The 68341-nt window shown below is 34.4% G+C and overlaps 3 protein-coding genes and 4 pseudogenes across 3 annotated transcripts; 5 read left to right on the top strand and 2 right to left on the bottom strand.

Annotated features, from left to right (window-relative positions):
• Positions 1 to 12443: 12443 nt before the first annotated feature.
• LOC125203140 (uncharacterized) lies at positions 12444 to 16726 on the top strand (annotated as a pseudogene).
• A 4233-nt stretch (positions 16727 to 20959) lies between these two features.
• LOC148923642 (uncharacterized) lies at positions 20960 to 22161 on the top strand (annotated as a pseudogene).
• Positions 22162 to 28107: 5946 nt separating this feature from the next.
• Positions 28108 to 29724, bottom strand: LOC125193503 (pelargonidin 3-O-(6-caffeoylglucoside) 5-O-(6-O-malonylglucoside) 4'''-malonyltransferase-like). Its single transcript, XM_048091312.2, has 2 exons — positions 29677 to 29724; positions 28108 to 29585 (listed from the first exon to the last, which is right to left on the bottom strand). Exon 2 carries the CDS (start codon positions 29560 to 29562, stop codon positions 28279 to 28281), a length of 1284 nt encoding a protein of 427 aa, XP_047947269.1. The 5' UTR covers positions 29563 to 29585; positions 29677 to 29724; the 3' UTR covers positions 28108 to 28278.
• Positions 29725 to 40528: 10804 nt separating this feature from the next.
• LOC125193423 (uncharacterized) lies at positions 40529 to 52343 on the top strand. The gene is made up of 12 exons (XM_048091211.2): positions 40529 to 41237; positions 41887 to 42099; positions 42393 to 42605; positions 43161 to 43304; positions 43719 to 43931; positions 44004 to 44225; positions 44762 to 44905; positions 44972 to 45193; positions 45989 to 46201; positions 47641 to 47784; positions 49804 to 51789; positions 51882 to 52343. Exons 1-12 carry the CDS (start codon positions 40538 to 40540, stop codon positions 52235 to 52237), a joined length of 4770 nt encoding a protein of 1589 aa, XP_047947168.2. The 5' UTR covers positions 40529 to 40537; the 3' UTR covers positions 52238 to 52343.
• A 2186-nt stretch (positions 52344 to 54529) lies between these two features.
• On the top strand, positions 54530 to 59686 carry LOC125206655 (uncharacterized). The gene is made up of 5 exons (XM_089061961.1): positions 54530 to 55379; positions 55957 to 56076; positions 56763 to 56930; positions 58008 to 59365; positions 59517 to 59686. The coding sequence occupies exons 1-5, from the start codon at positions 54530 to 54532 to the stop codon at positions 59559 to 59561; spliced, it is 2541 nt and encodes an 846-aa protein (XP_088918087.1). The 3' UTR covers positions 59562 to 59686.
• LOC148923641 (putative receptor-like protein kinase At3g47110 pseudogene) lies at positions 59687 to 60467 on the top strand (annotated as a pseudogene).
• A 482-nt stretch (positions 60468 to 60949) lies between these two features.
• LOC125206654 (cytochrome P450 81Q32 pseudogene) lies at positions 60950 to 63132 on the bottom strand (annotated as a pseudogene).
• Between the last annotated feature and the right edge of the window lie 5209 nt (positions 63133 to 68341).

Raw genomic sequence — 68341 nt, 5'->3', positions numbered from 1 at the left:
TATATATCGAATATAAAAGCAGTGGTGGAACCAGAAATTTTGCGGTGGGAGCCCAAGAAAAGAAAAAATTTAGCGCTCATTGTTAATAGTTGTAGGTATCTCTCGATGATTTTGTCATTGAAATTAGTCGTAGGAACTCTTTTATGTTTTATCTTTTTTTTGCATCATTTAGAATTAGAAGATCTTAAAGAAATGCTTTCAGATATTTAATACACAAGAAATAAATGTATAACAAGAAAATTTAAAAAATCTAATCTAAAATAATTGGTATAAGCACTTTGTGATAACCTAAAAAAGAACTTTAGCTACTAATAAAGTTAAGTTTTTCAGAAGTAAAGCAAATTGTTTAAATGTACGTACTAATTCTTTTTTAATAAAACTACTAATTATATTACAATACTAATAAAAAAAAGTAGTTTAAAAGTGTATATTACAATATTTACAATACAAGTTATTGAAAAGAAATGAATTGACGGTAAAAGTTATTGGTTAAATACTTATAGCACGTTGTGCAAATATTTTTTTGAAAAAAGAAGTCACGGGTGAGAATTAAATCATGCACCTCCCCTGCAACAATGATCTATAGCCAACATCACATGCCAACTGCACAATAAATTTATTAGAATTAACTTTCTGAACATATACTCCCTCCCTCCGCCATTAGGAGTCTCATTCATGAGCGGCACGGGTTTTAAAAAATGTTAAGAAAAGTTGGTGAAAAAAAGTTAGTAGAATAGGAGTCCCACTTGTATATATTAGTTTTAAATGAAATGTGAGTGAAATGAGTTAGTGGAAGGTGGGACCCTATTACCATTTATGGTAAAAGTGAACCGGGACTCTTATTCGCGGACAGACTAAAATGAAAAAACGAGACTCCTATTCGCGGACGGAGGAAGTATATTATACTAAACACACGAATGGCTGGGAGGCCCAAGGGCCCCCCATGTCCACCGTAGCTCCGCTCCTAAAAGTACAAGAACTTACTAAAATGAAAAAAATTGTATAAAGACCTATTGAAATAAACAATCAAAGTATAAGGATTTATGGATGTGTTTTGACTTTTTAATATGATTTTATTTATTTTCTATAGTATGCGAGTATTTCCTATCTGATCATGTCACTACCCACGATTATGAAAATAGTACTCCCCCGTCCCCAAAAATAAGGACGTTTGGCACGGCATCCCAAAAATAAGGACGTTTGGCACGGCACGAGAATTAATGCATAATTTGTAAACTAAGAGAGATGGGGAGAATAGTAGTTACAATAAATTGATGTATATATGTTAATAAGTTTGGAGGAACCTTCCATAAATAGAAATAGAATAATTTTGTGAGACAGATGAAAAAGAAAATTATCTTTATTTTTATGGGACGGATGGAATAGTGGATTTTATCTTTAGCTTTAAACTTTAGTTTTCAATCAATACTACAACTTTAATTAACTTCATACAAAAGTTATCATTATTCTATTTTGAGAGCCTAAAGAATCATTATCGTGGTTGTTAGATTCTAACTTTATAACTTTTCAGTACCCTTGTGCAAATTTAATTTATTTATTGCAACTTTTATGACAAAGTCATCGTAGAAATCCCACGATTGATTGTTCCATATATGTAATAAGCTTATGGTTTCAGATGAAATCTTATCCTGTGGGGCCAGAGAGAGCGATTCCTTTTGTGTTGCATACTTCCTTATTCAATATCCCATTAAAATTGAAACCTTTCTTTTTCGGTATGAAATGTTACGTGCCATTTAACGTTTGAAATAAAAAGAAAATAAAAATATGAAAATCAAATTAAAAAGGTGATGCTTTAATTTGTAGAAATGTGTCACACATAATTGAGCATCTAGAGAAAAATGTGCTAGGGGAAGGAGTATAATCAATCAACAATAACCTTCAATAGTGCCTTTTTTTTCTTTTCACATTCGCTTTTTCTTTTTGATAATTCGTTTTATGTCATGTCCAAAATTTTCCACATATTATAATTAATTTATGAACATCAAGACGAGAGTTGGGTGTCCATGTCAACAAACTAGTCTTTCAAAAATGCTGTAAATTTGACACGAAACAATAATAAATAGTTGGAAATAAACTCCATTACGTACATCTTTACCAAAATAGATATCTTTTTTTCGGATTTTGAAAAGTATATCAAAATAGAGATCTTGTATTATGCTATATTTGAAAAATGTCAATTTTTATCTATTAATTCTGCACTATTATGACTCATGAATGAATGATCGATGCAAGACTAGAGTTCAAGAAATATTATAAATATCACAATTAATGGAACCATCTTCATGGAATCAAAATACATTATATTTCGAGAAGATAAAATTATATTTATCCGAAAGGAAAATATTCAATTTTGTGTTATCGTTTTAATGTTTTATACGAAAATGCATCGTCCTTAGTAGTTGCCAAAAAAGTATCTAACCTTTCAATTTTGGCATAAAAAGGTCCCCGAAAAAAAAAATCCCGCCAAACATACTCCCGGTCCCCGGAGCTTGAAGGAGACATTGAAATACTCCAAGGGCAATTTGGTCAACAAAAATTTACGCAAGACTAGGGGTGGCAAAATGGGTAAGCGGGTAATGGGTAATTTCCATTCTTGACCCGCTATCTGTCGGGTATTGGGTACCCGCTACCCGACGATAACGGGAAACGGGGTAGGATCGGGTAGTGTGTTTTAGAGTTTTGCGGGTCGCGGGTATACCCACTACCCGCGTGAGTATACCCATTAGTCCCGATAATACCCATTATTATTAGTGTTAGCCATATTCTATCTTTTAATACTCCCTTCGTTCTATATACGCACATTTTGAAAAATTAAAAATAAATAGTTAGAACGGAGAAAAAATAAAGTTAGAGAGATAATAATGTAGAGAAAAGTATTTCTATTATTATATTTCTAAAAATGAGTGAAGAAATTGAAATGCCTCTATTAAGGGGGAATAATGGAAGTACTTTATATAATCTTAGAGTTCTTTTAAAACATTTTTATATTCCAACGAACATACAATTGAAAACTCACCGGAATTAGCTATAAAGTGTCCCCTCACTTTTATTCTCAATCTATTCAACATTACCATCGATATTAATAAAGTAAATTAGGGAACGTTGACGGTTATTATGGTTTTCAGATTTTTTATTAGGATTTTGGATCGGGTACGGTTACCCGCAATGTCGGGTACGGGATACCCGATACCCGTAACGGGTAATCCCGGTATGCTGCGGGGCGGGTATTGGGACAACAAATTTGGCTAAAATGGGTACGGGTATCCGACTTGTCGGGTATGGATACCCGCGGGTAACCCGTTTCGCCACCCCTACGCAAGACATATTTTTAAAATGAAACATTGGAGTTTTTTGCAATAACTTTACTTTACGGTTAACATATTTACATTAAAACGATAAATGCTAAAGCGTTTCACATTTAATTTATTGCCAATTCAAAAAATATATAATTATTATTTTAATAATTAGTTTCATAGCATATCATTTCCCTGCTTAATATGTATACATATTTCTCTAAAATAATTTTTATAAAGTAAGTACATTTGAATCACACACATATATATAACCTTTGTAATATTTTTTTATATAGTAGTATTACTTAAATTCAGAAACGAAATGACTATACTCCCAAATAAAAATCTCAGTGTTTGTCGAAATCCAGTTTGTGTTAAATATGCTTGACAAAACCCAAGGAGCCCATTAGTTTTAAGTCTATCTTTTTATAGTAAAAAAATGCAGTAATGCCAGCTTACAAACAACCATAGCTGATGGGATGAGATCGCCTGCTGTGCCAAATAGCACAGCAGGAATTGCTGTGCTTAAAACGCAGGTCTCCAAGGCATAAAACGGCAGGTATGTTTCTTCTATTTCCTTTTTCTTTTTCCTTTTGTTTAGATTATCCATTCTTTTTTCTTAAGAAATTGAAACTAGGATCCTTTGCATTTTTTATGAATGATACAGTGATAAATTGAAGCACAAAATTCTTTTTACTAAAGAAATTGGAACTACGATCCTTACCATTTTTTATGAATGATAAAGTAATAAATTGAAGCAGAAACAAAAAAGAATGAAAAATCTAAACAAAAGGAAAAAGAAAAAGGAAATAGAAGAAACATACCTGTCGTTTTATGCCTTGGAGACCTTCGTTTTAAGCACAGCAATTCCTGCTGTGCTATTTGGCACAGCAGGCGATCTCATCCCCATAGCTGATAGCTCTATACAAAAAGTACAGCAGAAATTAGCGGCGGACCAGAAATAATTATCGATACAAATTGAGATTTCTAAATTTTATTTTGATGTATATTTTTTAGTAATTTAAACAATTTATTTGGACTTTTATACTATAACTTACACTAAACTTAACTAAATTTCAAAAAGAGTTTAATTGAATTTTTTTTAAAAAGTATTTCATTGAGGGCTTAAGCCCCCGATCCCCTTACTCTTTGTGTCCGCCAATGGTAGAAATTCAAATTACATTCCATATATTTTTAAATAAAATATTGTTATTAAATTCAGAAATTAAAGGATTTAGGCCAATGTTTTAAAAACCGGACCGGACCGGCCGGTTCGACCGCGAACCGGAAGGTTATCCGATCCGATTCACCACTGAAAACCGTTGATACATCAAGCCGCCGTGAACCAGTAAAACCGGCCGGATAAACCGGTTCGACCGGAAACCGGAAACTGGTTCTTTAAATGTTAAAATAATTTTTCAAAAAAATCTTCAGCCCACCTTGCAGATCCGCCGCCCCCTCCATTCTCAGTGTCGCCCTATTTTCAGCCGCACGCCGCGAGCCTACTGAGTCTTCTCATTTACCACCATCGCTGCGTCGAGGGAACAAAGATCTTTAGATTGGTGGTGGTTGCTATTGCCAGGAGAGAGTGTGAGGAAATAGCAATGTAGAAGAAGTGTAAGAAGATATTGAATGTGGAAGATGAGAGAGAAAGAGAGAGCTAAATGGTGATTGAGCTGTCACGTTAAATTGTAACGTGTGGAAAAGTGGTCATTGGTAGATGTATTGCAGAATAGGGAATTCAGAAATAGGTAGGTTGGCATTGGGCAGAGGAGCTAAACAAATTTTAAAATATTTATTTATTATTTTCCTTATGAGTACTGTTAATATGGGAAAGGATGCCTCAATAGTCGTATACAGTATATATATTGTATATGACGATTCCTTATGTAATTTTCATTTCCTTATAAAGGTTATTTTTTATTTTTTATCTACAGATTTTATTATGTATATATTTAACAATATATAACATATATATTTATATATTCCGGTTTAATCAGTGGTTCGACCAGTTGAACCGGTTGAACCAGTAAACCAGTAACGATACCGGTTCGCCGGCCGATCCGATTTTTAAAACATTGATTTAGGCTAAATAAGCAGTTTGAAAATTTCAATTAATCATGCCACCTAGGCCAAACCTATCGAGTCCGGGCCATTTTGTATTCGGGTAAATAAGAAAAAATAAATAAATTTTGGGATATAAATTTAAGTTCTAACAACCTAGGCCTAACATATCGAGTTCGGGCTAGATGCTTCGGCAAAGAACCAACATGCTATATTATCTCAACGTTTAAGCTTGTTTAACCATCTTTAAAAAAACATGTTTAATTATCTATATATTTTCAACGGTAAAATTGTTGTTTTTTGTTGTGATTATTAAAAATAGAAACATCTTTATCTTTATTTTATCATTTCATCGACAATTATTTCTTGAATCGTAGAAGCTGGAAAGTAAAAGGCAATAAATAAAAGGAAAAAATAATTAAAGGTTTATTGCATTGCTTATGTAATAAAGAATTGAAGGTCCCCTACTAATAGACTTTAGCCCTTGTTCAATTCTCTTGTGCAATCCTGAAAAGAACCAACGGAGAAAACTTGGAAAGAAGCTTATAATAACGTCCGAATCTCTAACTATTACATTTAATCAGGGATTAGTTTGAAATACAGTCCTGGAAGCACCCGGGTGGGTGTATATTGCGACATGTATGTGCCTAACCTTGTTGGTTCAACTCCAAATAATTTAAATTAAATAATTATGAGATTTTTTCCATTCATGTCTTATGTGGTTCCACTCCAAATACGACCCCGAAAGAATCAACAGATAAAATTCGACAAGATAAATATAAAAATAACATAACCTGATTCAAAATATGGATTATTCGGAAGCTTCATGCATGTATCACAAAACCTTGATAGTAGTATAAAGATTTAGTGATTCATTTGATTATAATTAGTAAAACAGCTATTATTATAAGTTAATGGGCACCATATATAAGGATCAAAGACAGCAAAGAGTCTTGGTTTTAATAATTTTGTATTTAGTATTTAATAGTTACATGTACATACGTACCCAAAATAAATTTCAAAGGTTATATATAGAAGGTGATGGACGTGTCAAGTCATATAAAACTAGGGGTGAGCATTCGGGTTTCGCTACGGTTTTTTTCCAAAACCGAACCAAACCCGAAAAACTGAATTTAGGTCAAAATCCAAATTGAACCGAACCCGAAAAACTGAAAAATCGAAAATCGAACTTAAAAAATCGAACAAAACCGAAAAAACCGAAATTTCCAAAAAAAAACTGAAAAACCGAAAAAAATATGGAGTATATATTAATATATTATATTTAATTTATATATACTAACAGAATATAAATATATTGAGAGGAGTGATCAAGGCCTAACAAATTTTAAGTGTATAACTAGAGAACAAATTTCAGCCACACAAATAAAGGTAATAAATATTATCTATTTTAATAACGTAAAATAGGCCAAGGGTATTTTTGGAATCACATTATGAAATTCATAAGAGTATTTTTGGAATCACATTATGAAATTCATAAGAGGCGTGTGTTCAATATCAAATCATTCCATTCCAAAACAGATCTGGAATCAAAATTTCATGATCGATTTCCTTCCAAATTAGATTCATTCAAATTCGGTTTTTCCATTCAATTCAACCGACGCGATTCTTCTCCAATTCACGTGATTCATTCTCCAATTCATTGCGACGCGAATTTTGTCCAATTCATCGCGATTCTTCTCCAATTCATTGCAGTTCATCGTGATTCCATTCTTCTCCAATTCATCAATCACGCAAAAGAAAAATTAATGGATTCAACTCTGATGTGGTGACGAAGATTATTTCGATTCCGATTCATCATCGTCGGGAGAGAAAGTTGAGACTTCTAAAGGTAATTATCATACTTTGGAGTGAAGTATTTATCGCTTACAGTGAAGCATATTATGCGTGCCTTAGTGTTTTGTTTTTTCATTCAGTGAAGTATATTGAGGATAAAATGAACTATATTGTGCTTACAATGAAGTAATTTACCTTTACAGTGAATCAAATTATAGTTATAGTGAAGTATATGATGCATGCCTTATAGTGTTTTGTTTTTTTCATTCCAGTGAAGTATATTGGGGACATAGTGAACTATATTGTGCTTACGATGAAGTAATTTACCTTTACAGTGAATCAAATTACGGTTATAGTGAAGTATATGATGCATGCCTTATAGTGTTTTGTTTTTTTTTCATTCCAGTGAACTATATTTTGAGGATATAGTGAACTATATTGAGCATATAGTGAAGTATATGTAACGAATAGTGAAGTATAAATTATTTTTTTATACAACAATGATTTATTGCTAACAGTGATATGAATATTTCATATAGTGAAGTATATGTAACTAATAGTGAAATATAACGTTATTTTTTTACACAACAGTGATTTACGTGCCAAAATGTCCCGAAGATTTAAAGCCAAGAATTGGACAGAGTTTATCACTCTTGATAGTGCATTGGACTTCTATAACAATCACGCTCAACATGTTGGGTTTGATACCCGTAAAAAGGGATCAAAAAGGTGAAAGAAATGACAAAAACAGAGGCACTGAGGTTATCAATGAAACCAGGTCGAAAATGTGGACTGCCAAGAGATTGGACATCATGATTCGAGGAACTGCAGAAAGGTGAAAGAGAAGACAAAATAGAGGCACTGAGAATTTGGACAGAAATAGTTCACTTTGTAGCATGTAGTGTACTAATGACTCGTTTTTAGTTCACTTTTGAGTGATTTTTATCTCGTTGGAAACTTGTTTTTTTGTGTTCTGCTCAAGTGCGAATAAGTTCACTTTTACATGTGTTTATTTCACTGCTTACAAGTCTTTAGTTCTCTTATTATATGTTTTGGTTCACTTTACAGCGAAGTTGAAATACTATATTGTCTTTTATAATGATGTTTGATAATTTAGTGAAAAATATTATTCATAATGTACTATTTTTTTTTCATTTTAGTGAAGTATGTTGAACATATAGTGAAGTATATTATGTGTATAGTTAAGTATATTCTACATGTTATATTGTGTACTGTTTTTTTAATTTCAGTGAAGTGTATTGTCTATATAGTGAAGTATATTACCTTCACTATAAATTATATTTGGTTTATAGATTTTAGTGAAGCATATTGAACATATAATGAAGTATATTGTGCATATAGTGATATATAATTTGTATGCCATATAGTGTATTATTTTTTAATTCCAGTGAAGTGTATTGTCCATGTAGTGAAGTATATTACCTTCATAGTGAATTATATTTAGCTTACAGTGATCTAGTGTATTATGCTTAGGGTGAAGTAAATATGCTTTATAGAGAATAAATATGCTCTATAGTGAAGTAAATAGGTTCTATAGTAAGGTAAATAGTGAACATAATATTAATGTAAAATAAGAACTAGCTATTGAATTTCAATGAAATGAATGGGCTTTGTAGTGAACTAAATGACACATCTTATGAACTTCATCAAGTTTCTAGAATTTTTCATAAACGCTTGAAGTTTACAATCATTTTTTCCGCATCTATGTCCATGTTTTTGCTATATTCTTCATAATGCTTTGATGTTGTGGCCAATATCTTGTTGTGGAGGTCTATCCTCCCTATTCTTTGTCATTCTTTCAGCAAAAGCTTATGTATCTTGTTTTGGAGTTATATCATCTCTATTCTTCGACCTTCTTTCTGCAACATGTGCCCCATTTGTTAAATCTTTATCACTTATTGGTTGTTTCATTTGTTCCACAGAAATACATAAAATTAAAAGATTCATTCTTTTCACATGCATATATAATCATAATAGACTCAATTTATTGCATGGAACCTTTAAGTTTATCGATTGGTATAAACTTGTCTTTCATTCTAGGCATGGATCACACTAAGCACGTTTTACTTCACTAAAATGATAAAATAGTGCACTTTAAGCATGGATCACAAACACTTCACTAAAACCATGGAATACTTCACACTAAGCACGTTTTACTTCACTGAATTGATAAAATAATGCACATAAGCATGGATGACAAACACTTCATTCTAAGCATGAAATACTTCACTTTAAGCATGTTTTACTTCACTAAAATGAAAAAACAGAGCACTATAAGCATGCATCACAAACACTTCACTCTAACCATGTAATACTTCACTCTAAGCACATTTTACTTCACTGAAATGATAAAACAGTGCACATAAGCATGGACGACAAACACTTCACTCTAAGCATGGAATACTTCACTTTAAACATGTTTTACTTCACTAAAATGATAAAACAGAGCACTTTAAGCATGAATCACAAACACTTCACTCTAACCATGGAATACTTCACTTTAAACATGTTTTACTTCACTAAAATGATAAAACAGAGCACTTTAAGCATGAATCAACAAACACTTCACTCTAACCATGGAATACTTCACTTTAAACATGTTTTACTTCACTAAAATGATAAAACAGAGCACTTTAAGCATGAATCACAAACACTTCACTCTAACCATGGAATACTTCACTCTAAGCACATTTTACTTCACTGAAATATAAAACAGTGCACATAAGCATGGACGACAAACACTTCACACTTCACTCTAACCATGGAATACTTCACTCTAAGAACATTTTACTTCGATAAAATAGTACACTTTAAGCATGGATGACAAACACTTCACTCTAAACATGGAATACTTCACTCTAAGCATGTTTTACTTCACTGAAATGATAAAACAGAGCACTTTAAGCATGGGTCACAAACACTTCATTTTAACACTGTAATACTTCACTCTAAGCACGTTTTACTTCACTAAAACGAAAAAATATAGCACTAGAAGCATGCATCACAAACACTTCACTCTAAGCATATGTGAAAACATTATACACATGTTTCTACATTCTAGTTCATTGTAAACTGAAATGAATAAGCATAATATGACTTTGTCGTTAAACTGACTCCATCACTATTAGCATAATATGACTCCATCGTTAAACTGAAATGCAAATAAAGTCGGTAAAATGAATCGTTCCTCTAATAAATAGGTTGACGAACTTAATTGAAGGAATTAGGTATGTTGAATCGAAGGCAACGGCGGAATGAGAAACTAGAAGGAGGCGACAACAAAGTGAATCAAATGAACTTTAGGCGCAGCTGAAGAAGGCAGCGGCGATGACATAGAGTTTTCTTTTATGAGTGAGAATTGGTGGAGAATTCGAGCAGAGGAGGGAAATCGATGGAGAATTCGAGCGGAAGAGGAGAATTGATGCAGAATTCGAGCAGAAGAGGAGGATCGATGGAGAATTGATGAAGAATTCGAGTGGAAGAGATGGCGGGCAGAAGAAAAATTATCTAAATGAGAGGAATTCAAGTTTTAACCCCAACTTTGTTTGTTAAATGACTATTTTACCCCTGCCTTTTTACAGTGAACCAATTCTTGCTTATAGTGAAGTAATTTTTTTGACCAATATCAAAATCCTATGCTAAATTTAAGCCCTTGATTTCTTTATCTTGTGGTTGAAATTTGTTCTCTAGTTATACACTTAAAGGGAACTTGCCCTATATAACTACTGTATAGTATAATATAAAATTAATATATAATACCCAATACATATGATATAAAATATATTAAAAGAATATATACTAAATTAATAGAATAAATATATATATAATATTATATTTAAAATCTAATTCGGTTCTTCGGTTTTTTTTCACCCGAACCAAAAAATCGAAATTTTTATATTTTTAAAACCGAACCGAACCGAATCGAAAAATAAAAAAACGAAACCGAATATCAAAATTTTGATTTGGTTCGGTTCAGATATTCGGTTTTTTTCTCACCCCTGTATAAAACTAGTTTGATTAAGAATATTATAGGATAGATTTATGTTGTATAAGTCTAGGAATTTTGATATTAATCTACACACTACTTCTAGATTATTCCTAACTACGCTTTACATATATTATCCATTCTTTTTCACTTGAAATCTATGGCTCTATTAAATCGTCATAATTCATTTTGACTGCTGTTTTCATTAACTCAACATGATCCACTATAATAATTATCCATTCTTTTCCAAATTTAACTAATTTATTAACAGTAATATCATAATATCTATGCTTTTTATTAAAAATATGTATATTTATATTTAATTCATATAAAAAATTATATTCGCACTATGAAATTAACAATTTTATAAATAAAATATACTCCATTACAACTAAAAATTATCGTCAAATTGGAGAAAATTGGCATCTCAACCATTGATTTGTGGGTATGTTTGAATGATGAGAACTGAAAATGAGAAATCTGGTTTCAAAATTAGTTATTGGTGAAGAAAACAAAAACCTAAAGAATTGAAAGCAGCCAACTACAATTGTCTTAATCAACATAAGAATCTTTAGTTGGCATCGGTATTACATAATGTATAAACATGAGGAACTTTGTGTTTGGATAGAAAGGAAAACAAGAATATAATGATGAAATCTCATGTGATGATATCATAATTTCCAATTTAATATATATCTAGTGGCAAAATATAATAGTCAATAGACATTTTAAAATTCAAACTTATAACGTGATGACATTAATTAAAAATTTTGCTCTTTTTGTGTGAACGAGTGATTACAACTTTAGCGTAAAATAATGTTGTCTTTTGCCTTAATTTAATCGTAACAAACTATTATATCAATCATCCAGAAGATTAGCATGTGAAATTCAAAACAAAGTATGAAAATCTTGTTTAGGAGGCTTAATAATATTAAGGAGACGATGTTTAGAACTTGATCAAATACATGTTGAATAAACATACATAATGGAATGTGAGGTGAAAATTTTGATTACCTACAAAATGTCATATTTGCCCTTAAATGTTTAGTATAGATTATATTCGTCCGCGATTAAAATTTAAAATCTAAAACTTTAAACTCATTAAAAATTCCATGCAAGTTGAATGCATTGACTTTATGAACGAATCTTTTGAACTTAGGTACATTGATTTGACGAAACTTATAACCAAAAAAATAGTAATTTGGTGAAGTCCAATATAACCAATCACACAAAGCTCAAACGAAAAGAAAGTTGAAATAAAGTTAATGGAGAATTATCTCTTTTCCTTTGCTCTTTCAATCTTGTTATTACATAGCATTGCACTTTGCTCCGGCTCAACTATCTTGAATTCTGTCACAGACAAACATTCACTCATCTCCTTCAAAAACTACTTCCGACCCTTATGCTATCTTGAGCACCAATTGGTTTCAAAATACATCAGTTTGTAATTGAATTGGTGTGTCATGCGGCCTCACACACGGCCGCGTCACTACTCTCAATCTCTCTAGCTACAGCCTTGCTGGAACTGTCGCTCCACATCTCGGAAACTTAACGTTTCTAAGATAATTGGACATCAGTTCCAACAGTTTCACGGGGATCCTACCCTTTGAGCTCTCTAAATTGCGTCGTTTGAAGGTGATGAATGTGGGAGATAATTCATTCACCGGAGAAATACCAACATGGTTGGGCAATTTAGCTCAATTGGAGGAACTCTATTTGTACAACATCACTTTCTTAGGTACAATTCCTGCCTCTTTGTTCAATAATTCCAATCTTTCTTCTCTCCAAGTATTAAACTTGGACAATAATAAGTTGACTGGACCCATACCACGTGGTATATTTGATGTTTCTTCCATGAGAGATTAGAATTCGGAATAATAGCCTATCAGGTCGCCTCCCAATCGATATGTGTAGTAATCTTCAAAATATCGAAACACTTTCTACTTCGGGAAACCAATTTTTCGGGGAGATTCCACCAAATATATGGGAATGCAAAGGCCTACAGCTCTTGGATTTGTCCTTCAATCATTTCAATGGCAAAATCCCAAGTGGAACTGGGAGTTTGAGCATGCTTAAAGAGTTGAACTTGGGCATAAATGATTTCCATGGTATACACATCTCAATCTCATCTTTTCTCCTCTATATATATATATATATATATTGCGAGTTTTTATAATTATTATTAATAAATTTCCAAACTTGTATATTGATATGTTGGAAATTCAATAACAATTTTCAGGAGGAATTCCTGCAGAAATAGGAAATCTTTCACGACTAGAGATATTAAGCATCGAAGGCGCCTCACTCACCGGAGATATTCCATCTTCTATATTAAATATATCTTCTTTGAAAGTCTTGTGCTTTGCAAACAATAGTTTGTCTTAGTAAGTATACCGTCTCTCCACAGTCTCATGATTTTTTTTTGAGCAAATAAATCTAAGTAATCTAATGTATATCCACATCTTAACACATAAATTACTTTGTATATGCAACTTAATTAATGATACAAATTAATCGTGTGATATCTATAAGACTTTTAATTTTCATGTGTGAATTGTAGGTTTGCCTTATATATGTACATATATGTAGAAGTTGGTAGCTAGGAAATACACATGAATTTTCCACCATAGCATGTTTCTACAATCCTTGATTTTTATCTCATGCATTCACTTCTAAACTTCTCTTGCACATATGGCACTTTTCTTCATTACATATGTGGATTATTTGAGTTCATAATTTTTATATGAGTTGTTATACATAATAGTTACTAGTTTTTAGACATCATAGAAAAAACTAAGTTATGTACTCGGATCATTTGATTATTAGGTTGGGACCCAAGCGATATGTGCAGTAATATGCGCAACATCAGAACACTTTCACTCTCTCGGAACCGACTTGAACATCATATTCCATCGAATATACACAAATGCAAAAATCTTCAGTTGCTAGACTTATCCAGCAACAATCTCAGTGGCACTATCCCACGTGAAATCGGAAATATGAGCATGCTTAGAGAGTTGAATTTTAAGGAGCAACCATTTCACAGGTACATATATATATGTGTGATCAAATTCTTATTTCATTAGTTACTACCAAAGTTCTTAGCTCATGCATATTTGGTAGGTGAATTGCCACAAGAGATTGGTACTCTACCGATCCTCCAGTATCTCGACGTGTTCAACAATTCCTTATCTGGATCGATCCCATCTTCCATATTCAACATATCAATGTTGAAGACGTTACAACTTTCAGGTAATGAGTTTTCAGGTAGTCTACCCTCAGACTTGGGCGATTCCCTTGTCAATCTCGAACGCCTTTATTTGAGTAGGAACAAACTGATTGACCCAATTCCAACCTCCATCACCAATGCCTCTAAACTTACCTTATTGGGAATAAATAGCAACTCTTTCAGTGGCTCCATACCCGACTTTGGTAATTTGAGACTCCTACAAAGACTTTACATTTGGGGAAATAAATTTATTGGAGCGGAAGCCCCATCTCAGGAGTTAAGATTTCTCTCTTCGTTAACTAACTGTCGATATTTGATGGATTTGGTGATGTCGGATAATCCACTTAATGGTATCCTACCCGCTTCGATTGGGAATCTATCCTCATCTCTTGAGTATATTGGCGCGTCAAACAACAACATCAAGGGTGCCATTCTTTCTGAAATAGGAAAGTTAAGCAGTTTGCTAACTATAAATTTGGGTAGGAATCAATTGAGTGGAGCCATTCCACCAACAATTGGGAAATTGGTGAAACTTCAAGAATTAGGCCTTAGTGGTAATCAATTTGTAGGATCTATCCATAATGATCTTTGTGGAATGAGTAATTTAGGGGTGTTGAGGCTTGGTGGTAACATGCTTGTAGGTTCAATACCTAAATGTTTGGGTGAAGTTAAATCATTGAGAGAGATCTACTTAGGTTTTTCCAACCAATTGAATTCAACCATCCCTCCCAACTTTTGGACTCACAAATTTTACTGTCCAAAAATAATTTCATGGGTCAACTATCATATGAAATTGGCAATTTAAAGACAATCTACTCTCTAGATTTGTCATTTAATCAATTTTCAGGTGGCATTCCAAGCACAATTTCCGGTTGTGAGTCATTACAATATCTAAACTTGTCGAACAATCAGCTTAGAGGAGCAATTCCAACCACCTTAGGAAATGTCAAGGGTTTGATATCATTGGATTTATCTTACAATAATCTTTCCGGGTCAATACCCGACTCCTTAGAAGGCCTCCCCTTTCTTGAGCACTGTAGCATCTCTAACAACAAATTGGAAGGGGAAATTCCAGATGGCGGCCGGTTTGGGAACTTCACTGCTCAATCTTTTGCAAACAACTTTGGCCTTTGTGGTGGTCCAGTATGGTTTCAAATCCAATCATGCTTAAAAGATAATGGTGGAATATCAATTAAGTACATGATCATTGTTCCCTCGTTGAGTTTAGTAGTCATTGTGGTGATTATCATGCTCGTGTTGATAAGGAGACGAAAACGGAAGAATGAGAGAAGAGTAAGAAATAGGAGAAGAATTTCTTACATAGAATTGGAACCAGACATAACATCATTAAGTGAGACTAACCTGCTCGGACGAGGAAGTTATGGTTCAGTATACAAAGCGACACTTTCTGATGGATTAGACGTTGCTGTCAAAGTGTTTGACTTGCAACTACAAGGAGCAGCTGAGAGCTTTGATACTGAAATGGAAATACTATGCAACATTCGTCACAGAAACTTAGTTCGTGTTGTTGGATGTTGTAGTAACAAAGAGTTTAAAGCTCTGGTTCTAACTTACATGCCGAATGGGAGCTTGGATAAATGGTTGCATTCTGATATGTATGGGTTGGATCTTATAAAGAGACTTGAACTAGCAATAGATGTTGCAGCGGCCTTGGAATATCTTCACCACAATTACACATTCCCAATTATTCACTCTGATGTAAAGCCGAGCAATGTGTTGCTTGACCAAGACATGGTTGCTCATCTTGCTGATTTTGGTATTTCTAAGCTTTTTGATAGAGGAGAAGCTGTCGTCCAAACACGAACAATGGCAACCATCGGTTATGCAGCACCAGGTGATGAGTAATGCTAAACTTTAACTTTATCGTATTAATATTTTCTATATGTTTTTATGCATGTAATCTAACAAAATGATGAATGAATGTGGTACGATTAGAGTTGGGAACGGAAGGCAAAGTGTCGACAAGTGGAGATGTGTATAGCTTCGGGATTATGCTATTGGAGATGCTTACAGGGAAGAAGCCAACAGATGATATGTTTGGTGGGGAAATGAGCTTAAAAGAATGGGTGAATAAAGCATTACAAGAAAATGCAGTAACAGGAATCGCCTGCTTTATTATCAAGGGAAGATGAACATTTCTGCGAAAAGGAGCAGTGTGTGTCGTCGATTTATTACTTGGCGATGAAATGTTTAGCATTTTCACCTTCTGAAAGGATTAACATGATTGAAGTAGGAAATACTCTGCACAAGATTTACGCGACAATAGTAGCAAGTATAGAACGATTTAATGGATTTTGATGCTTGAAAATTGTAATGCAACTTGATTTTGTAACATATACATATTTTTTGAAAGAACATACGAAAACTGTTAGTGTGCATTAATGGGAAGAGATAAATAGTAACATGTACAAGTTAAACTAAACAAATCCACCAAAATCAAATTCTGAAGTTGATACCTGATTGTTCAATTTCGTAAAAGCTGAGAAATATCGAATGAAATGATAGATAAGAACGGGAATAGATAGTGAGAGAATGCTCGAGCTGCTGACATGAGTTCCTCATCAATTTTCATCTTAGTCGTAGGTTTCTCCCGAAACTGTTCGATATCCATCCCATCCATGCCAGAATGGATCCGGCATTGGAAAGTCTTCACTTTGAAGGTGATGAAAAACCTCACAAAGCCTGTCGGCCAGTGGCGGACGCAGAAATTTTGGTCAGTAGGGGCTTCACTATATATACTCTCATTATCTACGAAAAAGAGTACTACGAACGAAACAGGTTTTAATGCTTATTGTTATTGGAAAAGATAAAGAAAAACAGTGATATAGTACAATAGGAGGGGAGAAAAAATGGTGGAAATATTTCTATAAATAGAAACAATATTAATTTTGGAGAATATGCCAAAATAAAAAAATTAGACTTTTTGTTGTAAACAGATGTACTCCCTTCGTTCATGATTATAAGTCCACATGTGACATGGCACGAGTTTAAAAAATATACTCTCTTCGTCCCCATTAATTGTCCACTTTGATCCCGCCACGAGTTTTAAGAAATGTAAATAAAAGTGGGTTGAAAAAATTAGTGGGATATGGAGTATCTCACTTTTGTATATTAGTTTTATGAGTTAGTGGAATGTGTGACCTACTTACCATTTATGGTAAAAAGTGAAATGCGGGGTGGATGAAAAAAACAAAAGTGGACAATTAATAGGGGACGGAGAGAGTAGTAAAAAGTGAATGAAAAAAGGTTAATTGAAGGTAAGGTCCATTACCATAAATTGTTAAAAATAAATGGAATTTTTATTGATGGATGGATGAAAATGAGAAAACATAATGTTTATTAGTGGATGGAGGGAGTAATATTTTTTAATATTAATATATATAGTACAAATATAAAAAGTTTTTACATAATTAGTTGGAAAGAAAAACGTCTAAAAATTTAATTTATAAATTAAAGTCACTAAGAAAATAAAAATTGAGTATGCATCGATTATTTGGAAAGAGTTATATAGGAGAAACAATTTAGAATTCATTAATTGAAAACTAAATTATTAAATTGAAATTTAGTTTACACTCCCTAAATCCAAAGAAAATTTAACTATAAGTTACTAAACATATTTTTAAAGAAACTGAATATTTCCTTCAAACCAAGACTTTTAAAAGTTGTTATACGTTTATTTTAATTTAATACAACTAATAAATGAAGCGGCCTCTTTTAGGAAAACACCCATCTTGACACATTTAACAAGGAAGTTTATAATATTAATTATTACCAAGTCATCTTCTTCCTCGAATACATCTTGGAAGCCATTGTTTTACGTTTTATTTTCTGTAAATTTTAACTTCTTGATTCATTTCAGCCCCTCTTACATTTCAACTTTTGATAATTTGGTCTTCAATAACGTTAATCTGGTGAGGGCTAGAGATAAAATTTAGAACTTTTAAAAAATTTCGAAGTAGAAAAAATCCAAAAAAATATTTTGGGTAGGGGCTTAAGCCCTCCCCCAGTTGAACGTGCGTCCGCCAGTGCTGTCGGCTGCGTGTTAACCTTCTCGACACTATCGAACACTAGCTTCCTATTCTGAAGAGTAAAATATGCTAAGAACGCACATTTTAAGTATTTTAGAATAAATAACTAAGTTATCTACTCTAGCAAATAGGCCCTAAAAAACTGGATACATAAACAACTTACTCCCTCCTTCCATTAATCCAAGGCCAATTTTGACAGGGCACGGGTTTTAAAAAATACAGTACAAAGTGACTGGAAAATGTTAGTGGAAGGTGAGTCCTACTTTTATGTACTCCTTCCGTCCCCAAGTGTGGCGGATCCAGAAATTTCATATTGGGGGTGCGATAAATAATTATATTGACTTGAACATATAAAATTAAATCGATCTTTTTTCTTTTATTATGTTAATTTTTCGATTAAATCACATTACTTGAAAAATTTTCACTATTAAATTATGGATTCTTAGATATTTATATAACAAAGAATTTATATTAGTTTATAGAAAGTTCAAAATTAAAAATAAAATGCATCATATTTTCTATATAATCTAAAATATGAGTATAATAGTGATCATAAATACTACTAATAAAGATTATATTCAACCATATAGCTTTATTATGTATGAAGTAAAGTAGAAAACAAATAATATATATTTAATCAAATATTGTTAGAAATTATATGAAATAAATGAGCAAACATTATCAGTAAAGGAGAGAAATGGCCAAAAACATGCTTTGGAGGAGTCGATCCTGGGTCTATGCTGTGGAAGAGTAATACATTTACCACTAGGCTACTTCCATATTTTGGGAGTCCAATGGTACCCCTTGTTCTTAATTAAATCCGTCAGTGGTCCTCAAACAGTATGAACAATGGGTTCGGCATGAGTTTTAATTAATAAAGCGAAAAGGAAGAGAGGGAGAGAGAAAGGGTAGTAGAAATAATGTTAGTGGAGAGTGAGCTCCACCTTATTGTAGTGGGTATAAGTTGTTAATGGTAATGGTATAAGTTGTAAATAAAATTATGGGTAGGGGTAATATGTTGTTTGACTTTTTTAAAATTAGAAAGTTCATACTTTTTAGGGACGGAAAAAAAAGGAAATGGTTCATAAATGTAAGTGAAAAGTAAAGTTAGTGGAATGTGGAGTCCATTACCAAAAGAAATAAAAAAGCAAATGTCCATTTATTGGTGGACGGACGAATATGGAAAAATGGGAGACTTATTGGTGGACGGAGAGAGTAGAAAGTAGAGAGCAACACTAACATGCTCTTTTTTGTAGGTATCGAGCGCTGGGACGGCATAACCCAACACGATTTTCTCGTGCTTCGACTCGTGTTCTGGATGTATCATCTGCCAAATCCAGAATGTAGGCGGGCCGCAGTCGTAGCCCTACACACAAAAGAAGTGATGAATAGATTGTAATCCATACTAGAGTAGAAGAAGGGTATTGAGGGAATAAAAGTGTTGGCATTACTTCATTCTCACAGAGGATTCGTGTGTATTCCTGAAAACATTAGCGTCTATATAATCAACTTCATCAGATTTTTCTTCTTCTTCACAGTTCTGTGTAGTAGGACTGGCCTATTGTCCAAACAAAATCTAAAATCAGCAAAGCACATGTAGCAAAAACATATAAAAGGAGACAACCACAATAAATTCATTTACATGTTCATTATTCTATATTGAGAAAAATAAATCAATTCAAAACCTAATACTCCACCGCACTAAGTGTCCACTTTTGCTATTTTGGTCCGTTCCCGTTACAAGAAAGGAGACACTTAATAAGAGAAAATCATGTTTACTTGCCCCAAATAAATCGTTAATCTCTTCTGAGTCGGATTTCGAAAAAAAATCTGGATCGGCATCATCGGGTCTGCATTTCTTGGCCGGAGCAAGAGCGGGATCATCGGCTGACATGGCGCATCTCTTGTCCGGTGTAAGAGAGGGATCGTCGGCTGACATGGCCTACAAAAAGATTTTGCATTAAAAATTAAGGGGCAGTTAACTCATCTTTTTTGAAGTTATATGAGCAAAAATGTGTGTTGTTATCCAGCTTTGTTTATTTATCTTCCCTACCAAACTGTCCCTAAGAGTTTCGTTTGCTAGGATAATGATACGATCCCATATCATATCTTTAGAAATCACAATTATTTAGTTATATTTTGATTTACCGTATCTTTTCTACATTTGTTTAGATATTTGTTTCTAGTATTCTAGTCTTATAAATAGGAGATATTGTATTCATTAATTCACCCAGTTAATGAATTATTATTTCTCCCCAAAGATAACGTATGTTTTCCAATCCTAATTTGGATTCCATCCGCCGATCCTGATTGGACGCCGGAGTATTCTATCAGCCGCCTAGTTATCACATTACCCGACGGGAGGAACCCGCGCACAACTCGAAACTATTATTTCCGCCGACCCAACGAATGGCGCCGGAACACTTTTCGATCGCCGTAAACACACTGCAGATCGCAGTTAAGGATAAGGTCCTTAACAACTGGTGCTTTCATTGGTTTACTCATGTCCCGCTTTCATAATAACGGGAAAGGAAATTGGGGGAGCCACCGCCATGACACTTTTCTGAACGGTTCTTCCCGCCGCAACAACGTCGGTGTCCGTCGTGATTACCTGGGACTTCAGCGACCACCCTTGGACGAGGAGCCATCTACTCGGCCTGTGGATGACGGCAACAACGACGACGCCATTTTAGCAGAAAACTGGATCAATTGTTGGATAGACTGGATAATTTGATTAAGGGAAGCAGCGTGGTCTGCCCAATATTCCCAGTCTCAATGTTCGTTCGCCTTGCCTGGCCCAACTAGCTGCCGAAAATGATTACAACAAGAAATTGCGTGTTTATAGATTGGAGCAAGCTGCCCACCTCGCCCAGTTGAAGTGGGAATTTGAGGAGAATATTGATGACGAAAATTTAGTTGAAGATGTTCACAAATCCCAACAACGCCGCTCACAATGGGGGCGCTAATCTTGATGTTGATGTTCCAATCGACGAGTCCCTAGAAGAGATCGTCAAGACCGACAATATGCCGCGGCAAGTGCTCGTCAGGGCATATGATGAGAAGATTGATGATCTTAGTGTTCCAACACATAAGGAATTGGAGATGAGAAAAGATACAGAGACTTTGCTGGAGAAAGAAAATAAAGTTGAAGCCCTTCGATCTTGTTTAGAGCCGAAAGAGAAAGATTTTAGTGTGTTGATGGAGAAGCCGAGCGAGAGAGAGAGCATGGAGAATCAGAGCCTTGTTAATGACATCCAGGCTGGATTTGATATGAAAAAACAAGATAATCAAGAGGAAATGGAGGAGAAACGAAGGTTGTTTGAGGATGAGCTTAAATTAAAAGCGGAAGAATTGGGTAAGACAGGGGATGCTCACTCCGGTTTGCGTCCACTTGCTTGTGTCTATGTGCATTTGAATGTCGGTGATGTCCCAAGTCTGAATCTTCAATCAACATCGCTCAACACCGATGCAAGGTTGATCCCTCCACGCAATGGCACGCTATGTGTAAGCATTCTGAGAGGCGTGGACAAGATTTTCGTTTTGGCATGGAATTTTGTTGACAACATTGGATCTCCTTTGTTGATTTCTGATAGAAGTGATAAAGGGAGACGTTCAGCTGTTCGGTGTGTGTTTGATCCAGGAGGAGACGCCTCGCCAAAGCTTTTGGTTTCAACTATCGTAGTTGCTCCGTGGTTTACACCTTGAGGACAAAGCGTATTTTAACCGTGGGGGAGTTGATACGATCCTCTATATCTCTAGAAATCTCAATTATTTAGTTATCTTTTATTTCCCCATATCTTTTTAATATCTTTGTTTTCTTATTCAATAAGTTAGGGTAATAGTATTCTAGTATTATAAATAAGAGATATTGTATTCATTCATTCAACCAATTAATGAATTATTATTTCTCCCCAAAGATAACGTATGTTTTCCAATCGTAATTTGGATTCCATCCGTCGATCCTGATTGGACGCCAGAGTATTCTATCATCCGCCTAGTTATCGCGTTGCCCGACGGGAGGAACCCGCGCACAACTCGAAACTATTATTTCTGCTGACCCAACGAAGGGCGCCGGAACACTTTTCGATCGCCGTAAACACGCTGCATATCGCAGTTAAGGAGAAGGTCCTTAACAACTCACGAGTGTCCATCCTGTCCAACGCCTCCAGTAAACGATCTAACTTTGCGTTAATCGAGTCCTTCGTTGTGGTGGCTGGACCAGGCTGAAATTGAGGGCGGGGCGGTGCGCAAGCTAAGGGAGGTCGTATTGACGACAACGATAGTTGACGTAGTTGTATGACATGATGGTGGTCTAACTTCGACGTAGCGCGCGGGAATCCTTCCCGTCGGGCGTTGCAGAAGTAGAATTGTCCGGCGGCTAGAGCTCGGCGGACAGGCGGAACTCGACAACCGAAGCAGTTGCTGAGCACGGAGTCTTTTCCGTCGGGCAGCGGTGTAGCTTCGATTCGAGATGGTGGGAGGGTGAGATCACGATGAAAGCACCAGTTGTTAAGGACCTTCTCCTTAACTGCGATCTGCAGCGTGTTTACGGCGATCGAAAAGTGTTCCGGCACCCTTCGTTGGGTCAGCGGAAATAATAGTTTCGAGTTGTGCGCGGGTTCCTCCCGCTGGGCAACGCGATAACTAGACAGGTGATAGAATACTCCGGCGTCCAATCAGGATCGGCTGATGGAATCCAAATAAGAAGTGAAAAACATACGTTATCTTTGGGGAGAAATAATAATTCATTAATTGGTTGAATGAATGAATACACTATCTCCTATTTATAATACTAGAATACTACTCCTTCCGTCCCACTTAAGATGACACGTTTTCCTTTTTAGTTTGTCCCAACTAAGATGACACATTTCCTTTTTTGGGAACTTTCTCTCTCCAATTAATACATTCAACCACTTTTTCTCACTCCTATTAAAATGTTCATCTTTCTTTATCTCTCTATACTTACACTCACCTTCTCTCTTCAATTAAACACTTTAACCAATAACTCCTAAAATCTCATGCCGGCTAAGCAATGTGTCATCTTAGTCGGGACGGAGGGAGTACTCCCCTAACTTATTGAATAAGAAAACAAAGATATTAAAAAGATATGGAGAAATAAAAGATAACTAAATAATTGAGATTTCCTACGTAAATAACTTTATAATAACTGCTGTTAGCGTAGATAACTATATGATAAATCACCTAAAATGTATAAGAAAGATGAGACGGTGTTTGTTAACTAAAGAGCTAATTAAACAACTAGGCAATTTGAATTCGTTAAACAGGAATTAGGACGATAAGAAATCAAACTTTGATTTAAGTGAAGTTTCCCAAATATAATCTAATCAATCAATTGAACATAAATTAAGACATCTACACTGCATTCATAATCTTTTGTAATCATATACCAAAACACAACGCAAAGCGGCAAAAGAAAAGACAAATGTATAAAACTTACACGTAAATCACAGAATGAGATGAAATTATTAGGGTTGTCAACTCGGTTGGTTTAGAAATAAAATATAGACAAAGGCTATTATAAATAATTCCAACGTTATTCTCATCTTTCCTTTTAGCATAGTACAAAATATTTTGTAATATCTTCCCAAATCTTTTATACAAAATTAGTTATATACAAAATATTTTGTAATTTCTCCCAAATCTTTTATACTCTACAAAATTAGTTAGATTAGTACAAAATCTTTTAGAAAAAATTAGTGAGATTAGTACAAAATGTTTTGTAAGCTCCTTCCAAATCTTTTGCTCTCTCATTTAGGTTAGAATAAAGATAAATGTAAATATTGTGCACGTGCATAATACCCCTAGTTTTAAATTTAATTGAATTAAATTACAAATTAGTTTTGTTAGTATTAGTTATATTATTATATAGGAATAAAAATAAGTGATATGGAAAATTTATAACAAAATTTTCACATGATTATTTCTAGTTTGATTCTAAATAATTATACAATATTCAATTAAAATAATATTTTTTTCTTAAATTTATAGATATTTAATTTAAAATTTTAATATTTTTCTAAATTGTTATGGAATGGTTAGCATGTAATTTATTTTAAGTTAATTCATTTTTTGATTTGTATTGTAAAATGTCAAAAAGTTCGATTATGTATGTACATTTTATACATTTATCATTGGGCTCATAATCTTTGTCTTAGGCCTTTCTCTTTTTGGGCCCCTTTCGACTTGCCAAATCCAATTTATTACTACTACATTTTGACCCATTTTCCAACTCATCGGTCCTAACTCTTCACATATAGTGGGACGGAGAGAGCTAGTATCACGGTGTATGGATTTCTTGAATACTAGAAGAGCTTCAAGATCGGTATGGTTGTTGGAGTGTGAAGGAGGATAAAGTGCAATAGGGTAATATAATGAAGGGAGTAGATATGAGAGGTTTTGCCATAATATTTTTGGTGGATGCGTCTATAACCGAGATTAAAATTAATTCAGAAAATCAATTCAAATTTCCACGTGATTTGAGTCTCATACATAACTTCAAGATGAGCCATCTGCATTTTTGTTAAAAGTAAATGTTAATAATATGAATTTGGTCTAAACATTCGCTTTTTGAAAAAAAGATCCATAACAAATGAAAATGACACCGAAGTAGTCATTTTTTTTACGGTTCCGTCAAAAAACTAACAGTCAACGTTAATTGCGCAGTGGTCTGACCGTTAGTTTTTGACGGAACCGTAAAAAAAGAACCACTTCGACAATGATTTCATCTGTTATGGACATGTTTTCAAAAAATGAATATTTTGGACCAAATTCGTATTTTGGCTATGTATTTAGGACCAAATTGACATTTACTCGTTAATTAATATTAAGAGATCTATTTGTTGTAAATCACGTGTAAACGTTTGGTTAACCACTCTATATTCATATGAAATTTCTTATCAAAGATATTAGTCAATTCATGTCAGCTATTTAAGTTTTATTGATAAATGAAATACGCAAGCATCTGAATTTTAAATAAACCATTTATTGATTTCCCTCATATACTGACGATCGATACCTAGAAACTAGGCCCACTAATTTATGTTAGTAATTGAAATTCCATTTAATTGAGCAGTTTCCACGGTTTTTTTTTTTTTCTAATTTTCAGGATGATTCTAAAATATAGTAGTTTCCACTTTATAATCGTGAGTGGCCCTACATTGATATCATGTAAATCCTATATAATTAATTTAGATGTGTATGTGGCAATAATGGAATAGCATATAATCAATTTAAATTTTCACGTGATTTGAGTCTTATACAAAACCATCAAGATGTGTCAACAATATTTCTAATTATTACAAGAGATATGTAGTTGAAACTTGAAAATTAAGTGTACATTAATAATTGGTTAACCACTTTATTTTATTGTCAACGTTCTTATTTATATAAACACTTGTCGTGTCTCTTGTTTAATTATTGTTAATTATTGATGTAATGAAATACCGAAGAAGCTTGGATCCCAATTAGTGATTTTCTCATATATAAACATAAAAATAAGTACTCAGGTAATGTAATATTGAAATCTTGAAATCAATACAAATTATACCAATGGAAGCTATTGTAAACAAGTTTTTTTCAAAGATTATTCATATTCCACCGACGAAAAATAAGTTCATAACTTTTTATTTGGTAAATACAAAACATATAATATTAATATTACCCGGAATTTAATTTTATTTTTTAGATGTAATATTTCTTTTAAATATATATTATACACATTTTTGCATACCTATTTACAAAAAAAAAAAAGTATGCCTACATTCACCATTATCAACATTAACTATTGTAAAAAACTACCCCGGAAACACATTGGCTACATTCACCATTATCATTACAATTGAAAAGATAAAAAATACTTAATTGTTTGAAAAAATGGTAAATTAGATTAAAATAGTTGATTAGAATGATTTACTTACTGATTTAATCAAAACACAGTTAATCGTTAATTTTTTACGAAATTGTTAATTGTGGATAGAACAAAAAGTTTTTATTTTTATTTTTATGAGAAGCTAACACACGGATCCAAAAGTGTTTTTAAGGCAAATGTAGATGAGCAATTTTAAATATTATTCTTTTATATTTTTCCATACCTTTCTTTAATATTTTTTAAACATTTTGCATATTTATTTACCAAATGTTAAGTATGACACCATTATTCTCTCTCACAAAACACACAATCAAACTTTTATTAATCATGTATCACACTAAAACGCTGGCGTATGCACATGGGAACAAGTGGGTATACTGTACCCCCATAACTTAATGTTTTAATACGATATGTAGTACTCCCTCCGTCCACGAATAAGAGTCCCGTTTTTCCATTTTGGTCCGTCCACGAATAAGAGTCCCGGTTCATAATTGCCATAAATGGTAAAGAGACCCCACAATCAACTAACTCATTCTACTCACATATCATTTAAAACTAATATATACAAGTGGGACTCTTATTCCACTAACTTTTTTCCACCCACTTTTCTTAACATTTCTTAAAACCCGCGCCATTTTGAAATGGGACTCTTAATCGTGGACGGAGGGAGTATTAGTTTAACAAAATTGTTGTCTTTCCCAGTGGAAAAGGCGCTCGCCTACCTTACCAAAGACCCGAGATTGACCCTCCTCAAGCGCATTTGTTGTGTACTTTGTTTTATCTTCTCAAAATTAACTTTGTTTTAATCCATATGAACTTTTTATCAATTTCATTTTGTTGTTAATCCATATCTCCTTCACAATTCATGTTTAAGTTTCATTATATGTTTCGTTTTTAAAAAAATATTTATTAGTTTAACCACTAGCTTGTTCTTTTTTAATTTAATTTTATATTCTTTCATATTTAATTCTCATTAATTATTTTTAATAGAACTTATATGACTAATATTGAGTAAAATATTTTACAAACAACTCAGGTTTAATTACTAATTTGAAATAAGTATCATAAAGTAATATTTATAAAATTAACCTCCTTATTATATTATCGACATAGTAATATAATTAATATTGCTAAGTAACAAAATATGAATACTTGTATTTCATATGCATAATGACTCTCTACGTGACACTATAAAATTATTATTTTTATTTATTTAAAATAAAGTTTTTTGGTAGAAAAATAAAGACCAATTTCATTTTAAATATTAGAACAATTAAGAAAACATAACAAAGAAAACAAAATCGATTAGTCACATTGTGAACTTTTAAGTTGTAATTTTTTCGCACCCCCATATCAAAAATCCTAGATACGCCAGCATTAAAATATGCATAATGCACCAAGTTTTTTTGAGATCATTTATTCCGGATATTTCTTAGTAAAAATTCATTGTTTCCAGACAATGAGATTCTGTGTCACTACTTAGACAACACTTAAAATCAACATGGAGAAAAGTGAGATGTTGAAGTAACACAAATTTTGGGACATATTTGAGCTTTAGGGTTTAGGGTTAAAACTGTTCCGGCATCGGATTGGCAATGCACGTGGGACCAAAAGTAATGAATTCACCATGCAGGATTCGATCAAAAATAGAATACTAAACTACGAACAAGTAACTAATTCTATTTGTTGTGTTTAAATTCTCAATGTGCAATATCTGTTATGAATCTAGACTGTTTCATATCTATAATTTCAGCTCTGTATCATTAGATAACGACAGGATTTCGATACAAGTAACCGCACACATAGTAATAGTACATTGTAGGCCTTCTCCAAATCGACGTTGGAACTTCCTCGGAAGAAGAAGAAGAAGGCATTATTTGATCAAACAAGGGAACGGAAAACACAAACTATGACAATGGGATAAAGTAATCAAACTAAGCAGAGATGAAGTTTCGAATCTGGTTTTCGAAATAAGGCATCTCAGTGTCTTCAAGCTGCACCCATGCCTCAATCCCATCTCCCTCTTTGGTGTCCATCAAAGTAACATGATTCTTCACCATCACATTCGCCACACTCGCCCACTCCGGCTTCCCCCACCCGAAATCGGCCTCGTAGAATCCAAACTTGCTCCAATCCGTCACCCACACAACATTCACATCCTCCCTCAGAGACATCTCCGACACCTCATGAGACATCTGGATCCAAGATCTCTTCCCTTCCTCACTTATCAATCCCGCACAATCGCGCACTGTCTTCCTCGCGTCGCTCCCTAGCACGCGAACATAGTCTTCGACTCCCATCTTCTTTGATTCCTCCGCAGTGAGCTTAGTGATCGACAGAGCTACCAAATTTCCACAAGAATGTTTTGCCAGCGGGGGCACGGTCCTCTCCCTGATGTTGACAGCCTGCGCCACGACCAGATCCGTGGCCGGGCCCACATGGGCCCGGGCCCGGTCAATGGCCTTGACTATCAGCCCGGAAACAACCCCGATCCTTGAAGGAGGACGGGGTTGCTCAGAGGTCTTGCCAACCTTTTCTTTGAGGCTTGAAATTGTATTTTTGTTAAACAGGAACCTCTTGCATATGATGCTATAGAGGCCATTTTCCCTGTCCCGAGTTGTCCCAAACTCAGGGGCAGGGAAATTCCTCCCAGGGAAGAAAACTGGTCCGTTGAAGACTGGACAGATCTCTTCCCTGGTTTCTCCACGGGCAGTGTTCGTCCATGCAGAGATGAACGTGCCCAGGGAGCCAGCGTCGATGACCCTATGCGAAATGCATATACTAATAGCCACACCACCACATTTGAACCTGGTGAGCTGGACGAGCAAAATCGGGTCGGTTTCCTCGTCCGCTTCCCCGATTTCGCAGGGTAAAATGTCGTTGAGCTCCTCGACAGCGTCAAGATTCATGACCTCGAGGAGCTGGAGATCAACGTTCGCCTCGATGAGGAGAGCGCCTTGGTCGCTGCAATCAACGACGCGGTGTTGCTTCATGTATCGCCCTGCGAAAGGGTAGAAAGCGGGCAGGATTGATGATAGAGTGTCTTGGAGATGATCGAGATTCGCTGCCGCGGAGGCCGGGGATTTGTAGTAGAACATTCCGACAACGTGCATGGTCGGGTTGAGTTCGTCCATGAATGAGATCTTGTAGGTTTTGAGGTTTTGTGGAGTTGGGGTGCGTGGTTTCACCAGCCTTTTACTCACGACCTTCACCTTCATGGCTGCTCCTTGCGAATCAAATCCTGAGAAATCACAACGTAGGCTTATAATCAAGATCGTATAGAAGAATAGAATTTGTAGTGAATAAGTGAATGGTGTTTTGTTAGGGCTTACCAGTTAGATAAGTGTAGAATTTGGGCAGAGAAATAAGGTACCATGTGTCGCCTTAAATAGGGAGATGGCAACTTTTTTCCGCTTACTAGTGATTTGACGTTATTATTATGATTAAGGATGTCAATCGGATCGGTTTTCAATATAAATTTTACTTCCTCTGTTTGCCATTAAATGTCTCATTTTTCCTTTTTTTTCTGTCCGCCAATAAATGTCTCATTTCACTTTTAAATATTTGGTAAGTGGACCATACATTCCACTAACTCATTTCACTCACATTTTATTATAAAACCAATATATGAAAGTAGGTCCCACATTTCACTAACTTTTCCATCCACTTTATTACATAAAGTCAAATAAATTTTTAAAATCCGTGCCGGTCAAATATGGGACATTTAATCACAGATGGTGGAAGTGATCAACTTTCCATTTTTGGTTGTTCCACGACAAATGATGAATTTCCTTTTTTAGTTAAAAAAACAAAACTTTAATTCTCTCTTACTTTATTCTCTCTATGTTTCTAACTTTTTCATTTTTCATACTTTGTTGTCTCCAGTTTAACTTAATATATATTACTTATTTTCTTAAATTTCCTGCTCAAAATAAATCAATTATTTGTGGTGGGACGGAGGAAGAACTAGAAGTGCCGGTTAATTGAGTTAGAAATTTATAGAATAGAGTAAATAGACCCCACATTTAAGATTGTGACGTTATGGAAGAAAGATTCAGAGGGAGAGTTAGGTATGTGGGTAGGATGATTATATAGATTAACACGATAAATGGACAGACCAAACACCTGATTCAACTTATGAATTTATTGTCGCTAATTTCAAATTCATTATTTAGAATGCCCCTACGAGATAAATTTATGTCTCTATCTCTATTCGTTTGTATTTCCTCTGTCTATTAAACATAAAAAATTTGGAATCAACGTGAATCACTACAAAACACTTGCAATTTAGTGACGGAATTATCTGTAACTAATCGACGAAATTTAGGCAATCAACATATTTAGTGACAGAGTAAATATTGACATGTCAGTCAATAAAAAAGTTGTAACTAAAAAATATTATTGACGGATTTTTTGTCGCAAAAGATATAATGACGGAAATAAAGGCAGTTGCCTTGGTAAGTTCGTATTAGTGACGGACCATACTGTCACCAATTAGTGATAAGTTCGAATTAGTGACGGAATATACTGTCAGCAATTAGTTCTGATTATTTTCCATCATATATCCATCACTAATTCTTGAAATTTACGCTGTAATTAGCTTTTTTTTGTAGTGAATTTTAATGTCAATCCAACCTGACCCCGTGGGTCGGCCCGAATAGCCCGGTAAAATTAGTGGTTATGGTTGTAATTTTGTTACCCGAATACAAAAGGGGCTAAATAGGTTGGCCAGAATGGGTTGGCGGGTTAAATGGGTTGGCCCGAACAGGTTGCGACTTTTAATTGAAAAATATTAAGTTTTAGGATTTTTTGAATTTTCGAATTTCATGTGACACAATCAATAGTTTTCTGCAATCTTCATTCTACACTTTTCCAATCGATCCCATACTATCAACTTTTACGTTCCATCTCGACTCATTATTCCATCGTCCCGTCATCTGCCACTATTATCTTACTACCACCAAAGCCAATCTAGACCAAATTAAGAATTAATTCAAAATCTCAATATGTTTATCATTTTAATAATGATTCATAGTATTATTTTAAATTTTCATAAAGAATTCATTATGAACAGTACAAATATAATGACATGAACATAAGCTTTAATTCAAATTAAATGATTTAATTTTGATCTATCTTTGTTTATATTGTAGTTTATCGAGATGAAGGGTTATATTATTTAAGAAAACTATAAAAATTTAAAGATTTTATATGATTCTAAAACTAATAATAAAAAATATCTAAAATTGAAAATCATTTTAAAGAGTAAAATTTTGATACAAGAGATTATTTTCGAAAGTTTCTAGGCCCGAATAGCCCGAAATCCGGCGGGTTAGGTTCCAAAATTTATGGCCTGAAAAAATCCTAATCCGAATAGCCCACACCCAAATAGCCCGACAACCCGAACGGGTTAGCCCGATTGACATCCCTAGCAACATTGATAAAATATTCACCCTGTCCCATAGTAATAAGTACTGCTCCTACAAAAGAAAATATGGCCTTGCTGATGAAAGATCAATCTCAAATTTAGTATGTGTGAATAGTATTGTAAAAGTCTCCATCATTCGAAAAAATCATTGGAAAACTGTTGTGTGCATTACTGGGAAGATAAAAATGGTTCTCCAACGTAAATGTTAAACTAATTAAATCCGCCAAAATTAAATTTTGGAGTTCATGCCCGATTGATCAATTTAGCAAAGCTTAGAAGCATCAAAATTAATAATATGTAAGATTGGGAATAGATAGTGAGAGAATGATCGAGCAGCTGCCATGAGTTCCTCATCAATTTTCATCTTAGTTGTAGGTTTCTCGCGAAACTCTTCGATATCCTTCTCCTTCACCCTGCTATGGATGCGGCATTGGAAGGTCTTCAGGGCACCGCCATCGTCCATGTCCTTAACTTTGAAAGTGATGAACAACCTCGCAACGCTCGCTGGCTGAACATTAACCTTCTCGACACTATCGAACACCAACTTCCTATTCTGAAGAGTCAAATATGTTAAGAACACACATTTTAAGTACTTTAGAATGAATAATTCCAAAATAAAAGAGTTTTCTGCCTTCCACAATCCACATGACTAATTTAATGTTTATGACTATCTTTCAGTTTGACCAATTAAAATGATCCTATAAAGATTAAGTGTGGGCTAAAAGTGTATTTATTCGATATGGAAGTAAGAGTAAAATATGTTAAGAGTGCACATTTTAGGTCATTTAATTTTAGACTGAATAAGTCCAAAATAACCGAGTTAACTATCCTGACAAACAGACCCTTAAAGACTGGAGTTTGGATAAACGTGAAATTAACCGGCTCGCAGTCATAGCCCTGCTCACAAAGATAAGAAGTTTTGAATAGATTATAATTCATAATAGAAGAAGGGTTTTGAGGGAATAAAAGTGTTGCCATTACTTCACTCTCAATCACAATTCGGCTGTATTCTCTGAAAGCCTTAGCGTCTACAAAATTGCCATCATCATCTTCAGATTCTTCTTCTTCTTCATTGTAATGTTTAGGTGAGACCTATTGTACAAACAAAATCTAGAATCAGTAGCAAAAAATTATATAATAGGATAACCAAATAGGGAGTGGTGTAGTTATAAGGATGAAATTGAAAAAGAGACATCTGTGATAGTTTTATTCTTTTGATCATTAATTCTTATACTCACTCCGTCCCAACTAAGTTGAGTCGTATTCCTTTTTGTGATGTCCTAACTAAGTTGAGTCATTTTTTATTTTGACAAAAAACAAACCATTCATCCAATCACTCTTACTTTTCCTACTTTACTCTCTCTTTATGTTTCCTACTTTATTCCTCTCTCCTACTTTTCAACACAATTTCTTAATCTATGTGCCCAAAAGATTTGTATTAACTTTGTTAGGACTTAGGACTGAGGAAGTATTTATTACATGCGTGGATACAGAAATAAATAAATCAAAATATAACCTACATAAATAACAACTCCTCTAGAAAAATGTGAAATGTGACTAGTATTGATGAAATTTGTGAGTAACAAACATAGAATCAAATAATAGTTCTGGATAAAATTAGATGAGATGGAATCACTATTCCAAAGCGAAATACTGGATATCTTTTTTTCTATATGGAAAAAAAATACTTTCGTTTATCCCACGAAAATATAAACTCTTTCCGTTTTTCTCATTCTTTTTTCATCCGTCCCATAGTAATAGTCCATATCCATTTTATGGCAATTTTTTTCTCCTTTTTTACTTTATCTTTTTTGGGCCCAACCATCCACTACACAATTTCAACTACTTTTTTTCCTTCTCTCTTACTTTATCAATTATGCATTAAAACTCGTGCCAATCCTAAATGACATATTTCTATGGGATGAAGGGAATATATAGATAGCATATTTCTATTTTTGGAAACTCTTTTCGAATGTGATGACAATTCTCTACTAACAGAACTCCAATTATTTTTTCTTTTTGCCCCTCTTTTATTTCACCTCACCAAATGTGAATTGAAATTTGATCCGTCCTAAAAATTTGTATTTCTGTTAGACAAAGAGAGTGCTAGGGTTTCTTGAACCAACAAAAAGACAAAAAAGGTGGCTTAGCTATTCAAATTCAATTAAATACTAATACTTAAGAAAAAGAAGGAAATCTTGCCTCAAATAAGTCACTTAGGAATTCATCTGCGGCGCATGTTTTGGCTGGAGTAAGAGAGGGATCGTCTGCAGACATGGCCTACAACAAGAATATGAATTAAGCATTTGAATCTCGTTAAAAAGGAATTGGGACGACGAAACAAATCATACTTGTTTATAGAATCACACAAATATGGGAGGAAATTATTAGGGTTGTAACAAACTTTGTTGGTTTAAAATTACATAAAGGCTACTAGATGAAAACCCATGTTATTTGTTTCCATAATTAAATATTTTGACTAATCTTAGGTGTTTTGACTAATATATGTCTTAGAGCACTCCCAATGGAGTTCCCTTATTTCTCCCTTATTTCTCCCTAACTCCTGCCACATCAGCGCCACATCAGCATCACATTTTATCCCCAGTTTTTAGCCAACCCCTACAATGGTTTCTCCCTTATTTCTCCCTTATTTCTCCCTAACTCAACATTTCATTTTTACATCATCACTAATTTAATTGTTTTATTTTTATATATAATAAAGCTAGCTTATTTAATTTATAAAGATAAATCAAATAAATAGTAATAAAGTTCGTTGTATTAAACACGGGTACACATTACAACGAAGAAAATTAAAAAAAAAAAAAGTACACGAATGGAAATAAAAAATCAAAAAAAAAATTCAAAGAAAAAAAAATTCAAGGGCGGTGGGCGCGGTTTCTATTTGCCCACAATTCTTCGATGATATCGTGTTGTAGTGCTTGATGGGCCTCCTTCTGGTGTATGTCCATGAACGCCTGGAACCGTTCATGTTCGTTGTGCGGTACACCCTGGCGGGCGGACTCGGTTGAGACACCGTGACTCGATGATGCAACACTTGGGTCGTTGGTGACGTCGAGGACGCCTTCGTGTTCATCTTCGATGATCATGTTATGCATGATGATGCACGCATACATGATATCGGCAATATCCCCCTGGTAGAAAAAGCGCGTCGGACCCTTTACCAGTGCAAATCGCGATTGGAGCACCCCAAATGCCCTCTCCACATCCTTGCGCGCAGACTCTTGCGCTCGGGCAAAATACCTTCTTCTATCTCCGAGTGGGCATCTGATCGTCTTCAGAAACACGGGCCATTGCGGATAGATGCCGTCAGCCAGGTAGTACCCCATGTTATGCACATTGCCATTGGCCGTGAATTCGATGGAGGGGCCTAATCCGTTGATCCGCTCGTTGAAAAGGGGCGAGGAATTGAGAACATTTAGGTCGTTGTTCGACCCGGCTATACCAAAATAAGCATGCCAAATCCAAAGCCGTTGGTCGGCAACGGCTTCAAGAATGATGGTGGGATGCGTACCTTTGTAGCCGGTAGTAAACTGGCCTCGCCACGCGGTTGGGCAGTTCTTCCACTGCCAGTGCATACAGTCGATGCTGCCGAGCATCCCCGGAAAGCCGTGGGTCCTCCAGTGCCAATCCAGTAGGAACTGGCAGTCAGCTGCGTCCGGCGAGCGAAGGTAGTGCTCCCCAAATATCTCTCGCACGCCCTGACAGAAATTCTTCAGGCACTCGTTGCCAGTCGTCTCGCCGCATTGCAGATACTCATCGAACATGTCGGCGGACCCTCCATATGCCAACTGCCGGATGGCAACAGTGCATTTCTGTAGGGGCGATAGTCCGGGCTTCCCTGCTGCGTCTCGCTGGAGCCGGAACTCGGGGTAACGCGCGGACAACGCATTAACAATGCGCAGGAAGAGGGAGCGGCGCATTCTGAACCGGCGACGAAATACATCTGCCGGATAACGTGGTTCCTCCGCGAAATAATCGGCGAACAGCCGATCGTGCGCACCAGTGTGGTTGCGAGGGATGTATCGGCGCCGCCGGCGGATTGGCCGTTGGGGGGGTGGCTGCTGCATTCGAGCGATCTCGCTTTGTATGCAGCGGGAGATATAGTTGTTGATTGGGTTGTTGGCGAAACCCGCTACATCCCATCCGGTGGGAGCGGGAGGTACCTCTTCTTCGGAAGAAGAATGTGATATTTCCTCGTCGGACTGAGCACGAGACGATGAATCAGAACTCATTTAATAAAGATGGAGAGAAAAAAGATTGAAAATTTGTGTGAATGAAGTTTGTGGGTGATGAATGGAGGAAGAGGATGAAATATTTATAGGGGTGGGATAAAATAGCCGTTCGGCCAAAAAAAAAAAAAAAAATTTTAAAAATCGCCGATTATCGCCGAGCGTCGCCCACAGTGGCCGGCGATCGCTCGGCGATAATCCGGCGATAAATCGCCACTCGGCGAAGCAACGGTAACATTATCGCCGAATTATCGCCGACTTCGCCACAATGGCCGGCGATAATTCGGCGATAATCGGCGATTTATCGCCGAGAATTCGCCACCTCCATTGGGAGTGCTCTTAGGCCCTTTTCACTCTTGGGCCTGTTCCTACTTGCGAATCCAATTTTTATCCAATTCATTGGTCATCATATAATTATTATAACCTTGATAACCTTAACAAGCTTTGGTCCACTACTTCCACTATCGGTCTATCTCTACCATTTTTCATCACAATTCACCACTACCTCCATTATCACACTCTTCCAACTTGAACGTTATAATTACCAACACGATCTTGTAGCCTTTATAGTGTGAACATGTCCATTGTTTCATGTAAAGGTCAATATTGGTCTTAAATATATGATTAAAATATGAATTTAGTCTAAAATATTTATTTTTTGAAAAACAGGTCCATAACAAATGAAATCTTTATCGGAGTTGTTCTTTTTTTTTACGGTTCCATAAAAAAACTAACAGTCATCCCACTGTCCAATTAGCGTTGACCGTTAGTTTTTTAACAGAAACCTAATAAAAGGACTATTTCGGCGACATTTTCATTTGTTATGTAGTACCTGCTTTTTTAAAAGTAAATGTTTTAAACCAAATTCGTATTTTGGTCATATGTTTAGAACTAAAATTGATCTCTACTCTTAATATAATTAGGAGGGAGATTTTAGGATTGAGAAAATATTTTCATATTATGTCTCAATGATGAAGGACCACAAAGAATTCTAAATTATTAGACTTCTAAACCGGGTTTGATTCTCTAAATAGGACTCGGGAAAGAACCTCCAAGAAAATAAACATAAATCTTGAACTTTAGAGACACGGTTAATGTATGTACTAGTAAATAAAACAAGAATATATGGTGAATGCAGGCTGGGTGTGTAGTGCACTTTAGAGTTAGTAGTGGATCTAGTGGTGATAATGGAAAAGATAATGGGATAGTAGTGGTAAATTGGTGATATTAGTGATGTCTTAAGAGACTATAATAGGAGATGATTTAGTAATAAAGTGGAAAATCATGAAACTTTTTTTCCTCTTAAATATTTTCCTTGTTAGCCATTAAATATATCTTTTTTATTTGTTCACCAATAAATCTCTTATTTTTCTTTTTATTGTTTTTAGTAAGTGAATTTATAACTTTCACTATGGATATGGGGGAGTGATGAATTGATAACTCATCATTTAATTGCTAACTACAACTAATTTAAGGCCATATGATTTTAGAAATCGTGTGGTCTATAATTTGCCACGTGTAATTTTCATTTTTATTAATTAAATCGAAAAAGATAAAAAAAAACTCCTAATTAGAGTTTTGGATGAAAATGTCAATATAATGTTTCGAAAATATCAACACAATGCTTTGAGAATGTCAACACAATTTAGGACTGACATTGTATATGCTTTATATTGACATATTATCTTAGCTGCATTGACATTAACATGTGTACACAAAATACGAAAATTCTAAATTTTTTTTTTCAAATTTTGACATCGGAACATATGCATGTAGTATATCGTTGGAATCCTTATAAAATTATCTTTAATTTGATATATTTTATATGAATTTAAAGTTTTGGGATTTTTTTTAAAAGTTAGTTATAACTAACTTGACATTAATACCCCTGTTGATAGTTTTTGGAATTAATCCTATGACCTTATTGACATTTTTTGTTGATCGTATTGACATTTCGTGGTTGATGATCTAGGCCTTTAATTTGAATATCTAATGGCTATTATTGAGTTGTCGTTAGCAATTAAGCATTGAGTTAGCAATATAACACTCCCCTTTCACTATGTTATTTAACTTTATATATGTTCAGTTTCAATGGGGAGTGATCAATTGCTAACTCATCGTTTAATTGCTAACTACAACTAATTTAAGGTCATATGATTTTAGAAAACGTGTGGTTTACAATTTGCCACGTGTAATTTTTGTTTTTATTAATTAAATCGAAAAAGATAAAAAAAAAACTCCAAATTAGGATTTTGGATGAAAATGTCAATATATTGTTTCAAAAATATCAACACAATGCTTTGAGAATGTCAACACAATTTAGGATTGACATTGTATATGATTTATATTGACATATTATCTTAGCTGCATTGACATTAACCTGTGTACGAAAAATACGAAAATTCTAGATTTTTTTTTCAAATTTTGACGTCGGAACATATGCATGTAGTATATCGTTGGAATCCTTATAAAATTATCTTTAATTTGATATATGTTATATGAATTTAGAGTTTTGGGATTTCTTTTAAAAGTTAGTTATAATTAACTTGACATTAATACCCCTATTGATATTTTTTGGAATTAATCCTATGACCTTATTGATATTTTTTGTTGATTGTATTGACATTTCGTGGTTGATAATCTGGGCCTTTAATTTGAACATCTAATGGCTATTATTGAGTTGTAGTTAGCGATTAAGCATTGAGTTAGCAATATATCACTCCCTCAGTTTCAATTTTACTATATTTTGATAAGTGAATCTCAAATTCTACTAACTCATTCCACCTCCATTATACGAAAAATCGATGTGTAAAATAGGATATACATTCTACGACTAGTTTTTTCTACTTAGTGCCGGATAGAGGCGGTAATCAATAATTAGTTAATAATAGTTTTCTTTAATTAAAAATGATTCACCCTATATTTAGATTAGATGTTCCAGTAATTTGGATTTCTTTGATTTCTCTACAAGTTCAATTATTAAATTTATTATTGTGGCATGATTGCAATTTGATTATATGCATTCCTTTTTAATATTTTGTGAAACTTACTTAATCAATCTCCACTCACAAAACACAGTAACACACTAACTAAATATCATTAAAACTTGTGTCACGCGTATGTATAACCTAATATGAACTAAAATTGAACTAAGTGTAATTTTAATAATGACAGTTCTGTAGTTATGCATTAGGAATTAATTCTATTTTGATCACATTCCGTAGTTGGAGTTATCTAATTGAAAATGACCTAAAATATGTATTTTATCATATTTTGTGTTATAGTAAATCTTATCTATCTTTCCTACCAAATTTTATAGAGTAACCATCAAACCTATATTGCTTAAAATACAAAAATTATTAGTCATTCAAATAAATACGTTGAAACACTTTCAACATCAGGTGTTTGGTGCCAAATTTTAAGATCATGTTAATTGTTATTCAATTCTTTTATACTACATGTAACTTTAATTTACAAATTTCAGTTTTGATCTTAATTTATTTTAAATATTATTCTGTTTTTATGTCTATTAAAATATCTTTCCATGTGAAACATCTTTAGAAAACAATGCACTAATATATTTTGTGTAAAAGCAAAGCATCTTTAGATGTCTTTCAACAAAGCTCTTGATGGCTTTTCCACTGAATTACAGAAGCAATAATCCCAGTGGTTACCACATTTGATGTGACATCATTTCACCTAATTTTTTATTTTCTGTAAAAGTTACATGTGTTACACAATTTACTACTACCGATACTGTCAAAACATATTTAATGTAAAAAAAATACATTTAACTTATATTTATGACAATATTCAATACTACCTCCATCCTATTCAAGATGTCGATCTTTCTTTTGTTAGTTTATTCCACTCAAGATATCCACTTTTCTATATTTTTAAATAAATTCTACTCTCCTCTCTTCTCATTATTCATTACTACCTTCGTCCCATTCAAGATGTTCATCTTTTCTTTTTAGTTTGTCTCACTCAAGATGTTCACTTTCTATATTTGGAAATAATCATCTCTTCTCTCTTCTCATTTAAATATTCAAATATTTTTTTCTCTCTGCTTACTTCACTTAACATCTCCTCCTAAAATTGTGTGTCACTCAAGAATATAGACATTTTGAGTGGGACGGAGGAAGTACTTACCAGGGGTAGATAAATTCTCTATTTTTTTGACTCAATAATACTAATAATAACAAAAAAGTCAAATAGGAAATATGATTAGATAAATATACTCTCTCCGTCTATGATTAATTGATATCAATTTTCATTTTCGTCCGTCCATAATTAATTAACACTTTTTTTTTTACTATTTTTAGGAATGGACTTCATATTCCACTAACTTATCATATTTACATTTTTATTATAAAACTAATAATATATAAAAGCATAACTCACATTCCAAACTTTTCAATCCACATTCAAAAGAGTTTCATTTATCGTGGACGAAGGGAGTAAGAGTAAGTCCTTAAAAATCTATAAAGCGTGTGCTTGAACGCATTCTATCAAATGCAACACAGCAGCAAACTAATGGAGAATTCTACCTTTTCCTTTGCTCTTGCAATCTTGCTATTAAATAGCTTTACACTCTCCTTGAATACTATCACAGATGAAAATGCACTCATTTCATTCAAAAACTCCATCACTTCCGACGCTTATGCTATCTTGAGCACCAATTGGTCGCAAAACACATCAGTTTGTAATTGGATTGGTGTGTTGTGCGGCCTCAAACTCGGTCGTGTCATTGCTCTCAATCTTCGTGGCTACGGCCTTACTGGAACTGTTGCTCCACATCTCGGAAACCTAACGTTTCTCAGATATTTGGACATCAGTTCCAATAGTTTTACTGGGATCTTACCCTTTGAGCTTTCTAAACTGCGTCGTTTGAAGGTGATGAATGTGGGAGTCAATTCATTAACCGGAGAAATACCAACATGGTTGGGAAGTTTACCTCAACTAGAGGAACTCTATCTGTACAACAACAATTTCTTAGGTACAATTCCTGAGTCTTTGTTTAACATACCCAATGTCAAAATCATGTCACTTGATCGGAACCAACTTGAAGGACAGATTCCACCAAATATATGGAAATGCACACATCTTGAGATCTTGTCATTACCCTTCAACAATTTTAGTGGCAACATTCCTCCAGAAATTGGGAGATTGGAAATGCTTAGAGAGATATACTTGGGGTACAATGGTTTTCGAGGTACAAATTTCTTCTTGATCTAATATGTGATTTTGTTGTAACTGGTAATGTTTGAAAAACACTAATCTGCAAATACTTTAGATTGGCCATAATTAAAAATTAATAATCTATGATGTTAAACAAAATATGCATATTAAATTATCTATATATGATGGGGCAACTTTTTTTTTTTGAGAGAGGATGAATTTATAAATGTTTAAATTTAGTTCTACACTCGATTTTAGGTATCCAAGGAAAATCAGTTATGATATTTTCCCACTAGAGGATGACACCAATGAATGTGGCTAAATTTTAGATGCTATTGGTGTAGTATAATTTATTTACATATTAATTTATTTTGGAAAAACTAATTAAATTTGTATGTTAACTTAATCTTGTGTTGCAAAGAGAAAAATAATGAAGTAACAGAAAAGTTATAATGTTGAACACCAATTTTTAAAAAAGGTTATAATATTGACGACCAAATTAATTAACTAATTCGGTCAAAATTTAGTTGAACGTTAAAATTGAAAAGTTTCATCACTTTAGGGCTAGAAGCATTCACACATAATGTTGTGAACTCAAATCTCAAAATAGATATATTTAATACTAAAAATAGACTTAATTATACTTATTCAAGGTTTGTCACTATGTTTATTTTATAATTCAGGAAGGATTCCAGCTGAAATAGGAAATCTTTCAAGACTAGAGATATTAAACATTCACAATGCTTCTCTAACCGGAGATATTCCATCTTCAATCTTCAACATGTCTTCCTTGACATTCTTGAGCTTATCTGACAATAATTTGTCAGGAAGTATCCCAACTTTCCACAATCTACTGAAGCTTGAGAAGTTATATCTTTATAATAACAAGTTGAAAGGTATGTCTGTCAATCCCATAATTATTTAAATTCCGCATCCCAGTGCCTGGAAAAAGTCTTTCTAAAATCTTGGTATATTTATTGCACTAGAAAAAAAATGTCGTTGTAATTTCGTTTTTGGTAAGTGTATTAACTATTTATTTTGAACAGTTCATTCAACAATTACACAAGATGACAAAAACCAACAATAAGCAAGATTGATCATTATCTACATAGTATATTTCAAAAGCTTATCTACAAAAAAATATGAATATTTATACGAGGATTCTCATTATTTTAATTTTGTATTTTAGGAGGAATTCCATCAGAAATAGGAAATCTCTCAAGATTGGAGATATTATACATTGACAACGCTTGGCTAACCGGAGATATTCCGTCTTCAATCTTCAACATGTCTTCCTTGACATTCTTGAGCTTATCTGACAATAGTTTGTCAGGAAGTATCCCAACTTTCCAAAATCTACCAAATCTTGAGAAGTTATATCTTGATAATAACAAGTTGAAAGGTATGTATGTTAATCCAATTGTATAAGTCTTTAATGTATACTTCATCCATGTAGTTGAGTCATTTCATTTCTTCACTCATTTTTAAAAAATTATATAAATAGTTAAAGTTGAAAGAAAATAAAGTAAACAACTAGATAAAAACTACACCCTCCGTCACAAAAAATAAACAAAGTTATAAATAACACCGGTTTTATTGCGTAACTAATAAAGTAAGAGAGATGGAGGGAAAATATGGTGGTAAGTAGTTTTAATGAATTGTGGGGTCCACATTTAGGGTCCACATTTAGAATGATGTGTATGGTTAGTATCGGTTTAAAACTTTCGATTTTTAGAATTAGTCTAATTTGGTGGACGGTCCAAAATGGTAAAACTTGTCTATTTTTTTTGGACGGAGGGAGTAAAATATTTCACCTCCGAGTTAGGTATAATTTGTTTGTGAATGCAGTCAATTACAAAGAAGATGTAGTAATTTTACAAAATAGAATCAGTAATTACATGAGGGACTAACAGACTAACAATAGGAAGCGACTAATAGAACCCTCTATAAATTGTAGGTCAAATTCCACTAAATATATGGAAATGCAAACATCTTGAGATCTTGAATTTAGGCAACAACAATTTCAGTGGAACCATCTCTCGTACAATTGGAAATACAAGCATGCTTAGAGTGTTGAAGTTGGCGTACAATCATTTCACTGGTATCTATACTTGATCCTTTCTTCCTTTTGTTTATGGTTTCCTCAAATTATTTGGAAGAAGTTCGATGCTTAATTTCTCACATGGATTTTACCAATTAAACAACTTTTCCTTTTTCGTTTCTATGTAATCATCGAAATCACTAATTTGTACTCCCTCTATCCTATTGAAAATAACTCAATTTTTTTTATCCCGCCCAATATGACAAATTACTAAAAATAGAAACCCCTTTATTTGTAAATTATTTCCTCTCTCTTACTTTATTATCCCCGTTTAACACACAAAATAAATCTGCATATATTAAATTCTGTACAGTCCATAGAAAGGGGCATCTTCCTTTGGACAAATGGAGTGTGCAAAATTGATCATGATCTATTTTTATATGGCTTCTCATTATGTTTATTTTATAACTTCAGGAGGAGTTCCAGCAGAAATTGGAAATCTTTCGAGACTAGAGATTTTAAACATTGACAACACTTCTCTAACCGGAGATATTCCATCTTCAATCTTCAACATGTCTTCTTTAGCATACTTGAGTTTATCTTACAATAGTTTGTCAGGAAGTATCCCAACTTTCCACAATCTACCACAGCTTGAGAAATTGTATCTTAACAATAACAAGTTGACAGGTACATCAATCCCATAAAAAATTCAAGCAATGTATTTTTTGTCTATATATATGTAAGAAATTTTTTTGGCAGGTTTTCTCCCAAATGACATGTGCATCAATATGCCAAGAATAAAACGTATTTCTTTCTCTAGAAACCAACTTGAAGGGCAGATTCCACGAAATATATGGAAATGCACACATTTTGAGATGTTGTCATTATCCTTCAACAATTTCAGTGGAAACATTCCACGTGAAATAGGGAGATTGAGAATGCTAAAAGAGTTATACTTAGGGTACATCAATGGTTATCAAGGTATAAATTTATTTTTGATCCAAAAGGTGACTTTATCTTAGTTTTTATTGTTTGAAAAAACTTTTCTACATATCCTAACATGCGATATTAATAATGATCTACACACTACAAAAGCTTCTCTACATATGAATATTAACATACTGGAGTTCACTATTAGTACTCCCTCTGTCTCATCTCATGTTAGATGTCACACTTTCTTTTTAGTTTGTCCCAAAAAAGTCTCATCTCATGTTAGATGTCACATTTTCTTTTTTAGTTTGTCCCAGAAAAGATATCTCATTTTCTTTAAAAAAAAAAAGAATTTCTCTCAAATTAATATATATTATCATTCTACTTAAATATAAAACAACATCTCCTAAAACAACTTTCAGTTGAGCGCTTAGGGCTAAAATGGAGAAATTTGAATTATTAAAGATTGGAAACTATTAAAGATAATGTTTTTGGATGAAAATCTCAAAATTTCATATATTTATGACTAAAAATGGACACTATTTTTTTTATACAAGGTTTGTCACAATTATAATTTATAATTTCAGGAGGAATTCCAGCAGAAATAGGGAATCTTTCAAGCCTAGAGATATTAAACATTAACAATGCTACTCTAACCGGATATATTCCACTTTCAATTTTCAACATTTCTTCCTTGACAACCTTGAGTTTCTCTTGCAACAGTTTGAAAGGTACGCCAATATAATGTATTGACAAATTGGCAATGTATTACATATATATAAGAAATTTTTATTCAGGTCTACTCCCTAATGGCATGTGCAACAATTTGCCCAAATTCAAAATGTTGTCGCTTTCCGCGAACCAATTTGAAGGGGAGATTCCACGCAGTATATGGAAATGCATACATCTTGAGACGCTTTCGTTATCCTACAATAATTTCAGTGGCATTATCCCACGTGAAATTGGGACATTGAGAGTGCTTACAGAGTTGTACCTGGGGTACACTAATAGTTTTCAAGGTACAAATTTCTTCCTACTACAATATGTGATTTTGTTGTACTTTATGAAAAACACACACTCCTTGACATGACCCTTGATAATGATCTACACACTACAAAGCTTCTCAACATATGATTATTTATATAGGGTTTGTTATTATATTTATTGAAAGAAGGGCTTGGCACGCGTTGTCGTAGGCATGTGTCCTTCTTATCAACTACATTTTATAAATTCACACTCTCCAGAATACTACTCCCTTTGTCTTAAGGTACTTAAGTTGTGTTCCATTTTGGATAGTCCTTAATTAGTTGAATTATACTATTCCTTATGGTAGAAAAAACAAAAGATCTAAATTTTCAAACACTTAACAATAAAGAAAAAAAATTAAGCATGGAAAGTTAAATAACAAGAACCACACAAGAAGCATATAAATCACTGAATGCATGCAGAGAAGAGTCTTCTCTAACTTATTCTCTCTCTTACTTACTTTTTCCCCACTCCAACTATTTATTTTAATTTTTCAAAATGGGTGCATAAAATGAAATGTCTCTATTAACACGAAATGAGGGAATACAAATTGTTCAGCTTGGGTTTGAAAAGCTCACTCCTTTTCTAATAATCTTCGACTTTGTGCTCATTTTCCTCCATTTTTGTATGCATTCCAAATTCTGCACCTTTTTGCATGCCTTTCGGAACTTGACCTCCATTCCCTACAAATAGACATATTTTACTACAAATTTTGTATCAATAAAGTATGCAAAGTGACCTCAAATGAGCAATGAAAATAAACTTGTCATTTATTTTTATAATTTCAGGAGGAATTCCAGCTGAAATAGGAAACCTTACGAGACTAGAGATGTTAAACATTGACCATGCATCTCTAACCGGAGATATTCCATATTCAATCTTCAACATTTCTTCCTTGACAATGTTGAGTTTATCTTTCAATAGTTTGTCAGGAAGTATCCCAACTTTTGATAATCTACCACAACTTGCGGAGTTGTATCTTACCAGTAACAAGTTGACAGGTATTCAATTCCATAATATTGTCAGAAGTATTTTTTTATCTGCATATAAATGTATATATAAAGAATTTTTTTTATTAGGTTAGCTCAAAAATGACAAGTGCAACCATGGGTTGACGTAGAAAATAAGATTTGTAGGGGCTAGATTTGGAAATTCATTTAAAAATATTTTTTTATCTGCATATAAACGTATATATAAAGAATTTTGTATGTTTGCTCAAAAATGACATGCGCAACCATGGGTTGACGTAGAAAATAAGATTCGTAGGGGCTAGATTTTGAAATTCATTTAAAAATATAATATCTAGGTTATTCATATTATTGATAGAGGCTTTTGCTTTATAATTTGCATAAAAAATTCATAAATAGAATAATAGTATCCCACATTGGTATAAAGAAAGCACTAAACCAATATATGGGCTGGCTAGTGTTATTATCACCAATTGATTTTAGGAGAAAACCATATGAAATTCTATAATGGTATTAAAGCGGGCTGCTGACCGAAGATCAAATTCAACTAACCTAGCATATATTTGGTCTTTAAATTGAAAAATTACAATGTTGATTCCTTGCCTCTCTTATTTGTGTGCTAGTGTGTGTGGAACAGTTTCGGATCTATAACGATGTATAGTTAATTTTATGTCTATAAAGTGGGACATTTTATTTATTTACGAAAAATACATCCCAACAAAGTTAAAGATAAAATTTTTGGACATGGAAATTAAAAAATTAAGCTGAATGGATTAAACGAAAATCAAATAGAATAAGAGAGGAAAAAAGTAGAAGAGATAAAAAGAGTAAAGTAGATGATGAAATAAAGTAGTAGTGTATTGTTTTTTATCAAAAAAAAAGAAATGACTTAAATAACTTAGCTGGGACAGAAAGTATAAGCTTTATGAAATTTTTTGACATATCAAAGTCAATGTGCTCTGATACCATATATAAATTCTTAAAGTTCCATTTTAAAGCCATTTGGTGATAGAAGAAGTGGTTCATGAAACTTATATATTGGTTCAGTTTAGCCCTTCCCTAAAACCTTCAAGGTAAATATTAGAAGGGTTGGACATTTTTTCTTATAGAGTTGGACCAGCCCTCTATCGAACTAATCCAAATTTAAAGACCAAATATACTGCTAGGTTAGTTAAATTTGATATCCAGTCGGCAGCCCGCTTTGATACCATTATAGAATCTCATATGGTTTTCTCCTAAAATTAATTGGTGATAATTAACAATAGTAGCCCATGTATTGGTTTAGTGCTTTCTTTATACCAATGTGGGATACTATTATTCTATTTATATTTCTCTCATTTTGAGAGAAACTCTCCATTTTTAGATGAGACTATTTTTTTTTAAACCCCAAAGTGGAAGGATAAGAAATTATTTGTGGACGAATGGATTATATTTAACTTTAATTTATAAATTTTGGTTTCATTCATTTGAAGGGCATATTTCACCCAATATTTGGAAAAGCAAACATCTCAAGATCTTGAACTTAAACTACAACAATTTTAGTGGCAACATCCCTTCTGCAATTGGAAATATGAGCATGCTTACAACATTGTACCTGGCCTACAATCATTTCACAGGTATAAAATTAATTCGCTTTTATTTTATTATAAAAACTATCCATAAGTGTACGAGATTATTGCAGTGATGGCAAATAATCGTATCCCACAGAGATTGCCATAAACCAATTTTAATGGCATCCTACCCGCTTCAATCGAAAAGGAGTTTTGATTCTATTTCAACTAAAAACAATTAAAATAAATAGACGAGAACAAATGAACAATGATGAGATGTGGTAATGTTGAGAAATGTAGAACTCGAAGATCCGATGCACATTTCCAAGCTCTTATCCTACTAATTCTTAATAACTTTAGGCTATGTAGGATTATTAAGTTAATCGCTTAGCTAGATTAAACCACCTCATGAGATGAGAAAACCATAAATTAGTCGTTATGGTTAAATATTAAAGATTAAAGACCTCTTACAAAATCTCAACTCTCCCGAGTTCTATTGAATTAAGGTGTGAATTATTCTTATTTCTAGGTTATTTATTTCATCTCTCGATTAATTTAATTAACCGTAGCACATTAACAAGTTAGCTACTGAATTGAATGGAAAAGGCACAAGTAATAATCAAACAACCACAAGAGCGAGATAAATAAGGAATCAATCGAATAAAAACTATGAAACTAGTACATCTTCACCAAGAATTCTACAATGGAGGTTTACCTACTCATATTCTTCCTGAAAACCAAATCTAAAACAAAGAAGACAATCTAATATATAAATAGAAACAAACTAGATACTCCTATGAGATGAATATTCAAAGTAGAAACTTCAATCTTCGATATGAAGTCTTCAATCATCAATTCTTCACCAAAAGTGTTCTTAAGTGTGTGTGGAAGGTATAGTAGGCGGCTGGTTCAAAAGTTATGCACCCTAGCTCTCTTATTCTTCTCTTACTCCTCTTTCAGCGTGAAATCGCGTAAGCACCTTTGTTTTTCACCCACCCGGGTGACTTTATGGCACAAACACACCACGGCAAGTGAAACACTCTGACTCTGCACGCTTTGTGATTAACTCCCGCCCGGGTGGCTTTATTGCACAAAGACGCCGGGTGAGTGAAACTCTCTGGACTCCCTCTTCATTAAATTTAGTGCCTGCCCGGGTTGTCTAATTGACCAATTACACCGGCGGGAATGCCAAATTTTTCGCTTATTTTGATCTGTTTTTTCTTCACAATTCAACAAAACTCAATAAAAATTATATGAACATAAAAATATGAGTTCCACTACAAAAAAGCTCACGATTTAGTGACAGAATGATCCACACTAATCAGTGAAATTTCTTCGCAATGCACGGTTATTAACAGATAAAGTACTGACGGATCCGTCAATAACAAGCTTGTCACTAAAAAAATTTAGTGACGGATTTGTCCATCACCAAAGTTGCTAAGCCGCTCAATGACAGAAAAAGTAGGTGGCTGCAATGGTAAGTTCATATTAGTGACGGACTTATCTGTTACTAATTAGTGTTGACGAGTTTCAGTCATTCATCCGTCACTAGTTCTTGAGTTGTTTTCCGCCGTCACTAATTCCATCAATAATGAGCGTTTTCTTTGTAGTGATATAATTTCATCACATCATTTGGACAAATTTCAAATCGCGGTCGGATGCTTTCTTAAATTCCTCATACGGACTTTACACAATAACAATACTTTATTGTAATTTTTAGGGTGTAAATATGCAGCAGAATTCAAATTAATTAGAACTTTTATTCAATATGTAGAGGTGATTACATTCGTCTTTTAAAATTATTGTATAACTTGGTACGCATAATATTATACTCCCTCCGTTTCATAGTAATAGAGGCGTTTCTTTTCGGCACGGAGATTAAGAAAAATTGTATTAGGTGAATTAAGTAAAGGGAGAATAAAGTGAAAAATGAAAAAGGTGGAGACACGAAGATAGAAAAAAGTAAGAGAGAGTAAAGTAGGTGTAGAAAAATGTGTTGACTTTTACTGAAAAGGGAAATGACTCTATTACTATGGAACGGAGGGAGTACTACTTAACATATGTATATCCATATATATGCTGCAGGTGTATTACCACAAGAGATGGGCACTCTGCCGATGCTAGAGCATTTTAGTGTGTTCAGCAATTCCTTAAATGGATCCATTCCATCTTCCATATTCAACATATCAACAATGCAGGAATTGGCACTTTCGTACAATGATTTCTCTGGTACTCTTCCTTCATATGTTGGCAGTTCACTAGTCAACCTTGAACGACTTCTTTTGAATAGAAACGGATTTAGTGGCCCAATTCCAACCTTTATCACCAATGCTTCTAAACTTACTACCTTGGATATGAACTACAATTCCTTTAGTGGCTCCATACCCTTCTTTGGTAATTTGAAGCTTCTACAAACACTTACCCTTCGGGGAAATAATTTGAGTGGAGGAGAATTCCCATCTCGGGAATTGACATTTCTAAGTTCGCTAAGTAACTGTCGACATTTGAAGATTATGGAAGTATCAAGCAATCCATTGAATGGCTTCCTTCCCGCTTCACTCGGGAATTTTTCCTCGTCTTTGGAGACTATTAGCGCGTCAAACAACAACATCATGGGTGTCATTCCTTCTGAAATAGGAAACTTAAGTAGTTTGCTTAATATATTTTTGGAGGACAATCAGCTGAGTGGACCCATTCCATCAACAATTGGGAAATTGAAGCAACTCCAAAGAATAAATCTTGGTAGGAATCAGCTGGTAGGGTTTGTCCCTAACGATCTTTGTCGAATGAATCATTTGGGGGAGCTGTGCCTTGATGGGAACATGTTTGTGGGTTCAATACCTGAATGTTTAGGTTATGTTAAATCCTTGAGGGAGATCTACTTAGATTCCAACCAATTGAATTCAACCATCCCTCCTAGCTTGTGGTTTCTAACAGACCTTGTGATTTTGAGCTTGTCTTCCAATCATTTGAGTGGCCAATTGTCATCTCAGCTGGGACATTTAAAGCTAATCACCTCTTTGGATTTGTCATCTAACCTATTTTCAGGCTATATTCCCACCTTAATTGATGGTTGTCAAACACTAGATTTTCTAAATTTATCAAATAATTTTTTCAGTGGATCCATTCCTCAATCCTTAGGAAATGTTAAAGGTTTGATAACATTGGATTTGTCTTACAATAATCTCTCTGGATCAATACCCAAGTCCTTAGAAGACCTCCTCTTTCTTCAAGTTTTAATTATTTCCAACAACAAACTGGAGGGAGAAATTCCAAACGGGGGTTGTTTTCGTAACTTCAGTGCTCCATCTTTTTCCCATAACTTAGGTCTTTGTGGTCCAATAAAATTTCAAGTTGCATCCTGCCCGGAAAATCATCATACATCATGGTTGAAGAGACGCGCGGTGCCATTACTTGTTTTAGCTGTAATTGTGGTGATTGTAATGCTTGTTATCGTAAGGATGAGTAAACGGAAAAATGTGGCACTCTCGGCTGATATTTCATCACCAATACATGAATACAGAAGAATTTCACATATAGAACTTGAACATGGAACAAGTTCATTTAGTGAAACCAATCTACTTGGAAAAGGTAGTTTTGGTTCTGTATTTGAAGCAATACTTTCTGATGGGTTGAAAGTTGCAGTAAAAGTGTTCAACTTGGAAATGCAAGGAGCATTAAGGAGCTTTGATGCAGAAACTTCTATATTGAGCAGCATTCGACATAGAAACTTAGTTCAAGTTATTGGATGTTGTTGTAATATGGAATTTAGGGCATTGATTCTCACATATATGCCAAATGGAAGCTTGGATAAATGGTTACATTCCAACAAGTATGGTTTGGGTCTTATACAGAGATTGAAAATAGCAATAGATGTTGCATCAGCCTTGGAATATCTTCATCATGGCCATATATTTCCAGTAGTTCATTGCGATGTAAAGCCAAGCAATGTATTGCTTGATCAAGACATGACTGCTCATCTTGCTGATTTTGGTATTTCAAAGCTTTTTGATGCAGGGGAAACTGTCATCCAAACACAAACAGTGGCGACCATTGGTTACGTAGCACCAGGTGATGATGCATGATGTTCATTTTTTAAAACTTAAATGTCATACATGTTTTACCTAATCCTAACAAAATGATGAATGCATGTGGTCAATTAGAGTTTGGATTGGAGGGAAAAGTGTCAATAAATGGGGATGTATACAGTTTTGGGATAATGCTACTAGAGTTGTTCACTGGAAAGAAGCCAACAGATGGTATGTTCGGTGAAGAAAGAAGCTTAAAAGAGTGGGTAAGTGAAGCATTACAGCAAAATGCAGCAACGGAAGTGGCGGCGCCTGCTTTGTTATCAAGAGAAGATAAACATTACTATGCCAAGGAGAAATGCATGATATCGACATTTGAATTGGCAATGAAATGTTTAGCCCTTTCAGCAAATGAAAGAGTAAACATGATTGAAGCAGCGGCTGGACTACACAAGATCTATGCAACAATTGTTGCAGGCACAGAAAGCTAAGGTGTTGGTGTGATTCTTGTATTTTATCAAAACTTAATATTATTAATTCGTGGGAGAAAAACAAGTTTTTTTAAATTTCATGATACTTGGGGCCAGTATCCCTATTATTAATACTACCTCCGTCCTCTAAATTTTAACACACTTTGATCCGGCACGGGTTTTAAGAAATGTAATGAAAAGTGAGTTGAAAAGTTGGTGGGACGTGGGTCCTACTTTTAAAGTAGTATTAGTTTTATAATAAAACGTGAGTAGGAATGAGTTAGTGGAATATGGGGTCCACTACCAAAAATAGTAAAAGTAAAGTGTGTCAAATTTTTAGGGATGGGCCGAAATGGTAAACTGTGTCAAAATTTAGGGGACGGAGGTAGTATTATTTTCTCTTCATTTCACGACTTTTTATGTTGCGTTAAAGACTCAGTTGTTTCTTTTAGCCGTTTTAGAAAACTAGTTTTAATTATTAATATTAGGGGTGGTTCGGTACGGTATACCGTATCGGGAGTGCCATACCGTATACCGTACCGAAAGTTACGGTATGACAAAAACCATACCGATACCGTACCGTAAGTTTCGGTATACCGGAGTTCGGTATACCGGAAATTCGGTATGGCAGTTTTCCATATCGTTACCATACCGCATTTCGGTATACCGTACTTTTGCGGTATACCGAACTGCGATATGGCATTCCGATATACCGTGTTTTGCGGTACGGCATACCGTTATACCATTATACCGTGAAAAAATCTATTATATCCAAAATATTAAAAAAAAATCTAGTTTTCAACTACTTCAAAAAATAGGGTTTCCAATTTTGATTCTTTTATTTTTATATAATAAAAATTCTTATTTTTTAAAATTTAGTTTAAATATAACATATATAAATATATATTTATATATTATATATATCAATCGGTATACCGGGCCGGTATACCACGGTATACCGAAGCATCGGTATATACCAAATCTTCGGTATACCGGTATATACCGGCATACCGAATCTTCGGTATACCGCGGTATACCGTGGTATGGGAAATCTAATACCGTTACCGTACCGATCTCTATCGGTACGGTATGATACCGTACCGAAAACTACGGTATACCGAAAAAACGGTATTTTCGGTATTTTTTCGGTACGGTAAGTCCTGTATTCCGGTATTTCGGTATAATTCCCCAGCCCTAATTAATATCGCTTATGAAGTTTAAGGGTTAAGTCCAAACATATACGTCCAAGCAAAACTTAGGCGGCAATTTAAAGTCAATACAAGTTAATAGAAGTCAATCTATTTGTCTTTATACAGTTAAATTATTTCACATCACATGTAATAGAAACAATGGAGTAGTTATAATGATATACTATTGTTAGCATTATTTTGAAACAGGAAGATTGACAAGTTCCAGTTTTGAAGCTATTCCAAATTTTGTTGATTGATATAAATTCTCTACATTCCAAACCTGTTATTAACTCCCTCCGTTCGATATTACTCGCAGTTTTAACTTTAGGTATTTAATTTGGGTGATTTTTAGTGTAATGAATTAATAGAGTACTTAATTAACTCTAATATGTTAATTAAATACCTTAATTCTTACTTAAAAATATACAGTGTAAATAATTTGGGATGAGCCGAAATTATTAAAAATGCAAGTAACATGGGACAGGGGGAGTACTTATTTTATATTATGCATATATTTGGTTGAAAGTAATCACGAATATCCATGCATATCATAGTTGTTAAGAAATAAACGCACAAGTAATCGCGAATATAAACCAGATAATGATAAACACATGCATGTATGGTTTACAAAATTCGATATGATATGTATCTATGTCTGGGTCAATATCAAGCGATGGAAATTCACTATATTTTGGATTGTCATGATCCTGGATTAATTCACTCTCTTGCAGGGTACATACTCCAACAATACAATACTATTCATATTTCTATTTACAAATATGATGGATTCTGCATATATATAATCTAAAACAGCTAATATACAATGAGATTCCCAAATCCCAAATACTATATAAAATTCCTTGTGTTTGAATCGAACCAAATGAAAAAATTAAATAAAAACTGACAAATAGATCTGTCCAAATAACAGTAGTACAAATTATTCCATATATGTACCGAAGAATACAGCTGCAAAGAAGATGTGATGCATCATTATATATATTATTCTTCCATATGTTTATTGGAACATAATATTCCATTGACGAAGACTCATCTAAATTGAATCCTTATATATTGAAAGGAATCGAAATAAATATCATCAGTTAAAACAAACGCAGTCTATCATATGAAACAAAGCAGCAAATTAATGGAGAATCTTACTTTTTCCTTTGCTCTTTCAATCTTGTTATTAAATAGCTTTGCCCTCTCCTTGAATTATGTCACAGATAAATATTCACTTATTTCCTTCAAAAACTCCATCACTTCCGACCCTTACGCTATCTTGAGCACTAGTTGGTCGCAAAACACATCAGTCTGTACTTGGATTGGTGTGTCATGCAGCCTCAAACACGGCCGTGTCACTGCTCTCAATCTCTCTGGCTACGGCCTTGCTGGAACTGTCGCTCCACATCTCGGAAACATAACGTTTCTCAGATATTTGGACATCAGTTCCAACAGTTTCACGGGGATGTTACCCTTTGAGCTCTCTAAACTGCATCGTTTGAAGGTAATAAATGTGGGAGTGAATTCATTAACCGGAGAAATACCAACATGGTTGGACAGTTTACCTCAACTTGAGGAACTCTATATGTACAACAACAATTTCTTAGGTACAATTCCTAAGTCCTTGTTTAACAATTCCATGCTACAAATATTACTGTTGTATAGCAATCAGTTGAGTGGGCACATACCACATGGTATTTCCAATGTGTCTTCACTTAGATATATAAGTATTGCAAATAATAGCCTATCAGGCCGGCTTCCAAGTGATATGTGCAACAATATGCCCAACATCAAATTACTATCACTCTCTTGGAACCGGCTTGTGGATCAGATTCCGCCAACTATATGGAAATGCACGCGTCTTGAAAAGTTATCGTTATCCTTCAACAATTTCAACGGCAACATCCCACGTGAAATCGGGAGATTGAACATGCTTGTAGAGTTGTACTTGGGATACAATAATAGCTTTCGAGGTATAAAAATCTCTTCTTACTTGAATATATCATAGATTAAAGTACTATTTTGGTCATAGACATATGCCCGAAATACGAAGTTGGTCTAGAACATTAACTTTCTGAAAATCGAGTCCTAAACAAATGAAATCATCGTCGGATTGGTCCTTTTTTTACCGTTCCGTCAAAAACTAGCAGACGATTGGTGAAATTTTAACTCAATTAAAATATTAATTCATCATTAATTAAAATAAAATAAAATGGAAAATAAAAATTCACTTTATTTTATTTTAATTATTCATGGATTAATATTATTTCACTAATCATTCGTTGACTGTTAGTTTTTTACGGAACCACAAAAAAAGGACCGATCCGACTATGATTTCATTTGTTTAGGACTCGATTTTCAAAAAGTAAATATTTTGGACCAACTTCGTATTTCAGTCATATGTTTAGGACTCAGTCATATGTTTAGGACAAAAATAGTACTTTACCCTTTATTATAATATTATAAAACCACTGACCCTCATATCTTAAAGCTTCTCTACATATGATTATTTATGCAAGATTTCTCATTATGTTCATTTTATATCTTAAGGAGGAGTTCCTGCTGAAATAGGAAATCTTTCGAGATTAGAGATGCTTAGCATGGACAGTGCTTCTTTAACCGGAGATATTCCGACTTCAATCTTCAACATATCTTCCTTGACATACTTGAGCTTCTCTGACAATAGTTTGTCAGGAAACATCCCAACTTTTCACAATCTACCACAACTTGAAAAGTTCTATCTCGATAACAACAAGTTCAAAGGTACTTGCTTTCATGAGTATTTTCGTTACAAATCAATTAAAATGAGTATTTAATTAGCTTAAGCAAAGAATAATAATAGCCATAAAAAATACACCAACCATACATTTTATCTGTAATTTCTTATTGTACATGCAAGAAGAATAGATAGTAAGTTTATACTCCCTCCGTCCCAAGGAAGATGAGAGATATTTTATACAACTTTATTTTGTGTGATAAGTGGAGAGAATAAAGTAAGATAGATATGATAAAATAGAGATAAAGGTGTTTTCATTTTTAGTAATGAGTCATCTTGGTCGAGAAAACTAAAGAGGAAAGTGAATCATCTTTAGTTAGACAGATGAAGTACTATTATTAGCTAAGAACAAAAAATTACAGTTATTCAAATAAATATGTTGTGAAACATAAGTCGGTCATAACATATTTAGTTCAATTTTTCATATCATGTAAATCAATTAAACTCTTTTGTCATTAGGTATTTAGTGCTAAATTGTAAGAACATGTTATTCCATTTTTTATGATGTTTAACTATAATTTAAAATTTTAGTTTGAATTTTTTTTTGATTATTTTTTGAAAATATTTAACTTTTGTTTTGATTTCTTTGAGAACCTACTTGAAGGGCATATTCCTGCAAATATATGGAAGTGCAGACATCTTAAAGTGTTGGAATTATCCAAAAACAATTTCAGTGGCAACATTCCTCGCTCATTCGGAAATATGACCATGCTTAAAGAGTTGCACTTGGGATACAATCATTTCACAGGTATATGCACTTTTAACATTTTGTGCGGTAACAAAATTATCAGTGAATACGTCCAAATAATTACTATAATTTTTTCAAATTGACGAAATATCTTTAATTTAAATGGATGAATTACAAGTTTTGGATTTTCCCATAAATTAAAACTTAGTCGTATACATCCTAAAATTCGATCGCATTTGTGATTTCTCATTGACGATTCTTCCAAGATCAAATCATATGTGGGTCGTAGGTGGACTATTCGGACGAAAAAAACCTAGGTCCAAATAACATTAGGGTTCACGTCTAAATATTTTCTTGTTCTTAGACAATTAATTCTTGTTCATTAATGATATTTAAGGCTTGAGGGTTTAGTGCCCAAGTTTGTCAGCCATCTTCATCATATTTCTTCCTATTCTTTGATTAGATTCAATTCGGTGAATCCCACGTATGATTCAATTTCACGTCCAAAATCGTCGATTGTGGAAAATCTCAAACACAATCAAGGTTCATGGAATAATATTTATGACAATGTTTAAGTTCATAGGACAAATGTAAAATTTGGCCACATTAGATATTAGCGATCAATAGCCTTTTAAATCATTATATAATTTGGTATATTTAACATTTTATTCCCTCCGACGTTAGGAGTTTCACGAATTTTAAAAAATAAAAGGCCTACTTAACATTTATAATAAAAATAAAATGAGACTCTTATAGGCAGATGAACCAAGGGTAGTGATAAAATGCAAACTTATATATTATACAAACTCAAAACTCCTCAACACAGTTTCAATACAATATCAACACAGTGTAATATTTAGGATTTTAATGTCAACACAATATCAACACGGCATCAATCATTGACTACCGTTGAAATTCTGTTTACATTTTCCTGTTGATGCTTTTTTTTATCTGTTGACATTTTTCAATGGTCCAGATCATAGCCTTGAGTTTGTACAATATTTAGAGTTTTTATTTGATCACGTTCGGATAAACCAAAATGAAAAAAATAAGATTTCTATTACTAAGAAGTACTACTTTCTAATATGGAATTGACATATTCAATGTCACTATCTTATTTTTATCTATATGCGATAGGTGAGTTGCCACAAGAGATTGGCACTCTGCCAGCACTCGAGATTTTCTCCGTTTTCAGAAATTCATTGAACGGATCCATCCCACCTTCCATATTCAACATATCAACATTAAAGAGATTGAGACTTTCATTCAATGAGTTTTCAGGTAGTCTTCCTAATGACTATCGGCATCCACTTCTTAATCTCGAAATGCTCTATTTAGCTCACAACAGACTCTATGGCCCAATTCCAACCGCTTTGATCACCAATGCTTCAAACCTAAAATGGTTGGACATGTCAGCCAACTCATTTAGAGGCCCCATACCTTCCTTTTCTAGTTTGAAGCTCCTACAAGAACTTCGACTCTGGGGAAATAATTTGAACGGAGAAAATTCCCCAACACGGGAAATGATATTTCTCACTTCACTAAGTCATTGTAGACATTTGCGGTACTTGGCCGTATCTGGAAATCCACTGAGTGGCATTCTACCAGCATCACTTGGGAACTTCTCCTCATCTCTTGAATATTTTGAGGCATCAAATAGCAACATCATGGGTCACATTCCATTGGAAATAGGAAACTTAAGCAGTTTGCTATTACTAGATTTGGGTAGAAATGACTTGGGTGGGCTCATTCCACCAACACTTGGGAAATTGAAGCAAATCCAGAGGATATATCTTAGTGGCAATCAATTGATAGAGTCAATCCCTAACGAACTTTGTCGAATGAATCGTTTAGGAGTGTTGAGCCTCGCTGGTAACATGCTTGTGGGTCCAATACCGGAATGTTTGGGTGAAGTTAAATCCTTGAGAGTTATCAACTTAGGTTCCAACCAATTGAATTCAACTGTGCCTCCTAACTTGTGGATTCTCACAGACCTTGTGACTTTGAGCTTGCCCTCCAATCATTTGAGTGGTCAGTTGTCATCTCATCTTGGAAATTTTAAGCTAATCAACTATTTGGATTTGTCATCCAATCAATTCTCAAACCATATTCCTATCTCAATTGACGGTTGTCAGTCGTTAACATTTCTTAATTTATCAAATAATTTGTTTAGCGGATCCATCCCTCAATCCTTGGGAGAGGTTAAGGGTTTGATAACATTAGATTTATCTAATAATAATATTTCCGGATCAATCCCCGAGTCCTTAGAAGACCTTCACTTTCTTGAAAATTTTAACGTTTCGAACAACAACCTAGAGGGGAGTATTCCGGATGGGGGTTGTTTTCGTAACTTCACTGCTCCGTCTTTTTCCCACAACTTAGCTCTTTGTGGTCCAATAACTTTTCAGGTTCCACCTTGCCCAAATGATCATCATAGGTCATGGTTAAAAAAACTCATGGTGCCATTAATCATTTTAGTTGTCATTGTGGTGATTGTCATGCTTGTTCTCATAAGATTGAGCAAACAGAAAAAGGTAGCAATCTCTACTGATGTTTCACCACCGGTTATCGTGTGCGAAAGAGTTTCTTACAAAGAACTTGAACAAGGAACAAGTTCATTTAGTGAAACCAACCTGCTTGGAAAAGGTGGTTTTGGTTCTGTATTCAAAGCAACACTTTCTAATGGGTTGAAAGTTGCAGTAAAAGTGTTCAACTTGAAACTGCAAGGAGCATCAAGGAGTTTTGTTGCTGAAACTGCTATATTGAGCAACATTCGACACAGAAACTTGGTTCGAGTTATTGGATGTTGTTGTAACATGGAGTTTAAAGCATTGATTCTTACATACATGCCAAATGGAAGCTTGGACAAATGGTTATATTCTAGCACGTGTGGTTTGGATCTTATACAGAGACTAAAAATAGCAATAGATGTTGCATCAGCCTTAGAATATCTTCACCATGGCTACACATTTCCCGTTGTTCACTGTGATATAAAGCCAAGCAATGTGTTGCTTGATCAAGACATGACTGCTCATCTTGCTGATTTTGGCATTTCCAAGCTTTTCGATGGAGGTGAAACTTTCATCCAAACACAAACAATGGCAACAATCGGTTATGCAGCACCAGGTGACACATGATGCTAGTTTTATAAACTTTAAACTTTTTTCATATATAAATGTCTTACTAAACCTAACAAAATATTTAATGCATGTGATACATTTAGAGTTCGGAATGGAAGGCAAAGTGTCAACAAATGGGGATGTATTCAGTTTTGGCATACTACTGCTAGAGATGTTCACTGAAAAGAGGCCAACGGATCATATGTTCGGTGAAGAAATGAGCTTAAAAGAGTGGGTAAATGAAGCATTAAATCGGAATGCAGCAATTGAAATCGTGGCGTCAGCTCTGTTATCAAAGAAAGATCCACATTTATGTGTAAAGGAGCAATGTTTCTTGTCAATCTTTGAATTGGCAATGAAATGTTCAGCCAATATAGCAAATGAAAGAATCAACATGATTCAAGCAGTTTCTGCTCTACACAAGATCTATGCTACAATTGTAGCACAGACAGATAGCCATTGTCAAAAATATGTTTGATTCTTACATAGCATTGCATCTGGCAATATTAGAGTTTGATTCTTACATAGCATTGCATCTGATCTTTAGTTCATGTTATCTCGGGTTTCCTGATTCTTGTATAGGCCGTTTTGCAGCATTGGAATATAATTATATAGTTACGTAACCACATGCCAAGATTGAATACGGAGAAATGTATTACTGCAGCTGTCTCATGTTACTCTCACTTTTCTTTTCGGAACTGTCTCAAACTACTTACACTATTTCTATTTTAAGTAAACATTTGGGTAATTAATTAAGATATTAGAGTTAATTAAGTGATCCCGGAGCTCGAGAATTTAATAGCACATTCATAGGATGCTCGGAAATTGCTCGGAATCGTTAAGGGCTGTTCGGGCTTGGGCAGCGAGCCTGTTAGTCCATATCCAAAACACACACAGATTAATTTTTATTAAATTCAACACTTGAAATTTACCAAAAGGGGTGAAAAGACAAGAAGACCCTCAAACATATGGGGCTTCATGCGATGGGCGTGCTTTGCACTTAGCTTGCAAAGGGACAAGTTTGGATATGGTCACCCCTACTTTCCCATCAGCCAAATTAACCAACTTCTCATCAACTCTCTCCCATTCAAAGCACTGCAATATAGACCCCAACGCCAACCCAACGACCTGCTAGGCCAAGGCGTTACCCGGGCACGCGCGCCTCCCCATCCCGAACGGGAGCAATCGCGGAGCCTTGGGAGCGTCCGTATTTTCAAACCGCTCGGGCTTGAAAGTCTCGGGGTCATCCCAAATACTCGGGTCCCTGTGGATGGCCCATGAGTTGACCTGCACGATGGTGCCACGCGGGATGTCGTACCCCGCGATCCTGCATTCGGCCGAGGCCTCATGCTGGATCAGCAGCGGCGTGGCTGGGAACAACCGGAACGTCTCGTGGATTACGCATTGGAGGTATGGGAGGCTGGCAAGGTCCGTCTCGTGGAGGAGGCGGTCGGTCCTGATGACTCGGTCGATCTCTTCTCTCGCCTTGACCATCTTGTCTGGGTGGTTCAGTAGCGCGGACATTGCCCACTCTACCGTTACTGATGACGTGTCCGTCCCCGCTAGTAGCATTGACTGCATCATCATCAGATTCATTTTTATTAGATAAAAGTGACTGTAACAATATTAATGGATAGTGGGACCCACCTTATTAGTACTGTTAAAAAAGTTTTTGTAAATAAGAAAATACTTATCTAATTTTGTGAGACATACTAAAATGTTACCAGCATGATGGATTTGATGACAAGATCACTGTAGATTTCAGGCTCAGACACCTGCAAAGAAAGCAAGTGGTCAAGCATGGTGTTCCCCCCTTTTTACTTCTGTGCTCCTCAATCAATCTCTGCAGAAATGCATCAATCTTTATCGCACACAAATTCTTCTCGAAACTCTTGTAATCGATCCACCTCAGAAGCGGCATGAAATCCCCGGGGTTTGCAACACCGGTGAACTTGAAAACATCCTTCAGAAGGTCCCGGAACTCCCTCACCTCCTCATTGTCCTCGTCCTCCACGCCGAAATACCGCTTCCCCGCTATCATCCTCATCATGTTGTTGAAGGTCAGGATCGACAGCAGCGGTCTGATCAATAAATTCACAACACAAATACTCTTTAATCAAACCCTCACTACAAATAATAGTATGGCTAAGGACATTTTCTATTTAATGATGCTTATTTGTGTTTTTCTATTTAACTATGCTAATTTGTGTTTTTAGATGCAGTACTTATGCGTTAATTCTTATTTTCTCAATTAAAGTTAAGGAACTCAAATGAAAGCTTCTCAAAAATAGCCAAAGGTTAAAATATAGTACTACATTTGTCCACTATTTAACTTGGCATGAGTTTTAAATAATTGTTTGATTTTTTATAAGGAAGTGAATGAAAAAGTTAATAAAATGCACATCACATATTTATTTATTAATTTTATAATAGAATGTTAGTGTAATGAATTATTAAGCATGAGACTCACTTGCTAAAAGTGAAAAAGAAAAAGGATAAATATGTTTTTAGACGACGGACCACCTGAAATAGCAAAATGTGACAGTAACTGACAAATTTGTCCTAGAAAAAGCCAAATGAAAGCTTTCTTTCTTTTCGCCTTCAATTTTGACCAATTTTTAAAATTTCCAACGCAAGCAAATGCAGCTACGTACTTGAGCTCGACCATGGAAGAGCCTTGGCGGGCGACGCTCCCGAGCAGGAGCCAGACCTCGTCCGCTCGGATCGACTGAAACGCGTTAAGACGGGCACCGGAGAAGGCCTCGAGCGTGGTGATGCGCCGGAGGTTGCGCCAGTGGTCGCTGTAGGAGGCGGCGGCGATGGACTTGTAGTCGTAGCCCATGTACTTAGCCGAGAGGAACTTCGGCCGGTTGGCCAAAACGACGTCGTTTTTCGTGAAGCATTCCTCCGCGACGTCGGGGGACGAGACCACCACCAAAAGGCGGCTCCCAAACCGGAGGGAGAAGACGGGGCCCAGCGTCTGAGAGAGGGTGGAGGGGGAATTTCATGAGATGGAGGTGCCCTAGAAAAGGGAGTCTCTTACTAGGGCTAGGTGGGATATTTCTCTTATCTCTTCTTACATAGAGATTCACAATAGCTATGACAAGTAGAACCAAGAGAGTGTATAGCCAGCTTGTTTCCATGCCTCAATATGTTGTGATATATGTGAATTACTTGACTGCCCCTATTTATAAGTGAAATACAATGCATTATTTGATGCAATTTTTCTTCATATTTTTGTTGAAATGATTACACTTAGGTTGCAAATTATACTATCTTATCTCTTGGTTATCTATTGGTCATCTGTATATCTATCTTCATATCCCTCGCCCTCATTTTACTCAATCCCAATCATCTTTTTAAAACAAAAATTTTTCTCCCATACACATTCAACCTCCATTTAGTATAAACCTTTAATTACTTCAATCAGTAACACCAATTCAATCTAATTAAATATTTTTTTTAACATTTTGTAATAAATATATAAGATTTAATAATAATTTGAATATATCATGAGTGCTAAAAAAAATTATTTTAAAAAATTATAATACAAAGTTACTAGACAGTTACATAATTAAATTACAACAAATATATTATACAAAATAGGAAATGTATTACAATAATTTATGAGGGATATATATAGAAAACAACTAAAAATTGAATAAGAAATTCAATAAAGAAATAAGAAAAAATCAAAAGCAATAAAAGAACATAATAAAATATTTAAATAGGAGCTATAATTAAAAGTTATTTTAATAGGAAGCTATAAGTAAATTTAATAAAGTATGAATAGTAAAATTATCTACTAATCATTGATAATGAGTAGTGCCATGATTAAAAATAATAAAAAAAATGAGACATATAAAAAGAGACTAGATGAAGGGTACAGTGCTCAATTTTTTAATAATCGTGAGAATTGAAGCTCAATTTTTTGAAAGCTTTAGGTGTCAAGGCCAATTGATGCTCTTTCCCAACATATGTATATGGAATACTCGAATTAAAAATGGAAAATTTGTATTGTATTTGTGCTCCTATATATTTATATAGGTATATTAGTATAAAGATTACTTTGGCATTTTCTTAAAATAAACTAATACTCTCTGTATTCCACTATAAGTAAGATAATTTTTTGACACGATATTTAAAAATACGGTATTCCTATTTAAAAAGTTAAATAATGAGAAAGTAAATATGACAAAAAATAAAATAGATACCTGAAGATTGAATAATATAGGTTACAGAAGAAAGTGAGACAGAGGAAATATGTTAATTAGTAAAAAAATTTGGCTAGAATGAGAAATAACTTATTACGTCTCAAACAGGAATGTCAATTACTTATAGTGGAAGAGGGGGGTAATATTTTCCTTTTACTGAATGCTATTTTCTTGGGATTTTTGTTTTTAATGAGGTTTAGTCCCATGTGCTTTTTGTAATTTTTTTAATTTATTTTTTGCTTCAGTAAAATTCTAAGGCTCTTGACTCAACTTATTTTTAACACAAGTATACCCGCAAGTGTACGGGGCTAATGTAACAAATATTAAGCAAAGAGTATCGTATCCACAAAGACAATGAGTGTCAACCTAATTACCACGAACCAACCTCAACTACTATCTAGATGAATCGGAATTTTGGTTTTCTGAATCTACTTAAAAGCAAGGTAAAAACAATTAAAAACAAATAGAAAACTAAAAGCAAATAAGAGAAAACGGATGTAGATCAAGGATGAGAAGGGTAGAATCCTACGGGATCGATAACAACTATCCTATGCTCAACTAACTTCCTAAATATGCCAACAAAGGGTCTCAAGGGTTATTAAGCTATCACTAAGGTAAAACTATATTATTTCTCAAAGCATATAATTTGTAGATTGCTACCTAGAAGCGAAGTCTCCTTCCTAGAACTAAGGCAACAACTCCTAATAGCTCCTAAGATACTTAGCTTCATTCAAAGGCTCAAATCTCTCGATTATATTGGCAAAGACGTCAATTTCTTCTCTTTCAAATTAAACTACTCACTTCTCAGTTCTTGTAGTAAACCCACATGCATTTATAAGGTGATCAGTTAAATAAATGTATAAGCACAGAAGAAATCAAAATAACCACATGAGTCAAGGCATAGAAAAAGGAAATCAATTAAACATAAGAATCATTGTATCTCCCCCGTAGAACTCTATGAAGGATTTAGCTACTCATGTTCATCACAAAAGTCAAAGAAATATTCAAAGAAATATTCAAAAACATGGTTTGAACAAGAATAAAACGAAAAGTAGAAACTCCTAGAATTGGATTGGGCGGATTGGAGGTCTCGTCTTCAATTTTGCGATGAATACTCGTCCTCTGCTCGTTCTTCTCTTCTTCCTAGGTGAAAAAGTGGTATTTTTGGGTTTGAAGGCGTGTAAGTTCTGTTTGGAGGCGTTTACTAGGCATATATACACCTAGGGTTGACTTTAGGCCCGGAATAAACTGTCGAACGAAGCTGGCGGGTCGCCCGGTTGGGTGTGCGTCGAAGCTGGCGAGTCGCCAGCTGCTTACTGCATTTTTCTCGTCTTTTGCTGGCGGGTCGCCAGGTTCGTTTGCATGCGAACCTGGCGGGTCGCCAGCTATATCACTGCTCCGCGCAGTCTTGGTAAAACGGCAATAACTTCTTCTACCGAACTCCGATTGAGACGTTTAAGATATCCACGCAAAGCTCTTTCGAAGATGAAGAGAATGGTATGCATTACATGCGAATCGGACTTCAAAATCTCCAGAAAAGCTGTCTCGAACACTGAGCAGCTGCACATCCACATGTTTTGTACATTTTTCAACACATTCTTCACAAAATGGTCAAAATACCGAAATAATAGAGAAGTAGCTATAACCATGTCTCAAAGTACACAATATATGATCAAAATCAAGTAAAACTACTCTCTAAAACCATGTAAAATCCAAGTGAATCAACTCCCCCAAACTTAAACAATTGCTAGTCCTCGAGCAATGAAGAAAAAGAACAGAAGAAACTTGGATTCAAAAGAGTTTTAGACATCATCATCGTCTCAAATAATACGGAATAAATGAGCATATCACAATACAAATTCCATCAAGTTAAGCCATCGAATGCACTTTTACTACTAACTCGTATATCACCTTGGATTCATGCTTCACTCGGGATGTATATATGTGTGTATATTCATCTCACTCAAAGTGTATAGGATATCAAGTAACACTTAAATCAATCAAAAATGCATGGTTTACCATAGGCTTGCTCAATGTCTAACCTCTCCTCTACTTCGTGTGACAATAAATCTAGAGTTCGAAAGGTCTTTTGTTTAGGTTATAATGTAGGCTCTTTGGTAAGGTAGGGTAATATTTGGCTAAAGTGACTAAATTCCCAAAAAGATGTGAAATTCCAAGACATTACACAATCCACTTTCAACTTCAACCATTCACCAAAACACTTCTCAACAATAACTAGAGTTTGTCTAATTTCTTCCCAACTTCCAAAGATCTTGAATTATTCTCTATATACTATATATATGTTTTTTCTTTCTTTTCTTTTCTCTTTTTTTTTCTTTTTTTTCTTTTTTTTTTAAGTACAACCAATTACCAACTTATAAGCTAAACACAACCAATTTCTTTCAACAACTAAACTCTTCAAACTCTTGTTTTCATAGTTCAACAATTCTAAAGTCTAGGATTCCCAACCCACTTGATTAGCTTGACAAAAGAAAAGGCAATAAGCTCAAACTTGGCTATCAAGGGTATTATTATATAATAAGGTGTTTAGGTAAAAATAAGGCTAACAACAATGGCCTAACATCTTCCCCTATCTCTAAGGTCACTATGTAGACTCAAGAAGACAAGGAGCAAGTTCTAGAAACACATACACATTTGATGATAAATCACACATGAAAGAATTAAAAGTTCAAGTCTCACTGGGCAAATAGCATGAATCAAGGCAAACAAGCAATTCGTTACTTACGCATCCTATTACTTAAACTCTCAAGTCAATGGTCAAGTGATAGCTCAAAGTGGAAGGTTCTTTTATCATAGACGACTAGTCTTCACCCAAAATACCTACCAAAATTTTCAATTCAATTTCAAATTTTTTATTTCAATAAATCCCAACCAATCAAAGCAAAAAATCATGGAGTTCTAACAAAAATAATTATATCCTAAAAAAAATAAAGCAACAAAAAGCAATAAGATACGTACCTCGTTAGTGTCCCTATCCACCATATCATCCCCCCAAACTTATTCAAAGCTAAGCAAAGAATAAGTTTGAAATTGGTGGAGAAAGGAGACATACATGGTAAGCAAGCAAAAAAAACACACCAAAAACAAAATGAAACGATAAAATTAAAAGTTACCTACTAGGGGTTACCTCCCCTACAGTGCCTTTGGTTATCGTCGTTCGCTCGACGTCCTCCATGAGTTGCATCATGTCACGCCATAAATGGTGGTGTTGGATTTTCTATCAATCTTGGAAGCATATGATCTAGACAATCTCTTCTTCCACCAAGTAGTTTTCAAAGCTCCATCACAAATTTTGGTTTCCACTTTGGATGAATTTGCAGCTTTTGTTTTCTTCTCCTTCACTTTAGAATTTGGTGCAGTCTCTTCTTTAGAAAGTGATCCACCACATGAACCAAACATCCACCGCGGCAATGAAAAATCCCCCAATGTGGACTCAATTGCTTGTGTCTTTTGGACCTCTACTGTCACACCCCAACCCTTATGACGTATGCACTTACTATTATTTAAATTCAAAAATTTATAATAAATATTCCACACGTCAAGTAAATAAAACACATATATTATATCATTTCAAAAATCAACATTTATCAAGTACATATTTCAAAACGTTCTAATCCATAGTGGGACCCTCTCACCACTCTATATACTATACATTTATCTACATGCAAAAAAATGATGAGGAAGAGAAGTTGCCAAAATGCGTCAGTCGCCGACCCTAATAATAACTGTAACTCACATCAACCCACGAATCATTGATATCTTATTCCTGGAAAATATTAGTGGTTTATATGAGCCACAACTCAGTGTATATAAACCTTACCTTTAATTCCACATACATATATCAAATACATTCATTCACCAACATATATCACCGGAAGTAATAAATATCATAACAATTTAACATTCATATGCATATGCCTCTCCATTCTTTTTATTATTCTGTGACACATCAAGCCTGGTATCTGCCCGGGATTTCCATTGTATAGAACCCGTAGGTCCCTTATATTTATTTGACCTTTCCACGAAGGTCCCTCTTTGATTTGACCTTTCCACGAAGGCCCCTCTTTGCATATTTTGACCTTTCCACGAAGGCCCCTCTTTGATTGACCTTTCCACG

Source organism: Salvia hispanica, chromosome 6, assembly GCF_029641045.1.
Source record: "Salvia hispanica isolate PSC_SH4W2 chromosome 6, Shi_PSC_v1, whole genome shotgun sequence".
NCBI lineage: Eukaryota > Viridiplantae > Streptophyta > Magnoliopsida > Lamiales > Lamiaceae > Salvia > Salvia hispanica.
Note: the sequence above shows the minus strand (reverse complement) of the source record. Positions and strands in the feature narration are given on the sequence as shown.

Excerpts from the sequence above, each read along its gene's own strand:
- LOC125193503 (XM_048091312.2), bottom strand. The coding sequence starts at position 29,562 with ATGAAGGTGAAGGTCGTGAGTAAAAGGCTGGTGAAACCACGCACCCCA.
- LOC125193423 (XM_048091211.2), top strand. The coding sequence starts at position 40,538 with ATGCAACACAGCAGCAAACTAATGGAGAATTCTACCTTTTCCTTTGCT. Across the intron at positions 45,194-45,988 it reads GTACACTAATAGTTTTCAAG|GAGGAATTCCAGCTGAAATA; the intron begins GTACAAATTTCT and ends TTATAATTTCAG. Across the intron at positions 51,790-51,881 it reads CATTGGTTACGTAGCACCAG|AGTTTGGATTGGAGGGAAAA; the intron begins GTGATGATGCAT and ends GTGGTCAATTAG.
- LOC125206655 (XM_089061961.1), top strand. The coding sequence starts at position 54,530 with ATGAAACAAAGCAGCAAATTAATGGAGAATCTTACTTTTTCCTTTGCT. Across the intron at positions 56,077-56,762 it reads ATCTTCCTTGACATACTTGA|ATTTCTTTGAGAACCTACTT; the intron begins GCTTCTCTGACA and ends ACTTTTGTTTTG. Across the intron at positions 56,931-58,007 it reads GGGATACAATCATTTCACAG|GTGAGTTGCCACAAGAGATT; the intron begins GTATATGCACTT and ends TATATGCGATAG.